At 35.7% G+C, this 72,089-nt stretch overlaps 2 protein-coding genes and 3 pseudogenes across 2 annotated transcripts; 3 read left to right on the top strand and 2 right to left on the bottom strand.

The window, feature by feature from the left end:
- The first annotated feature begins 19,912 nt into the window (after positions 1-19,912).
- Positions 19,913-20,497, top strand: LOC127102304 (uncharacterized). Its single transcript, XM_051039685.1, has one exon. The coding sequence runs from the start codon at positions 19,913-19,915 to the stop codon at positions 20,495-20,497; it is 585 nt and encodes a 194-aa protein (XP_050895642.1).
- Positions 20,498-22,726: 2,229 nt separating this feature from the next.
- LOC127102303 (secreted RxLR effector protein 161-like) lies at positions 22,727-23,479 on the top strand. The gene has a single exon (XM_051039684.1). The coding sequence runs from the start codon at positions 22,727-22,729 to the stop codon at positions 23,477-23,479; it is 753 nt and encodes a 250-aa protein (XP_050895641.1).
- Positions 23,480-32,718: 9,239 nt separating this feature from the next.
- LOC127102302 (DNA-directed RNA polymerase subunit beta''-like) lies at positions 32,719-34,328 on the bottom strand (annotated as a pseudogene).
- An 8-nt stretch (positions 34,329-34,336) lies between these two features.
- On the bottom strand, positions 34,337-41,762 carry LOC127102301 (DNA-directed RNA polymerase subunit beta'-like; annotated as a pseudogene).
- A 10,682-nt stretch (positions 41,763-52,444) lies between these two features.
- LOC127102300 (ATP-dependent Clp protease proteolytic subunit-like) lies at positions 52,445-53,572 on the top strand (annotated as a pseudogene).
- Positions 53,573-72,089: the final 18,517 nt, after the last annotated feature.

Here is a 72,089-nt window from a genome sequence, read left to right as displayed (position 1 = left end):
ATCCAAATCAATTTTAGTTGATGTTGTTGATGTTTGTACACTAACATAACATTGTTTTGTAGGTGGTGAAGTTTAGGCTTAAGCTTTGAGCTTGCTTTATTGTGCATTGCTTTATATAGTTTGATTGATTGAACACTTGCTGTTTGGTTTTGTCTGTCTGAGTACTAACTGTGTTGGATTGTTTCCAGGTACTTTAGTTGCTCAGTTCCTTGTGAACTTTTTGCTTTGCTTTGCTTAAGCAACTTGCATTGAGGTAAGTCCTCTTGACTTCATGTAGTCTGGAGACCCGGCTGTTACCGGGCCGGGCAAATAAATGTCTGAAGTCCTCCTTAAGAGGCAATGCTTGTGTATGTTTATTTTTAAGCCCAAGCAGGAAAAGTCCTTCAAGTAAGGCAATTGGTGGAAGGTAGGGATATGTAGTCTATCCCCCACTATTCAGTTGAGTCTTCTCCTTGCTCCCATTACATGGTTGAAGCATTGAGATCCTAACCCAAGATCCTGTGCAGTGCACATTGAGTCAGAGTCTCCGAGTATAGAAGGGTCCCCCCATTCTGGACCCATGCTCATTTGTCAGACGCTCTCCCTGGTTAGGGATATGAGCTGTGAGGTCTGATCCTCACTTCACCTCTTCATCTGCTTCACCTTAGCCTCGTAATGGCAAGGTTAAGAGCAAGTCAAAACCATGTACAGACGACTCGCTTCGGCGGTCAAACCCCTTTGATTGAGCCTCTTGTTTGGTTATAGCGTGTGCTCTGTGAATCTCTGATTGACATGCTTGTTTGAGATGCCTGTTCTCATTTGATATATGATGTATGCTTGTATGCTTTCTTCTTTCCTGGTTAGGATTAGATCGCACTGATGCAAGTAGGTAGAAACCTGAACTTAGGGTGACTTTGCATGACAACATTAGGCTCGAGTCTCAGCTCCCTAGTGTCGTGTTTTCCCCGGTTTCTGGTTAGCAATTTAGTCCCTTTCAGGGGAACTACATCGCCCTGATCCTCGTTCCAGACGAGGTATGTAGGCAGGTGGTCGTGCGAGACCACTCCGGGCAACCTTTTTCTTTTTTGCGTGTGTTTACTTGTTATCTGACTGTGTTGTCTGGTGTTTGGGTTCGGATGCCGACGTAAGCCCAGTGATTGGCTGTCGGGCTCCAAGTTTGCCCTTTTGAGTGAGTTTTGGTTCGGATGCCGACGTAATTCCATCCAGTGGTTGTCGGGCTCCATGTTTGCCACCCTTGTTTGTTTGTGTTGTTTGTGTTGTTTGGCGTGCGTAAGCCGAACTACAGAGGCTCTGATTCTTGTTCCAGACAAGATATGTAGGCATAAGGTGCGATACCTTATCGAGCTCGTTCCTCTTAACCCCACCTGCGTTCCCTGTGTGTGTGTGTGATGTTTTAGCAACCTATTCTTTATTCTAGGACGTGGATCCCGTCGAGTACGACGGACGTGAGGGGTGCTAATACCTTCCCCTCGCGTAACCGACTCCCGAACCCATTCTCTTGGTCGTGAGACCATGTCTTTTCCAGGTTTCTCTGAGCGTTTCCTTTCCCCATCTTGGGATAAATAACGTTTAGTGGCGGCTCTGTGTTGTTTTTATTTTGAGTCTCGCCGGTTGATTTTTCGCAGGATGCGACAGCTGGCGACTCTGCTGGGGATTTCCGGATGTAGACCTGTGCTGGTCCATCGTCCCTAAGCGAGTCTCTCCTAGCGTTCTAGGATAGTTTAGGTTGCTTGTGATGTTTGATTTATTGCATTTATTATTCTAACCACTGTGTATATATTTGCATTAATGTCTGCATGCATCATACTATCATGTTGCCGTCCTCTGTGCAGGTGGTTTCTCTGATTGGGGTGGGTGTTCTGAGTGGGGCTAAAACCCAGGCCCGAGTATACACCTAGGACTAGTGTGGTCTCACGTTCCTCATTTGCTATTTCAGTATAATGTTGCAACGTGACATACCACAAGCCGGACGAGGTTCAGTCGATAGTGCTTTCCATTGTGGAACATTTCACTCTGGCTTAGTTACTTCTTCTGAGCTATTGACTCTGGTGACCGATCATTTCCCGGATCTTTGGTTTAGACGATCTTAAGTGAGCTACAATGGCACACCCGAAAGGGCAAACCCATTGAGTATCTCCGCCCGATTGTCGAGACTATTATCCGCCGTAGGGTGACTTGATTAGAATTTACCTGTGAGGGGAGGGTGACTCTTTCAGATGCATAATCAGATGGACTCAGGTGGTGACTTTGTGATCAGTGATTCAGAGACATAATTATGAGTCGGATTTATGGTCAGTTATTGTCGTGACGCCGGAGTGCTGTCCGTGATTTATCAGTGGGGATCCGTTTATTTCAGGATTCCCCGGGTCGAGATATTTATCAGTGGGGATTCGTTTATTTCGGATTCCCTGGGCCGATTCAGATGGTGATGGTGTGTCTGCTCAGAGACCAGTGATGATGATGATGTATCTATATTCCGTTTATTTCGGAACCCGTGGGTCTGATTGGTGGTTATTTGTTCCTCAGATGGTTATGATCAGTTCAGAAATCAAGGCTGTGACTCAGAGCAACAAATGATCAGATGACTTGGAGGATGGCCTAGTGCATTGCATACATCTGCATCATTCTCATTTTGCATTCATCTGCACCCAAACTACGTCTAGCCATATGGGGAGTATTATTGATTGAGAATCTGGTTGAGAGACATCTTGAATTTCAGAATGTGGATGTCAAAACGTTATCTGTCTCGATGAAACCAGAATCGAAAGACAGAATCTTCCTCATATGGATAGACGTTGCATTCATGCATATTAACCTGTTTGCTGTTTTGTAGGAATCATTGCTCGCGCTCGTAGAGTCATCCCTTTGCACTCAACACGTCCTCACAGATACTTCACCAGACGTAACACTCCTAGGTTGATGGATCTTCCGAGTACAAATATCCTCGAGCTGAAAGATAAGATGACTGAGCTGATCAACATCATGCAGGGTTTTGCAGTTGATCAGAAAGCTTTGGCTGATAAGGTCGAAAAGCTCGAGCGGGCTTCAGCTGCTAACAGTGTTGTTAACCTGGATGGTGTCTCCGATCAGGGGCTGGATGGATCCAGAGACGGTGAAAAAAGAGCAACCGTGGGTATGGTGAACAACAATGCTGGTTTTGGTACTGCTGGTGGTCAGCCTGGGCCCGGTCTGGGGCATAATCTGAAGGATAATATGTTCCCGCCTTTCTTTGGGGTGGATGATGACAGAGAGGAGGACCGAGAAGCTGATCAATTCTCCATGCACAATGAGCCATTCGGTCAATATGGTGTCCAGCCACAGAGCAAAGAAATTCAGTTACTGGCAGAGAAGGTAAGGGCTCTGGAAAGCCACGCCACTCCGGGATTTGTCAACATGTCCAACATGGGGCTGGTCGAGGGGATTGTGATCCCACAGAAGTTCAAAGCGCCTGCATTTGACAAATACAATGGGAGTTCCTGCCCGGAAACCCACCTTCAAGCTTTCGTTCGCAAGATCTCTGCATACACAACAGATCAGAAGCTCTGGATGTACTTCTTCCAAGACAGTCTGTCTGGAGGATCCTTGGAGTGGTACACCAAGCTTAAGTCGTCCGATATCAAGAGCTGGCAGGATCTTGGTGACGCTTTCTTTAAACAGTATCAGTTCAATGCTGATATGGCCCCGAGTCGTACCCAGCTGCAGGGTATGTCTCAGAAGAATAACGAGGGGTTTAAAGAATATGCCCAAAGATGGAGGGAGTTGGCTGCCAGAGTGCAACCTCCTCTAGTGGACAGAGAGATGTCTGATCTCTTCATGGGTACCCTGCAAGGGGTTTTTGCTGGAAGAATGGTGGGTTGTCCTGTCACGAACTTTGCTGACATTGTGGTGGCAGGGGAGAGAATTGAAAGTTGGCTGAAAATGGGGAAAATCCAGGGTGGTATTGCTTCATCATCGGGATCGAAGAAGCCATTCGGGAATGGTCAGCGCAAGAATGAGGGCGAATCAAGTGCTGTGTATGCCCAGGGAGGACACGGTAGGGATCGTTACTACCAGCACACTGCTGCTATAACCATTCCTGCTGGTAATCAATCAGTCCGACAGCAACGTCGGCCACCTCAACAGAGAGCTGGGTATCAAGTAAGGGGAAGAGGGATTGATCGCCACTTTGACAAGCCGCCCGTGACTTACGCCTCTCTGTTTAAAAAGTTGATGGACCTTGGATTGGTACGGCCAAGGATGTTGACTCCGTTGAAACCTGATCAGAGGCCAGCCAATTTTGATGAAAATGTCAAATGTGAATTCCATTCGGGTGCTCCCGGGCACAGTGTAGAGGACTGCAAAGCTTTTAAGCACGTAGTCCAAGACCTGGTGGATTCCAAGGCTATTAACTTCGCACCATCTCCGAATGTTAATGCCAATCCCATGCCGGCACATGGTCAGGCGATGGTGAGTGCAATTGGTGAAGATTCGGATCACGCCTGTGCAATGGGTGGAGAGAACAACAGTGACTGCAAGTTCAGTGGTTGGATAAAGCCGTGCGTATCAGGGATGGGAATCCAGAACTGCAAGGCCTGAAAGGATCATCACTGTCACTCGTCCGGAAGAGTAATATTTCTTGTTTTCAGTTTTATTTGCATGAAAGCCATACGTGTTGCCCGACACGTAATGGTCCATTGTAAGGGCCACCTCATGTTCATAATTTGCATTTCTGCATCATTAATAAGTGGATGTTTTTCAGTCAAAAAACGGTGTTCCCTGTCTTTCATTTATTTTTGCAGTTTAAAAACAAATAAAAATGGCAATGTTTATTTTCATTTTTCCTTTTTGATTTGTCTCGTCCCAAAGTCGAAAAATAATTCTCCGGATCTCGTTGATAACAATTTGGTTACCCCTCATATGACTTCGACAATCCGAGCAATCAGGCTGAAGAAGAAGGCAAAGAAGATTGTGATCTACTGGAATTAACCAGGTTGTTGAGACAAGAGGAGAAGGTGATTCAGCCGCCCGAGGAGCGGGTTGAGATTGTTATTCCACGCACCACCGAGGTCAGGAAGGAGATGAAAATTAGAGCCGCTTCAGAGGCGAATCGAGAGCAGAATGGTAGCCTTGTTGAAGGAGCAGGTGGACGCATTCACTTGGTCATGTCAGGATATGCCAAGGTCGAATACCGGTGTCGTTGTGCACAAGCTCCCATAGAAAGGAGACTGTCCTCTAGAGAAGCGAAACGCCAGTGCCTGTATCAGAGAGCCATGGTGACTTTGTTTCATGATATGATTCATCATGAAATCGAATGCTATGACATGATAGCAAAGTCCCAAACAGAAGAGGGGCATTTGGCAGATCTGGCCAAGTCGTTTGACCAGTTGGGACAATTCAAACTGAGGTTGAATTTAGATGAGTGCACTATCAGAGTGCGGTCCGGTAAGATGTTGGGGTTCATTGTAAGGGAGGAATCGAGGTTCATCCTGCTTTGAAAAAAAAGAAAAAAAAGAACAATAAGAGAAACGCCTGAACCGAGAAAGAAAAAGAGAGGTTCGTGGTTTCTTAGAAAGATTGAACTATCTGTCATGGTTCACATCTCATCTAACAGCCACGTGGGAACCCATTCAAGATGTTGAAAAAAAAAAGATCAAACGGTCAGGTGAAATAATGATTGCCAAGGGGCATTGGAAAATAAAAGAATAAGTTGCAGGAACCTCTGATTCTGTCGCCTCCTATGGAAGGAACAACCATCAATTCTGTATTTGACGGCCTTCGAGGGGTCTACGAGGTGAAGTGGGTCAGCATGACGCGTCTTGTCGAAAAGAGCATGCAATTTACCTTAGCAAAAAGTTTACCGACTGTGAAACAGTACATTCACTGTTCGAGAAAACTTGCTGTACTTTGGCATAGGCTGCTCGCCGACTGAGACAGTATATGCTGATTCATACCACTTTGTGGATTTCCGAGACGGATCCGATCAAGTATAGGTTTGAGAATCCAGCATTGACCGGACGGGTTGAGAGAATGCAAAAGAATCTTGACTGATTTGTGGTGCTCTCAGAAAGCAATCAAAGGGTGTATTGTCTGATTACACCTCTCTGCAACCCATTGAGGTTATCGACCGATGAAGTTTGAGTTCCCTGATGAGGACGTCTCGAGGTGCTCCAATCGAAGGATTGAGAGTGACCGATCCCGGAGGAGGGGCCTGACCCTGAATCCGAACGGATTCTGATGTCTGATGGGGAGGTTAAGGTGAATAAGCTTTTGTTGCCCGAATGACATTTGAGTGCACCGATGGTGTGATGGAGTATGAAGCTTGTATCCTGGGCATTGAACTTCGGTACGTACGTCTGCGGGGGCAAACGCCTTTCTCACTCAGAGAGCTTGATTGAAGAAAAGAGGCTAGCAGCCCTCTGTCATGGGCAGCTATACCGGCAACGGATGAAGCGTGCTTTTGACAAGAAGGTGCGACCTCGGGTATATCACGTAGGTGATATGGTGCTGAAAAGGATCCTTCCTCCTCAAAACGATCGAAGGGGCAAATGGACACCGAATTATGAAGGTCCATTCGTGGTCAAGAAGGTTTTCTCTGGAGGAGCCTTGTTGTTAACGACCATGGATGGCGAGGATTTTCCATCCCCTGTAAAGGCGGACGCAGTTAAAAAATACTTCGTATAATTGACCCGCTGGACGAAAAGAACAAAATAGTCCAGGCAAAGATGGGCATCCCGGCGGACCAAAAACAGAAAGAAAGGTTCGGGCAAAAATTAGGGATATAAATGAAAATTGTACACCCGGCAAGTCGAAAACCTGAACAGGCGACTTGGGCAAAAAAGGGTATCCCGGTGGACTGAAAACCCGAAAGGGCGGTCCAGGCAAAAGAGGGATTGAAACGAACAACTGCGTCTGGCATGATCGTTTGTACTTTGGTTAAAGCATCATGGATAATACCCGGTAGGGATCAATCAGAAACGTCTTGTTTAGAAGGCAGAAAGCATGGAGAGTCTGAGGACATATGGGGTGTAACCGAGTTGGAACTCGACGAGATCACGGGTTTCACATTGCCATTAGGATAGATTTTTCCTTTTGAGCGCAATTACCTCTTTTCAGGAATTGCTTCCTTTTGTATTACTCATTTGAGCCACACACTTTTCAAATCAATAGAATGCAAATTCAGTCAAATAATTTTGTTTTTGTTTTTCATAACCGCTTTGATTGCAAAAACATCCAGATATTTTTGATAAAGAATCTTGCATTTTAAGACATACAGGTTCCTTCCAATGCATGTTTATAAGATTGAAAATTTGAAATCTTATTTGGAAGGTTGAGTGACCCAAGTGTTGAAATCTTGACACGCCTGGGGCACGGTTTTATCTGACGATCTGTTTTGCAGGAACTGTTGGATATTTTCACTCACTTGCAGGTTGTGATGTGGAAGCTTTTAGTAATAGATCCCCAGAGAGTTCGCTCAGGGATGAATGAATGGAGAACGATGAAGTGACGTTGCGGCGTACGACGATCCTTGATGATAATCAAGAAGACTCTTCAAAATCGGAAGGTTTGAAAGTTTGTAATTCCCCGCAGGGTTCGATCAAGGACGAAGGAGGAACGGAGAGACGACGGAGGGACGTCCGACGATCTTTGGAATTAACCAAGAAGACTCTTCAAAGTCGAAAAATTGGAATTTCTGTATAACTCCTAGGAGTACGTTTCCGTCGATCGCGGCGCGACTTGGAATACAAGATGATGGAGCAGAAAAGGTCCAGACGAGTCTGGAGTTCTCAAAAGAGGAAAGCTGATACGAGTATTGGAGGTAGATGCCGTGGTTCGACGAGTCGACGGGTGTTCTGTGCCAATTATTCTCGTTTCCCAGCTAAGTCCCCAAGCAGAGTTATAGGACTAGCTCCCCAGCAGATTCAAGGTCTGTGGACCTCTCCAGCCGAGTCAAGATGGTTATACCTGGCAGGTTTACAATGGCGTTTCCTCAGCGGCCAGGCCAGAAGGTTGCTATTCCCCGAGTGGAGCGGGTCTTTTTCAAAGAAATATATCTCCAGCAGTTCCCCGAGCGGAGCGGGTTTCAATGAAATATATCTCCAGCAGTGTTCATCCTACCAGTGGATTGAACAAGTTCCCGTAGTGGACGAATTTCTGCATCCCCAGCTGTGATGATTCTACCTATGGATTGCATGGGTTGTCCCAGCGGAGTAGTATGCGGTTTCCTAGCAGGGTCAGGATGGTTATCCCCAGCAGGTTTCAGATCGATGCTTTCCCAGTCGTCACGACTGGAGGTTGCTGTTTCCCCAGTGAAGTCAACGGGCATCTGTGAGGGTTTTCCCGAAGTGGAGTCAGGATTGATATTCCCCAGCAAGTCAAAGATTGTTGTATCCCCACAGAGTGCATTGGTGGTTCTTATCCCCAGTAGTTTCTCGAGTGGATTGGGTGCAAAGGAGGTTTCCCCAGCAAGGGTTGCCTATTTCCCAGCAGCAGTGCTATTCCCCAGCAGGTTGGAGTTGGAGCAATGGCGAGTTCCTCAGCAGAGTGTCTCGTGCTTCCCAGAAGAGTCCCTTGAGGGGGATATTTCTTTTTATGCATTCATCATGTAAATAAGCATATCATATTGCATAGAAAAATAAATAATCGCGTAGCATTTCCATAATTATGGAGCATTACGCAGAAAAATCAATCATGCATCATTGCAAGCATAGGCTAATCTCAAGCCGTGGTTACCGTTTGAGATATGGTTCTGCCAGTGGGTGAAGATGCAACTCGAGCCGTGATTACCGTTTGAGGAGTGGTTTCACTGGTTGGAAGATCAACATCAGCATTGCAAGCATCAGTTACTCGGGCCGTGGTTACCGCTTGAGATTTGTTGTACCCCAGTAGTGCGATACTGGAGGAGCTTTTCCGTCGGACAGAGATGGAAATGTGACGCGATCAGCGCGATTCAAGCCGTGGATACCGCTTGATATTTGGTTTCACCGGATGGTGAAGATGTTACTTGGATAAGCTCAACATCATGACGCGATCAGCGCAATTCAAGCCGTGGGTACAGCTTGATATTTGGTTTCACCGGATGGTGAAGATGTTACTTGGATAAGCTCAACATCATGACGCGATCAGCGCGATTCAAGCCGTGGATACCGCTTGATATTTGGTTTCACCGGATGGTGAAGATGTTACTTGGATAAGCTCAACATCGTGACGCGATCAGCGCGATTCAAGCCGTGGATACCGCTTGATATTCGGTTTCACCGGATGGTGAAGATGTTACTTGGATAAGTTCAACATCATGACGCGTTCAGCATGACTCAAGCCGTGGTTACCGCTTGAAGGTTTGGTTTCACCAGATGGTGAAGATGTTACTCTGAGGAGTCTAGCATCATGACGTCAGATCAACAATGTTCCCCAGTAGTGCGATACTGGAGGAAAGGTTTCCGTCGAACAGAGATGGAAGTAAAATCAGAGGACGTTACGCGATCAGCGCGGTTCAGGGGTTCAAATGCAATGATTGGGGATCATTGGCGCAAGCAATTTTCCGGAGTTCAGACCGAAGCGGAGTTCAGACCGAAGTGGTGTTCAGACCAATTTTCCGGAGTTCAGACCGAACCGGAGTTCAGACCGAAGCGGAGATCAGACCGACGTGGTTTTCAGACCAAGAAGAAGAAAAGAAAATTTCGGGTCCAAGAAAAGAAAAAAAAGGGGAGAATAATAATCCCGAGTGGATGTGTGGTGATCAGGCCATGGTTATCCCTGAGTTACCATTTATTTTGGTATCCAGGTCGACGTTTCAGAGTTTGTTTCTTCGCCGATGCTGACAGGCGTTAATTATATCCCATCAGAGTGCAAATTGTTCGTCTGTTCTTGGTATTCAATCACTCTTCATCCTGATCATCCGAAAGCCGAGGCTATTTCGTATCGACAGGTTCACAGTGGATTGAATAGGGGCAGCTGTAACACCTCAAAATTTGCCCTCCTCTCTTGGGACTAGCATTAACATATTTGCATTTCATTCTAGGGCATTAGGCATCTCATATTGCATATCATGTGGTTACGTTGTGCAAGTCATTCTCCCAAGTCTTGATCAGGAGATGAGGAAGTCAAAGTGCAAGCCTAGGGTTTATTGATTGATCATGGCCATCTGAGGATTGGGCTGTGAATTAGGGTTTCATGATTCTCAAGGGTATTGGTCTTCATCTTGATTGCAATGATACATCATCATCATCATGGTTGGATGTCATCAGAAGATTGAAGAAGATTCCTTGAGATTAGGGTTTTGACCACTGGTCAACCCTAATCAGTTGCATTGGGCCAATCAGGGCATGATCAGGAGATGGGGTCTATAATGGTTATGGGGTTCATAATATGGTTATATTGTGCTAATTGAGGCTAGGGTTGCACCCTTGAGCCATTTCAGTTGAAGATTGGGGCTTAATTTGATCTATGCATTGCCAATTTCATCTATCAGTTGAAAAGTCAACTGTGGTCAACTGTACATGATCTGATGGATTTGGAGGTGGAAATGAGTTGGATACACTTCATTCATGATGGAACAAGTGATATTTGACATCTCAAAGCTTAAAAATGAAGAAAATCAAGTCAGGACAAAAACTGCCAAAAATAGAAAGTGACTTGTAACTGAAGTTTCCAAAAATGGAAAGTTTTGGACCTCAAGGCCACGTGTCCAAGGAAGCTTCAAATGAAAATTTGTTCAACAGGAAAGTTGTAGATCTTTTTCTCACCTTTCCAAAAAGTCCAAGAACTTGAAAATCCAATATATGGTTGGAAAGTTATGGCTCAGTGAAATTCAAAAATGACCCATAATCAGGAGGCCATAACTTCCACATACTTTGTCCAAATTGCAAGTTCTTTATATGCACAAACTCCATTTGACATGTACTTTGAGGGTGCATAATTGGATTTTCCCAAAAATGGCCAAGGCAAAAAGTCACTTTTCAACTGGACAGTTGAATTGGACCAAGGGCAAAATTGTCCAACTCTCAAAATAATTGGAATTTGGAGATGGGACTTTTTTCTACACCTCATAAATGGAATTTAGAGTGTGTTGGAATCATCATTTCTTGCATAGGCCTTGTAAATTGAGATTTGGCTTGAAAAATGCAATGGATAAAAATGGACAAATGGTGTCACATGGTGATTTTGAGATTTAAGCAACCAATGAGCATGAGGCAAGTTTCTACAGCTCACGTGTGATAAGTGGAAGGTGTATGTGCTGTCAAAACAGGTGGCACTAGCTGTCATGGTGAAATTCCATTTTTACCCCTCACTTGAAATAACCAATTACACTAACAATGCTAATTTGGTTAATCACACACTTAAGCATGGATTAAGCTACCATATATAATCATAAACACTTGTTAATCATAACAGAATTCACAATTCCCCAAGTTGGATCTCAAAACCTCTCATTCTCTCAAAATTTCATCAAGAACTCAACACCTTCAACTTCACAATTCTCCCTCAATCTTGAACCAATTTACACGATTCTTGTTGCATTCAACCACATTCATCATCCTCATCGACTGTTTTTGCAAATTGGAAGGCAAGGAGCTTGGATTCTCGACTGTTCAACATAGCTTCATCCATGGACTTTGGAATTCTTGAGTGCTAGGAGCAACCTGGACCTGAAGCAACCACTCCATTCATCTTTCTCATCGTGCCTCTGCATCTGTTTTGAAGAATTGAAGCTCAAGAACAGCTCAATCAACAGTGCCATTCCAGGTATGTTGGATTTTCGATTCTCATGATAGGCTTAATGATCATATGCGTTAGAAAGAGCACACTACGTAGAGCATCCTGATGTAGTTAGATTTGTAAATAATTGCCTGTAGCGCGCGAAATCTGGAATTGAATTCTTGTGACCAAACCCTAATTTGCGTGATTCGTGTGATAGAGGAACAATTAGGGCAAATGAAGTTGATATTTGGACTGTAGATGCTTAGACGGTTCGTTTGGTTATAGGCACGTCCATTTTAGTGAAGATTGAGTGTTCTTCGTTTTTTTCAATTTCTGGAAAATATTGAGTGAGAACGATGATGAATTGGTAGTTTGATCCAAAATTCTGTTCAAAATTTCAAACTGGATGTTTCCCTCCACCGCGCCACATAATTACAATTGTGCCATTGGCACATTTAATTAATTTAATTAATTCTTAAAAAATTCATTAACATGTTTAATAATTCATAAAAATAGTAGAAAATTCAGAAAAATATGGAAATTTTTGTGTTGACTTTGTGGTTGAGTGTAGAATTTTTTTGACCTATTGGTCAAAGTTGTGCATGGTATATTTTTGGTTTGACCTAAGGTTCTTTCACATGTATGACATTTCGACACACTTTACCATTTTAATTGTGAAATGCACATGCTTGCAAATAAATTCTTGAAAATTTTTGTGATGATTGTGGACTCATTGATGTTCATTTATATGTAAATTTCATGCATTTTTGATACCTGGCCATTGAGATGTGAATTTTGGAACTTAGGTGTGACAATTTGTGTCACACCTCTTGATGTCAACTTGTTGAATTTAATTGATGGACCTATACTTGTTGAAATAATATGAAATTTTGCATGATGATTGGTTGGCATGTTGAGATATTGTATGAATTTTTGTGGAATTTTACACTGCATTTTCAATTTGATCATGATTTTTCATTTCTGGTGATCATTTGTGCAAGCTCATGTGACCTAGGTTGGTAGATTGATTGAGAAATCCTCATATGGTACTGTATGATCATGAAATTTGATATGCATGTAATAGACACATAATGTGACATCCCTGTTTTGGTCCCATCCATTTCTATTTTGTTTTCAATGAGATGTGAATTTTTGAAGTGGAAGCATGTATTGATGTTGTGATTTGGAGCCTATAATTGTGACTGTTTTTGTTGATTTTCATTGACATGGTTCCATTTGCCCAAATGAGCTCAAATTTGACATGGTAGACCTTGAATACCCCCTGTTTAGGTGCAATTAATTTGAGAATTTTTGGATGTGTCTTGGTATGGATTTGAATGCAATACTTCTGTTTGTATGCTTGGTGCTTCATTTGAACTAGTTTGCCTTATTTTGTGCATAACATGAGCATAATGAATGATATAAACATGAGACCAATGATGTTTGCTCTTGTTTGACTTTAATTTGAGATTGGTGGGTGAATACCTTGTTGTTTACTATTTTTTTCTTGCTTTTGGACCCTAGGCTTGGCCTAGTGGTCTAGTTGCTAATGTTTGCTTGATTTTTCAGGATCAAGAAAAGCAATGCTCATGGAGAATGATCCAAATCAATTTTAGTTGATGTTGTTGATGTTTGTACACTAACATAACATTGTTTTGTAGGTGGTGAAGTTTAGGCTTAAGCTTTGAGCTTGCTTTATTGTGCATTGCTTTATATAGTTTGATTGATTGAACACTTGCTGTTTGGTTTTGTCTGTCTGAGTACTAACTGTGTTGGATTGTTTCCAGGTACTTTAGTTGCTCAGTTCCTTGTGAACTTTTTGCTTTGCTTTGCTTAAGCAACTTGCATTGAGGTAAGTCCTCTTGACTTCATGTAGTCTGGAGACCCGGCTGTTACCGGGCCGGGCAAATAAATGTCTGAAGTCCTCCTTAAGAGGCAATGCTTGTGTATGTTTATTTTTAAGCCCAAGCAGGAAAAGTCCTTCAAGTAAGGCAATTGGTGGAAGGTAGGGATATGTAGTCTATCCCCCACTATTCAGTTGAGTCTTCTCCTTGCTCCCATTACATGGTTGAAGCATTGAGATCCTAACCCAAGATCCTGTGCAGTGCACATTGAGTCAGAGTCTCCGAGTATAGAAGGGTCCCCCCATTCTGGACCCATGCTCATTTGTCAGACGCTCTCCCTGGTTAGGGATATGAGCTGTGAGGTCTGATCCTCACTTCACCTCTTCATCTGCTTCACCTTAGCCTCGTAATGGCAAGGTTAAGAGCAAGTCAAAACCATGTACAGACGACTCGCTTCGGCGGTCAAACCCCTTTGATTGAGCCTCTTGTTTGGTTATAGCGTGTGCTCTGTGAATCTCTGATTGACATGCTTGTTTGAGATGCCTGTTCTCATTTGATATATGATGTATGCTTGTATGCTTTCTTCTTTCCTGGTTAGGATTAGATCGCACTGATGCAAGTAGGTAGAAACCTGAACTTAGGGTGACTTTGCATGACAACATTAGGCTCGAGTCTCAGCTCCCTAGTGTCGTGTTTTCCCCGGTTTCTGGTTAGCAATTTAGTCCCTTTCAGGGGAACTACATCGCCCTGATCCTCGTTCCAGACGAGGTATGTAGGCAGGTGGTCGTGCGAGACCACTCCGGGCAACCTTTTTCTTTTTGCGTGTGTTTACTTGTTATCTGACTGTGTTGTCTGGTGTTTGGGTTCGGATGCCGACGTAAGCCCAGTGATTGGCTGTCGGGCTCCAAGTTTGCCCTTTTGAGTGAGTTTTGGTTCGGATGTCGACGTAATTCCATCCAGTGGTTGTCGGGCTCCATGTTTGCCACCCTTGTTTGTTTGTGTTGTTTGTGTTGTTTGGCGTGCGTAAGCCGAACTACAGAGGCTCTGATTCTTGTTCCAGACAAGATATGTAGGCATAAGGTGCGATACCTTATCGAGCTCGTTCCTCTTAACCCCACCTGCGTTCCCTGTGTGTGTGTGTGATGTTTTAGCAACCTATTCTTTATTCTAGGACGTGGATCCCGTCGAGTACGACGGACGTGAGGGGTGCTAATACCTTCCCCTCGCGTAACCGACTCCCGAACCCATTCTCTTGGTCGTGAGACCATGTCTTTTCCAGGTTTCTCTGAGCGTTTCCTTTCCCCATCTTGGGATAAATAACGTTTAGTGGCGGCTCTGTGTTGTTTTTATTTTGAGTCTCGCCGGTTGATTTTTCGCAGGATGCGACACCCATTTTTGACCTCAGCCACCTGTTATGCTAATGAGTGACCCCATTTTTGTTCGTGCATGCTGTCATTACAATAAAGATTTTCGCGTCATATGCACAATCATGTGTGCACACTCATGGTGATATTGTTCCACAACTTATCATTCCTTCGCTTCCATATATCCCACAGAGTCATAACAAAAGAGAGAGTTTGTTGGTTCATTAATTGTTCAAGTAGCTGAAAATATAAGACAACAAAGTTGTCTGCAACCTCCAAATTTTCACTAATGATGTGCTAAAGCTCAACTTCCCACACCGATTTCAGTTCAACAGATCTAAAAAAAACATGTCAATTATTTTCATATGACCATTGACACATTACACATCGATCACTAAATGATATTATATAAATATTAAATAAACTTTTTTTCAAGAATAAATTTTTAAAATTTTAAAATTATATAAATGATTAACAAATTTAATATTTTAACAAACTTTTTTTAACTTTTGTAATTTATTCTAAAAGATCTTAAATTTAGGAATGAAAATAGTATTATCCTCCGAATAATCTAACATACCACATTTAATTAAGTCTCCTCTTAGTCACACTTTTTTCATTTATAAGTATTGAATTGGGAAATGGATCTTCTCCTGGCTTATGGAATCTAAATTCAATTTCACTTTTGGAGGTTAAGGTGAAGTGTATATATGAATATTATAAACTTTAAGGAATAAATTAAAGTTGAGATTTAAAGTAACAAGACAACACGTCTTACATCAACTTAAAAGTATTCAAGTTAAATTTACAAGTTTAAAGCTTCATATTAAAATTAGCCAAAACTACACTTGAAATCTTTTATTTGATTTAAAGTTTTTAAAATGTCATTTATTTTTTTAGTATAAAACTATATGTTTTTAGTGTAAAATAATTTACAATATATAGCATCAAATATGAGAGACCACTTTTTTTTTATATTGTCCTGTCAAATTTGACGAAGTTGCATTGAAATTTCGAATTCACATAATTTAAATCTCGAAACTTTAATGTATAAATATATTTCTTTAAATTAATTTTTGAAATGAGATTCAAAACTATTTAACGAATTTTAAAACAATCGTATAAGTTTTTGGGTGATGTGGTAAATTAGTGTATTAGACGTTGATGTAATTGTATTACATAAATAATGAATGACTCGTGTTAAATTGATCCTTTATGTTTCAAACTCTATAATATCAAATCAAAATTTATTTTTTATTTGTTTGTTGATTAAAAAATACTTCTGTGCATAGTATTTTTATATGAGTAAGAGATGTTTTAGAGACCTTAATAAATTTATAATAATTATAATTTGGTTATGACGAAGAAAAGTCTCGTATGATGATGTTTACATCATTTATAGTGGTGTGAGAGAGTCACTTCATGTGAGATGATTCATGTGAGATGAATGACTCTTTCTATAAATGACATATTTGAGTAAAATGTGATATGTCATCTCTACTGTTAGGAGAATAATATTTATAAAAGTCTTTAGATCTAGAGTTTTGTTAAGAATGATCATTTGTCTATTAGTCATCGGTGGATCGTTAAATCCTTATTTTATATAAAGATGTGGATCAACTTCTAATTTCTTTCTACATAAAAAAAACATCTTTTTGCAATTTTCTATAACTGAGCGAATAAGAGACGTTTAAGGCGAGACGATTCCCTTCACGAGACCATATATGATCCTCAATCATCTATTAATAGATATTACAAATATATATTCTCATAAGTCTTAGTTAACTATTCAAAAAAAGTAAATCGTGACTATTTAAGTGACTTTTATTTTTATTTTTATAAAATATATTTAAAGTATATACTTAAATTTATTATTTTAAATATATTTTATAAAAAATAAAAAATAAAAAACACTTAAAATAAATATTACTTAAATTATTTATTTGATTGCCAACATAACATCTAAATTACATTATAATAACTTCTGCAATGTTTAATTCGTCAAAATTAACCTGATATGGTTTACATTTTATCTTTGTTAATTATCTCATTATTGTTAATGAAAGTCTAATTTTAATTCTAAATATTGGTATATTCTTATTATATCGTTTAAAGATCATCTTCAAATCTGCGACAAAAGTGGACAAAAATTTAGCTAATAGTGTAAACATTGTTAAATATAAATAACTAATTTGATGCGATAAATGCTAAATCATATGTTTGAAAAAATTTAAATAAAGTAAATTAAACTTAATAGCCAAACACATTTTTAATAAAATAAATAGATATCCAATATAAAGTTTGACCAGAACCAGGAAAAAAAATAATTTTGCTTAGGAGGGAAAACAAATCAAGATGCTGGCGGGATATTTACTCCTTTGCGTATATAATTGCTTGCTTTAGACAAAGTTATAGTATAAGGAAGATTTAAAAGATAAAAGAACAAGTGAATAAAGGGAATAAAAAAAGTAATAAGCTGAAACTATTTTTGATGAATTCAAAAGTAGGATTTTTTTTTTAATTTTTAATTTTTACCTTTTTTGATATATTGTATGAAAAAAAATATAGGTTTAGCAATATAAAAATAATAAGATTTGTAAATCAAATATTTTAAGATTTTAAGTGAAAATTTAATGTCATTGTTCTTAACTCATTAGTTTTGACACTAAAATTTTTAGAGGTTAGGTTAGTAAGCAATTCTCTCTCTTTTACTAATCACTTCTTTTTCTATATGTATCATTCTCTAACCTCTTCTCCCACTATTCTTTAGTATCTCCCAGTATACTCCACCAAATACATAAAATAATTACTATATAAAAAAATTATTTAGTATTATTATGCAATGAAAATGAAGATTTAGTTAAGTCAATTTCTAAATATCATTATAGTTTCATCTAATAATATCAATCTTTTTTTTTTGGAGTCATATTTTTTATTATTTATAATAAAAGATAAATAAAGAATGTTTTTGCACTTGTGTATATGTGTTTATTAACCAATGTATACACACGATTAACCAATATTTTTCATTATAGTTCCTATTTGATTTTCCATTTCAGTTGCCTGCATTTAGCAAAGCGATAATATGGAGAAGTGTTCAAGATTGTTCTAGCTTGTTTAAGTTGTATAAGGGACACATGTTGGGCGCAATGCTCCAGCATGTTGGTACGACATTTGGATTTTGCTCAACAATGCCAGACTGTTGCGTTTTGAATGAATCTTTGAAATAAATTAGTTTTATTTTATTGCCTTTTGAAATTCTGTTTCTCAGGGGACAAATGTCGAACACGATGCTTCAACAACAAGTTCGACAACATAAACCAGGACCACTATACTAACAAGTAATAGACGATGAAGTAGAAAAACAATAAAGAAGAACACAATCAATTGTTCACCCAGTTTGGTGAAACCACACCTACATCTGGGGGGCTGAGTCCACAATCCAAGAATGAAAATTCATTATTAGTAGCTTAGTACAATTAGTCTTACAAGCAACAACAAATCCTATGTTGTTCAATGTCTCTTCCTAACATTATCCAATGACTTTCTATTTAGAGTCTCCCCCTAAATATGAGAACCTACTCATTTTCTTCTCAATCACAAAACCTGTGTTTGGAGATTACAACTCAATAATCAATGTTGGATACTACCACTCAACTCTAGACAAATCTTTTATACCAAATTACTGAAACATAGATGTGTACATACAACAATAACAAGGACTCAAAAATAAACCCTAGCATTCTAAATCTTCAAAGTATTGTTTGGCTTAAAGTGTAGGTTTTGAGCTCCTTATATAACATCATAATTCTGGGATTTTCTTCCTGGATAATATCTTTGATTTCATCCAGAATCAACGCAGAATCTATTGGATATTTTATTTGTTCCTTGAATATCTCCAACAAGATATGATTTGTTTCAATTTAAATTTAAATTTAAATCTTCATTTAAATCTGAATTAATCTTCATCCAACTGTAAAATAAATCACTTAATCATATTGTTAAATCAATAATAATAAAATCTTTAACAAATCTTCTGCAGAACATACTCCAAAAAGGAGCAGGTTGGTGTTGTGTCGAGTTTGCGATATGGTTGTTATGGGTGAAGGCGCAACTTGAAGGTGGTGGTGCAAAATCGTGTTTCGCGGTGGCCGGAAAAGCAATTAGTGGTGGCCGTATTAAACTTGATTTGGGTCTAACCTTATTATTTGATTTTTGGGCTTAGTTTACTTTGGGTAATGTTTCTAGAAAAGTCTTGTAGTATTTGGAGTGTCTAGATATTTCTTAAGATTGTAATATTTTCTAGAATACTCTTTGAATGTCTAGAGTTGAGAACTCTCTAGAATTAGTGTGTCTAGAGTTCTCCTTAGAGTATTATAAATAGAGATGTAATCATACACTTTTGTATAAAACAAAAAATATAAAGTTCTCTCTTCCATAAATAATTCTCATACCTATCAAGTTTCTATTCAAGCCTCTAATATTCCCACACATTTTCCCTAAATACAAAAAGGGTTTATTTTCAATAAAGTGGCATTAGAGCTTCAAGGTCCTCAAAAAATGGCGAATTGATGTTTCCCTTTCCAAATGCCGATGGTCACAAAGAACAACTATGACAATTGGAGTATTAAGACGAAGGCATTGCTAGGAGCTCAAGATGTGTGAGATATCGTTGAGAAAGGCTTCAAGGAGCAAGATGAAGCCTCGCAAAGCCAAGGTGTAAAGGAGACATTGAAAGAGTCAAGAAAGAGAGACAAGAAAACTCTCTTTCTCATTTATCAATCGGTGGATGAAGATATATTTGAGAAGATCTCCAATGCAACGACGGCCAAAGAAGCATGGGACAAACTTCCAACTTGCAACAAAAGAGTGGAACAAGTGAAAAAGATTCGTCTTCAAACTCTTAGAGGTGATTTTGAACGTTTATTTATGGAAGAGTCTGAGTTAATTTCTGATTATTTTTCTTGAGTATTGGCCGTAGTCAATCAACTTAAAAGAAATGGCAAAGATGTTGATGAGGTGAAAGTCATGGAGAAAATACTCCGCATTTTAAATCCAAGTTTTGACTTCATTGTTACCAACATTAAAGAAAACAGGGATTTAAAGACCATGACTATTGAGCAACTTATGGGTTCCTTACAAGCATACCAAGAAAAACAAAAGAGAAAAATTAAACAAAAGGAGGCTATGGATCAACTACTACAACTCAATGTAAAGGAAACAAATTATGCAAATTACAAGAGTCAAAGAGGACGAGGTCGTGGCCAAGATCATGGGTGTGGACGAGGACATGGAGGAGAAGGAAGAAGAGGTTACAACAACTACTCTAACAATGGAGAAAGAAGTTGGAATCCACAAGCAACAAGAGGCCGTGGAAGAGGAAATTCATGGTCGAGGTGTGACAAATCACAAATCAAGTGCTTCAACTGCAACAAGATTGGTCACTATGCATCTGAGTGTAGATTCTCGAAGAAAGTTGTGGAGAAAGCTAACTTTGTAGAAGAAAAAAGCGGAGAAGAAACTTTGTTGCTCGCGTGCCAAAACCAAGTTAAAGAGAAAAGAAACAAATGGTACCTCGACACCGGCGCAAGCAATCACATGTGCGGTGATTGAAGCATGTTCGTAGAGATCAATGAAGCGACAACTAGTAATGTCTCATTTGGAGATGACTCAAAGATATCGGTCAAAGGCAAAGGTAAAATTCTTATACGCTTGAAGAATGGGAGTCATCAATTCATATCCAATGTCTACTATATTCCTAACATGAAGAATAATATTTTGAGCTTGGGACAATTATTAGAGAAAGGTTATGACATCCACTTGAAAGAACATAGTCTTTTCTTAAGAGATTGTAGACATAACTTGTTTGCTAAGGTGCCTATGTCAAAGAATAGAATGTTCCTCTTGAACATTCAAAATGATGTTGCAAAGTGTCTCAAGACTTGCTATACCGACTCTTTGTGGCTATGGCATCTACGATTCAGACATCTCAACTTTGACAGTCTAAAATGTTTGTCAAAGAATGAGATGGTGAGAGGCTTGCCTAGTATAAACCATCCAGACCAACTATGTGAAGGATGTCTAGTTGGGAAGCAATTCTGAAAAAGCTTTCCAAAGGAATCAATGTCAAGAGCGACAGAGCCACTAGAGCTCATACACACCGATGTATGTGGACCAATCAATTCAAACTCTTTTGGTAAGAGTAAATACTTTCTCCTCTTTATTGATGATTATTCTAGAAAAACATGGGTTTATTTATTAAAGGATAACTCATAAGTGTTTGAAAACTTTAAGAAGTTCAAAGCCCTTGTGGAGAAAGATAGTGGTCTTTCCATTAAGGCCATGAGATCTGACCGAGGAGGAGAGTTCATTTCAAATGAGTTCCATAAATATTGTGAAGACCATGGAATCCGCCGCCCACTAACAGTGCCAAGATCACCACAACAAAATGGAGTAGAAGAGAGAAAGAATTGGACCATACTTAACATGGTACGAAGCATGCTTAAGAGCAAGAAGATGCCGAAAGAGTTTTGGGATGAAGCAGTGGCATGTGCGGTTTACCTGACAAACTTTTCCCCAATAAGAAGCGTGCATGAGAAGACACCACAAGAAGCATAAAATGGAAGAAAGCTTGGGATCTCTTACCACAAAGTGTTTGGAAGCATTTCTTATACCCACGTTCCAGATGAAAGGAGAATAAAGCTCGATGATAAAAGTGAGAAGTATGTATTTGTGGGTTACGACTCAAGCTCCAAAGGGTACAAGTTCTATAATCCAAATAGTGGAAAGATCGTCATAAACCGTGACATGGAGTTCGAAGAAGAAGATTGTTGGGATTGGAGTGTTCAAGAAGACAGGTACGCTTTTCTTCCTTACTTTGAAGAAGAAGACGAAATGGAACAACCAATGATAAAAGAACATATTACACCACCGGCCTCACCGACACCAAGGTTGAATGAAAACAAGCTCAAGTGAGAGGACACCACGACTAAGGAGTATTGAAGAGCTTTATAAGGTAACTGAAAACAGAAACGACATTAATCTCTTTTGTATTTTGGGTGATTGTGAGCCTCTAAGCTATCAAGAAGAAGTTGAAAACATAAAGTGGAGAGACGCCATGGAATAAGAAATCAAGTCAATCACGAAGAATGATACATGGGAACTTACTACACTTCCACGAGGACACAAAGCAATCGAAGTAAGATGGGTGTACAAGGCGAAAAAGAATGCAAAAGGAGGCGTGGAGAGACACAAATCAAGATTGGTGGCGAAAGATTATAGTCAAAGATAAGGAATTGACTATGATGAGGTATTTACTCCCGTTGCTCGTCTTAAAACTACTAGACTGGTCATTTTTTGGAAGCCCAAAATGAATGGAAGATTTATCAAATGGATGTGAAGTCGGCCTTCTTGAATGGTTTTCTCGAAGAAGAAGTTTATATCGAGAAACCACAGGGCTATGAAGTAAAAGGGCAAGAAGAAAAAGTCTTGAAGTTGAAGAAGGCATTGTACGGACTCAAGCAAGCACCGAGAGCTTGGAATATTTGAATCGACAAGTACTTTCAAGACAAGAACTTCATCAAGTTTTCATATGAGCATACACTCTATATTAAAGCGCAAAGTGGAGATATTTTGATTGTATGCATATATGTTGATGACTTGATCTTCATAGGGAACAATTTAAGCATGCTCGAAAAGTTCAAGAAAGACATGTCAAATGAATTTGAGGTGATAGATATGGGGCTCATGGCATATTATCTCGGCATCGAAGTAAAGCAAGAAGACAAATAAATTTTTATCACCCAAGAAGGCTATGCCAAAGAAGTCCTTAAGAAGTTCAAGATGGATGATGCCAATCCAGTTGGCACCCCGATGGAATGTGGCAGCAAGTTGAGTAAGCATGAAAATGGAGAGATTATGGATCCAACTCTTTACAAAAGTTCGGTTGGAAGTCTGCGTTACTTGACAAGTACAAGGTCGGATATTCTCTATGATGTAGGAGTCGTAAGTCGCTACATGGAAGCTCCAATAACAATTCACTTCAAGGCGGCAAAAAAGAATCCTTTGATACATCAAAGGTACAACAAACTTGGCTTGCACTATTACTCTTCTAACAATTATGAGATTATTGGCTATAGTGATAGCGATTGGAGTGAAGACTTGGATGATAGAAATAACACTATTGGTTTTGTGTTCTTTATGGGAGATACTGCTTTCACTTGGATGTCAAAGAAGCAACCTATCGTCACACTGTCAACTTGTGAAGCTGAGTATGTCGCTGCCACATCATGTGTTTGTCATGTAATTTGGCTAAGGAATTTATTGAAAGAGTTAAAAATGTCACAAGAAGATCCCGTGGAAATATGTGTTGACAATAAATCAGCACTTGCTTTGGCAAAGAATCTTGTATTTCATGAAAGAAATAAGCACATCAGCACTCGCTACCACTTCATAAGAGAATGCATCAAGAAGAAGAAGGTGAAGTTGAAGTATGTGATGTCTAGAGATCAAGCTGCCGACATTTTCACAAAGTCACTAAAGTTGGAAACTTTCGTGAAGCTAAGGAATATACTTGGAGTCACAAATCAAGTTTAAGGGGGATGTTGAAATATTAAACTTGATTTGGGCCTAATCTTATTATTTGATTTTTGGGCTTAGTTTACTTTGGGCAATGTTTCTAGAAAAGTCTTGTAGTATTTGGAGTGTCTTGATATTTCTTAAGATTGTAATATTTTCTAGAATACTCTTTGAATGTCTAGAGTTGAGAACTCTAGAATTAGTGTGTCTAGAGTTCTCCTTAGAGTACTATAAATAGAGATGTAATCCTACACTTTTGTATAAAACAAAAATATAAAGTTCTCTCTTCTATAAATAATTCTCCTACCTTTTAAATTTTTTATTCAAGCCTCTAATATTTCCACACACTTTTTCTAAACACAAAAAGGGTTTATTTCCAACAAGGTTGGTGTTTTATCGAGTTTGCAATATGATTGTTATGGATGAAGGCGCAACTTGAAGGTGGTGGTGTGAAATCGTGTTTCACGGTGGCTAGAGAAGCAATTAGTGGTGGCCGTATTTGTTCTTGTTTCACGGCTTTTGTTCTTCTTTGTTGTGTGTTGTTGATTATGGTTGAGTTGAAGGAAGTGTTATGGATGATGAGTGGTCTTGAGTGTTATGATGAGTGGTCTTAAGTGTTAGTGAGTTTTGAAGAAGAGATTTATGAAGTGTCGAAGAATGTTGTGTTGTTTTTATACCGTAAAAAAGAATGAGTTTTTACATTAGGGAAGGAGGATATAGTGTTTTAAATTGTATGGTTTTACGAAGGTTTAAGGTGTTATGAGTAGTGTTATGTGTATGATACTAGAAACTCATGCGTGAACAGTGAGAGGAAAAGTTGGAGAAATGGAATAAGGGTGTTTTGCTGTTAAGACATGTTTGGAGGTGACCTAGAAATGTTATTTTTTCCATTTCAATTTTTATGCGAGAGAGGGATTCCACCGCTTATTGATTTTATTTGGTGTCTGAGTTTTTTTTTTAGCCAATCAATATTTATATAATGCATCTTAGGGTTACATATTAATGCAAATGAAAAAAAACACTCTTAGATATTTATAAGATATTTTTGATGATAAGAATGAATTTATCAATTAAAGTGGAATATAAAATCAAATAATTTAATAAAACAAAATAAAATTAAACTATTTAATTTTTATTTTTTTTTTACATTTTGATAAAAAAGCAAAAATAAAAAAAATGAAAATAAATAAAAGTTGGGCGCGAAAATGTGCGAAAAAATAAACTAAACATGTTAAAATGATCTATGCAAAATAATTTTTTGGAGAACAAACAGGTAAATATCAAATTTTACAATAAAAAATATCTCGTTGAAAAGGTTCGGGCTGAATAAAATGTGAACATAAACGGGATCGAAAATTTAAACGAACACGTCGGGTTAAACTATACGAACCGTAGATCAATAAAACTAGCAACTGCAAGCCCGATCTCGAAATTTTTCGCTCGCTAAATTTATGCGCATTTGTGAAACAATTCAACCGATCTGTCTATAAACCGAAATTTTATTTTGAGTGACTTTCTAAGCGCTATGTTGAAAGAAATGCATGTTATGATATGCAAATGATGCGAATGTCTTGATGAATGTATAGATTTATTGATTTAAGGGCAAATTTGGAGTATGACAGGTTTTCCCTATTTAAATATCTTCGACCAAAGGGTATGAAGAGGGACAAGATTTCTAATTTCTACTTCAAATAATTTTTTTCTAAGTAATCATGTTATGTTGCCTTGACCGTGAACGATGCATTATTCTTTCGAATCTGGTACCAACGGGTATCATTCCCCCTAAAACAACATTCTCTTTAATACCTTTCAATTAATCAATACGACCCCGAAGATCGGCTTTTGCTAAAACTCTAGCAGTTTCTTGAAAACTCGCTTCGGATATGAAATTTTGAGTATTGAGAGATGTTTTTGTTACTCCCAATAATAAATCTCTATAACAAATTGTTTCTTCCAAGGCACACCCTGTTCGTCCTGCTCGCAATAATCCAATTAGTTTTCCAGTTAAAAATATATTAGACATTCCATCTTTTAAAACCAAGACTTTGGATGTTATTTGATGCACAATAATCTCGACATGTCTATTATGGATGTGTACTCCCTGGGATCGATAAACCTTTTTGGATTTTATTAACCAAAGAAATACGAATTTGTGCGATAGTTAACTCATCACCAATCAAGAATCCCCAAGGAATGCCGAAAACTTTGTTATACACTCGTTCCAAGCATCAATTCTTTTTTCTAGGTTCATGGATATTGAATCAAGCGAAAGTAATTATAGTATTTGTTCCATTTTTTGAAGACCTCGTGTTATATCACTGGATCTCGGCTTTTCATATATGAATGTAACTAAAATATCTCCTTGAGAAAGGATCTCTCCATAATGGTCGTGAATGGTTGCTCCTGGAGTCGTCAAATAAGGATTAGTCGGTCTTATTATTACATAATCCATTTGAACTATTATAACTTGACCCGACTTTAGTTTTAGGTGTGGTTTATTTTTCATTTGAGCTATACATATATTTTCATAAATAAATTATCCAAGGCTTATTCTTGTAAACATCTTTTCACAATAAAAATGATGGAGAAAAAACCAATTCAAATGGAATGGATTCAAAATGATATTACTGTACAGATCGGATTTACAAATTTTCTCATTTTCGTCAATTAAATAATATTTAATTACTTGAAAAATTTCCGTTAATTTGTCAAGTTGCAAATTTTTAATTATTGAGATATGATTATGAGTTATTAAATGATAAAGTGAATAAAATTTCACAACTTGAAGGGCTATTTCTAAAGGGCCATTATTATTAATTGAAATTATAGGATTTTTTTTATCCCATTGAGAGATTTTACATTGTTGAATGATCTCATTTGAAAACAATTAGACGATGACAAAATTATTCAAGATCGGCATTACTTTTTTCTATTCAACAACATACAAATAGTTCTGTGATTTTGGCTAAGTGGTTGTTGAATTTTTCCCTTGGAATGAATAGAAAAAATGGATTGATTCGAACCGATTTATCATCCCCAATCAATCCTAAACCAGATGGTTAATTTATTTTGCTGATATATGAAGTATTCGATTTTACTAAGTCAATTCTTAGAAAATACTGAATCAAATCATTTGTACGTACTTCAATAAAGGAAGCTAGGGCTTCCTCAATCGAAAAACTTTTTTATCGTCATCCCAATTGAAGACTAAACAAGTCTGAACTAATTGAATCCTTGTGTCAGAATTTCCCCGAATGGATTTTCCATTTGCATAAAGAATATCATTGACAACTTTTAGTTTCAGATTATCCTTTTCCTGGAATTGATCTTGGGGGAAAAGTTTTACAAAATTGTTACTGCATGATATTTCATATAAAATGACAAGTCGAACCAAAACAAAATACTTTTTTTGTAGTTGCGGTTCATTGGACATAGATCCAATTTTTATTTCTTGCATTTTTTTACCGTTCCGGGTGGTATCAAGATGGCACTGTGTCGGGATATCTTATCCATCTCTCTAGGAAAATGGATATTTCCAGAAAATATTTTTAATTCTGTTTTTTTTCTTGTCTAATCGGACCAATCCGCCTACTCGACTTCTTATATTGAAAGTGATTGGTGTTCCTATTCCAACAAGATTATTATTATATACCATTAGGGAAAAAGATTTGGGTGAAATATGCACTTCTTCGGGAATAAAAAAAAACTATCTACTTGAATTTGATATTTTGGCTTTAATTCTTTGATTCCTCGATACTCAATAAAATCTTCTTTTTGAAAAATGGAATGAATTCTTATAGTTATATATTTAGTAATTCCTAAACTATGTCGTTTGTATTGAGGATCATCGAAATAAGCAAAAATAATATTTCTATGAAAAATACCATTGATAGGTATTTCAATGGAGACACCGAAAGTGGAAATTCGTTTGTTCTTTCGTTCTTGGATCGATTGGAATGGAAATGGAATAATAAATCGATTTCTTCATCTTTTCGCCAAGAAATAAAAAGTATCGTGAAAAATAGCGGGATACGAATGATCCGTACATATGATTTGATTAAATATTGAATAATCGTTAATCCCCTTTTCTTTTGTATCAAAAGTATTGAAATGAAATAATTTATGTTTTACTTGATCATTCCTTTCTAAAAGATTTGAAATATTGGTTTTTCCATTCGAAAGTGAATCCATGGTAAATTGATCTTGATCCTTGCGAAGTAAAAAATGGATTGTATTAGACTGACACGATTTTCCTGACAATATCCATAAATGACTTGTTTTTGGTAAGATATGTACATCATTATACATGAATTCTGATGCATGGTACACATTGGTACTCTAATGCATTTCCCCTTCTAAGTCAGAATAAATATGTTTTCGGACCCTCTCTTTCAAATCAAAAATATATGTTCCTGCGCGGATCTCCTTGTAAGATAATGGAAATCGTGTCCTTCTCATTGATCTGAATAGAATATATATATATATATATATATATATATATATATATATATATATATATATATAGATACACACACATCAATTGTAACATTTTGTCAACTATCTAATTATGATACAACATAATTATAGGAAACTAATTATGATTAATTATAACAAAATATTCTATTCTATCACACCCCCGCAATCGAAGCGGGAGGTTCACGGACGCTTAGACTGGTCCGAAAATCATCAAAGAGAATGCGAGGAAGTCCTTTGGTGAAGATGTATGTGATCTGATGTCTTGAGAGAATATGAAGGATGTGAGCCTGACCACGAGCTACCTTTTCCCAAACAAAATGAATGTACATCTCAATATGCTTAGTACACTGATGCTGCACAAGATTACCAGATAGATAGATGGCACTAACATTGTCACAATACACCAAAATGGATTGAGGAATAGGAAAATGGAGTTCCATGAGAAGATTGTGAATCCAACATGATTCGGAGACAACATTGGCAACCCCTTATATTCGACTTCAGCACTGGAACGGGAGAGAGTTGGTTGCCTTTTGGAAGACCAGGAAATAAGGTTGTCACCTAGAAAAACACAATAACCAGATGTAGAATGTCTGATGTCAGGACATCCACCCCAATCAGCGTCAGTGTATGAGATAAGCTTTATAATGGAAAATGGGGATAAGTGTAGTCCAAAATGTAAGGTGCCCTGAACATAACGTAAAATACGCTTAAGAGCAAGCATGTGTTCTGTGAGAGAGGCATGCATGTGAAGGCAAACTTGTTGAACAACATATGATATATCAGGTCGAGTGAAGGTGAAACACTATAGGGCCCCTGTAAGACTCTGATACAAGGAGGGATCCTCATAAGAAGTGTCGGAGGAGGTGCTGAGTTTCGACTTGGTGTCAATAGGAGTGGTTGATGGTTTACAAGACGCCATGCCAACACGTTCAATGATCTCTGAAGCATAAGTGCTTTGATTGAGAAATATGCCATCAGGATGATGAGATACTACAATCCCCAGAAAGTAACTTAGCGAGGGCCCAAATCCTTCATTGCAAACTCAGATGCTAAGAGTGACATAATTGATTGGCGGAGGACCTGAGTGGAGGTGATGAGAATGATGTCGTATACATACAGCAGAATGTAGGCCATGTCTAAACCTTGTCGATATATGAAGAGGGAGTGCTCTGACGTGCTATGGCGAAAGCCAGTGGTAGAGACATAGTCAGCAAAACGTTGGTATCATGCCCTAGGCGCTTGCTTGAGACCATACAATGACTTCTTCAACCGACATACATGATCTGGATGACGGAGGTTGCGGAAACCCAATGGCTGATGCATGTAAACTGTCTCATGAAGATCACCATGTAAAAAGGCATTCTGGACATCCAGTTGATGAATGGGCCAGGATTTGGAGAGAGCAATGGTAAGCATTGTTCGAATGGTAACGGGTTTCACCATGGGGCTAAAAGTCTTATCACAATCCACACCTGCAACCTGTGACCTGCCATCGCCTACAAGACGAGCCTTATAATGCTCAAAGGAGCCTTCGGAATTTTTCTTATGCCAAAAAATCCACATACATCGAATAAGATTAGCATCATAAGGATGAGGAACTAAATCCCACGTCTTATTTCGAATAAGAGCATCAAATTCATATTGCATTACGGATTTCCAATTCGGGTCTGATAAGGCTAGTTTGGGGGTTTTAGGTATGGGAGAAATGGTGTGGTCAGAGAGAGATTGATAAATTAAATATTGTATGGGGTTTGACAATGCCTTTCATGCTTCAGGTGGTGATGGTTCGTGTAGGTGGATGTGGATGCGGTTGAATTTGTGGTGGTGATGGAGAGTTTATTGTAATGGGTGTGTTGATCGAAGAGGTAGGAGATAATGATTGTTGGTTTATTGAGGGTAATGGTTGGTCAATTGGGATTGTGGGTGTTGGTTGGTTATATGCAATAGATGGTGAGATTTGATTTTGCCACTGATGTATAAGGTAGGGGTGAAGGTCGTCATCTAGGAATTGATAAGAGTGAGGTGAAGGGGAGTGTATCTTGGTGAAGGGAAATTGAGTTTCATCAAAGATAACATGCCTCGAAATTATTAATTTTCTATTAGACAAATAAAAACACTTGTAACCTATATGATTCGGCGGATAACCCAAGAAGACACACGGAGTAGAGCGTGGTTGTAACTTATGAATGGTAGATGACGGAAATAATGGATAACATAGACAACCAAAGACTCTGAGATGTGTGTAGGTGGGATCACGATGATACATGAGTTATGTTGGTGACTGATTATGAAGTGTTTTACAGGGAATAATATTTAATAGGTAAGTTGCCATGTGGAGAGCATGACGCCAAAACGAGGGGGGGGACAAAAGAATGAGCTAGCATAGTGCGTATCATATTATTAATGGTTCTTATTTTGCGTTCTAATTTCCCATTTTATGAGGATGTGTAGGGACAAGAGAAACGAAAAACTAGACCATGATCAGTGCAATATTTTTGAAAAAGCTCATTATTATATTCACCGCCATTGTCACATTGAAATATTTTGACTTTTTGCAAAAATTGAGTTTGAATGAGTTGAGTAAATGACTTGAACATTTCAAGCACATGAGATTTTCTACTAATAGGAAAAGTCCACAAGAAGTTTGTTAAATCATCTAAGAATAAGACATAATATTTATGACCAGTAGAACTTAAAATTAAGACGTCCATAAATCACTATGTAAAATGTCAAAAGGCATCAAAGTCGTAGTTTGAGAATCAAAAAATGGCAATTTAACATGTTTGCCTAAAACACAATAGTCACAAACGACCGAAGAATTAGAAGGTTCATAACATATGAATTTATTTTTGCGAAGGGAATTCAAAACAGACACGCCAAGATAACCAAGACGACTATGCCAAAGACTGGATGTGAGACCGACAAAACTGGGAGGAGTGGTAACTAGATAAAGATCTCCACGACTGTCACATCTGAGAAGGGTGATCCCCGTCTGAAAATCAGAGACAGTAAAACCAAAAGGGTCAAAGGAAACAGAAACATTATTGTCAATGGTGAGTCATCTCACAGAAATTAAATTTTTAATAATTTTTTGGGCATGCAGAACATGGTTAAGGTGAAGTGGTTGGTGAGATGTGGTTATTTGTATGTTTCCGCTGCCGTGAATTGGAATTCCATGGCCACTGCCAACAATGACTTTCTGATTTGAATTACTTACTGGAAAATAAGATGAGAGATTACCTTGTGATGCGGTTGTGTGAGATGTTGCATTTGTGTCCATGTACCACTGATTGTTAGGAGTGTGGAGTGACATGGTGTGCATTGTGGTCTCAATGTCTGTCGGTATCTGAGATGAGGTAGAGGTTGCATACACTTGAGGATGATGTCCTAGAATGTTTGGCGACTTAGGAGGACCAGCAGGGCGTGTCCACTGAGAGGTGGGGTACGGACATGGTGGCATAGTCCATGGTGGTGGAGTCCAACCCCATGGTTTCCAGGTTGGGTACTGCTGTTGCTGTTGTCAAGGAGGAGCGAACCAAGGTGAGGGAGCGTTGGGAGCTCCATATTGAGGTGCACTGCGGTTACCACGTCCCCCTCTGTGACCCTGGTTTCCACGGGAGCGAGAACAGTTGTCGGGGCGGCGATTGCCACGCTGAGAGGTGTCTTCAGTAGGTTTCAGTTGAGTGGTATGCATAGAAGCATGAGAGCCTGTGTTTGCCATCTTAGCCATACCGGATTCTTCCAAAGTGAGCATGAAATTATCCTGATAAAATGCCGGAAGAGGGTTGCTCTGAAGAATCAAAGTAGCAACACTGCGGTAAGCTTCTGAGAGACCAAAGATCAGCTAAAGGACCAGACGATGATTGTTGACAAAGGAGCCGACATTTCTCAACTGATCAGAAAGAATCTTAAGACGCTGACAGTAAGCAGAGACATTGGAAAAATCCTCCATACGAGTGTTAGAAAACTCTTGCTCAAGAGTGACAGCTCGAGCATTTTGGTTGTCCTGAAAAATATCTTCCAAGCGATTCCATGCTTCCATTACATTGGAGTTGGGTTATATAATAGTGGTCAGCAAATTGGTAGAAATAGTGGAATAAATCCACTAAAGAACGGTGGCATCAAGAGTGGACCATTGTTAATGGTTGGCGTCGGTAACGACTGGTGACTCTTTTCCGGTAGATGGAACGATGTGATGCAGGACTCGATGTGAGCGAGCCTGGATGCGGAAAAGCTCGGCTCAGGTACCGTATTGATCTTTTTCCATCTCAAGAATAATAGGAATATGGTTCCTAATATTGGAACAGCAAGAGCGGGATGAAAATCCAATTTGGAACCTCGAAATGTGGTGTTCTTAGGCTGGTTGGAATCACCAGTATCGACGGATTTGTGGGTATCGACGTCATTATATTCTGAATGGTCTGAATCAGACATAGCTATAGGTGGCGGCACGAACAGAGGTGGAAGGCAAGAGAATGGGGTGTTTCTCATGTTCGACGGTGGCGGTACAGAGGACGGTAGTTTTGTTGCGGCCACAGACTTCAAGGAGGAAGAAGAAGCATGCGACGGAGGACTGTAATGAGGGAGAAGAAGAATTTTTATTTTTATTTTTATTTTTTTTATTTTAGAGAGAGGGATCAGTTATGATTGATACCATGTAAGATAATGGAAATCATGTCCTTATCATTGATCTGAATGAAATATATATACATCAATTATGATACAACATAATTATAGGAAATTAATTATGACTAATTATAACAAAATATTATATTCTATCACTCTGTAATCACTTGTTCTGATTTTACATATTGATCATTTTGAACTAATATAAAACTTTTTGGTGGAATAATGTCGTTATGTATAATATCGTCACTTTCAATAGTTACATGCAAGTCTATATTACATATAAAGCATGATATCCATGACGTGTACGTGTAGGGTGAACTAAATCCTCATTCGATTTTATATTTCCATTCGAGGGGGCTCGCACATATTCAACAGTACCCCCTGTGAATACTCCACCAATATGAAAAGTTCTTAATGTTAGTTGAGTTCTCGGTTCTCCAATAGATTGACCAACAATAATCCCTACAGCTTCTCCCAATTCTACCAGGTCCCCATAAATAGGACTCCGCCCATAACACAATCGGAAGATCACGTATTCCTACAGGTAAAGGGAGTTCTAATAAATATGGTTATGTTTTAAAAGTTATGAATCAATTGGTAAGTCAAATTCCAATATATTGATTTCTAACAACAATGCACCGCGAACCTATAATATATATATATATATATATATATATAGATATATATATATATTATATATATAATATATATATATATATTATATTATATATATATATATATATATATATATATATATATATATATATATATATATATATATATATAATATATATATATATATATATATATATAATATATAGATATAATATATAATATATATATATATATATATATATATATATATATTATATATATATATATATTATATATATGTCTCGTCTACTACACGACCAATTAATGTTTGTATCAAAATTCTTTCTGGCATCATTCAATTTCAGGTGTTTACAGAAATCCCACGGATGGTACCGCATTTTATTCGCCATACAACAATGTGTTGAACCACTTTAACAAGTCTACGTGTAATATATCCAACATCTGATGTTCATACAGCAGTATCTACAACCCCTTTACGGGCTTCGTAGCAAGAAATTATATATTTTGTTAAAGACAGTCCTTCACGTAAATTACTTTGAATGGGTAAATCAATCATTTGTCCTTGTGGATCTGACATTAATCCTCTCATTTGACTAATGGTGCACTTGACATGCATTTCCTCTAGCTCCTGAAAAAGACACTATATGGACTGGATTAATGAGGCCGGTCATCCGAAAATTGGGATTCATTTGTTATCACAAATATTTACTTGTAACATATCATATTTCAATGGATTGGCATAACTTTTCTACCACGTGAACATTCCCATAATGAATATGTTTTTTCTAAAACGGAACTTTGTTGTTCAGCATCTTGGACTATCCATCCTTTAGAAGGTATTGTTAAAAGATCATCAATTCCTAATAAATAGATGTAGCAGTAGCTTGATGGAATCCTAGAGTCTTTACTTGATCTAGAATGTGTGATTTATATGCCATTCCAAAATGATATATTAATATGATAATAAGTCGTTTAATGGCAGTTCCACCTATCACGTTATTGTGAAAGACTAGATTGGCCTGTTCTGCCATAAGTACCTCCCTTTTCTTTATGTTTATTCATGTAGAAAATGTAAAAGATGCTGGTTAACCTAAATTTACACCAGTATCACAAATTGACTTAGTGTGATACCAACACTAACCATCTATATGATTAGATACCGTATGAATAGGATCGAGAAAAACCTTGTATAGGTTCTTCGATTTCTCGATAAAAAGAAATATGACCAATAGTGGTTCGAATGTATATACAATGAATTTATTTTTTTATACTTATTATTACTAAATAATCCCCATAAATCTCATAATAGGTACCAAAAGATTCATAGTGAATTTCAATAGGAACTTCTCTTGAAGACATAATGCAATGATTTATTTGCCACCGAATCCAAAAAGGACTATAGAAATTGATTCTTTTCTGTCTATAAGCTCCAATTGCATCATAGGAATTGCAAAAAAATGGTTCTTTTTTCCATATACTTTAAGTTCTTAAAGTTCTTATTGCTTATTTTTTCATTTTGAGAATTTTTGCAATTAAATGAATTATACCTATTTGCACAAATACCTCGATGATTTACGCTAGTTAATACATAAAGTCCAATAATCATATCTTGAGTTGGTACACATATGGGATCCCCAATAGCCGAAGACAAGAGATTCGTATGAGAAAACATAAGTAAACGAGCTTCTGCTTGAGCCTTCAAAGATAAAGGCACATGAAAAACCATTTGATCCCCATCAAAGTCTGTGTTAAATCCCTTACATACCAATGGATGTAAAAAAATAGCACATCCTTCTACTAAAAGGGCTTGAAATGCATGTATGCCTAATCTATGCAAAGTAGGCGCTTTATTCAGCAATATTGGATGCCCCCGTATAACTTGTTGAAGTATTTCCCATGCAATTGGTTCTTTTTCCCGAATTTTACTCTTAGAAACTCCTATGTTCGAAGAAAAATGCTTTTTAATTAAACCACAAATTAGAAATGTTTGAAATATCTCTATTTCTATTTCGGGGGGCAATCCACATCGATGTAATGAAAGTAATGGACCTGCGACAATAACAGAACACCCTGAATAATCAACTCATTTTCCAAGAAGAGTCTCTCGAAATCTTCCCTCTTTACCCTCAATTATATCGGAAAACGATTTGTAAACTTTATTATGACAGTCACTCATTGCTTGTCCGCGGATTCCATTATCAAGAAGTGTATCCACGGCTTCTTGTACCAATTTTTCTTGACACATTACTAATTCCACTGGTGTAAATCCACTTGTTGTTAATAGATCAATAAGAATATTGTTCCGGTAGATAACTCTTCTATAAAGTTCATTAATATCCGAACTCATTAGTTCACCTCCATCAATTTGAATAATTGGTCTCAATTCGGGAGGAAGAACTGGTAATAGACATAAAACCTTCCATTCTGGTTGAATATTTGTTCGGAGAAAATGCTTAGCTAATTCCATGCTTCGAACCAAAAAGCTATTTCTTCTTCCAAATTTTCGATGTTCCCAGTTGTCAATGGACCCCTATTCTCTTAATTCTTTCCATTCTAGCAACGAAGAATCCATAATAATTCTTAAATCCAGATCAATTAATTGTTCGTGTATAGCACCCGCTCCACTAGAAATTTATCTATTTTGAAATGTATCGAAACCTTGAGTAGAAAAAAAGAGTGGGATACTATATTTCCAGGATTGTATTTCTTATTTGAATGAACTTTGTATTCGTAAGAAAGTTGGTTTTTTAACTGCGGGCCTTGCAAAATAAAAATTTGGATAGGATCCAATAAGATGGATCTCCCCCTTTGAAAATTGGACATGAGGGTTTCCTCTCATCCGGCTAAAGTATTTACACACAATTAAAGATGAAAATAAGGGTTTCCGTGTTCCAATTTTTGAAAACCTCTAATCTAAAATAAAAAAGGTTTACTCTTTACTCAATTTATCAATAAAGACCAAGCAACATTTCATTGATACATTCTTCTTTTTTTCTGAATTTGTTATCCAATTCAAAATTATGACAAAAATAAAATGTAAAATTCTTGAGTAGTCTACCTCCCTTCGAACGAGGAATCCTCTAAAATGAAATTCTTAATAATAAAGGAATATCCTCAAATTCATAAGAGATTTTTTTGTCTATGTATCATATTGTTTGATCTTTTAGGTCAAGATGTCACCTCGACGAGTATGCCACGATGTCTTAAAGCCTATATGCGATAGATAAACTTCTGCAATTATGATATAGTTTATTATTTGAACATGATTTTAGTTCTTTTCAAATAAAAAAAAGAGATGGAATAATTCATTCCACAAAAAAGTTTTTTTCCACAAGGTACATACAGTATTGTCATACCCCAATTTCGTCCAGGTAAGAAAAATCTTTCACCAGCATTCACAACCAGAAGTTATAAGGCATAAACTCTATCTTTGGGTTTCCCAACCCTAAGCTACTCCAAACTCCCCATCATTCCTAAAGGCACATTCAATACTCACATGTTCATTCTAAAGAAAACTCTCAGTGTCATCAAACTTTCAACAATTCTTTCAGTGGCGTTTCATCTGTTAAGTTCCTTGTTCATGACCCAAAACATCTGTTGCATTTGTCTTTTATAGCTGTACTAAAGCATGGGATGGTATGCACATTTTTGGGACTTGTTGGGTATAAAAGGCCCATTTTGGTTATCCATGAGACCTTTTGGTTTAAAAGCCCACTCATATCAACATGTCCCCAATTAATATTTCAAGTTCAAGGTGTGGTTCAAATCTTTTTTACACGTACTAGTCCAAGTCCACTTTCTTATTAGCAAGTATTAAAAGTCATTTTACTTGTGATGATCACTTGATTAGCCCAAGTTTGCAAGCCCATTTTTACATCCCAAATATTTGTGCCAAGTTTCAATTCTTCATAAGTGTCTAAATTCATGTTGCATTTTGAAGCATGTATATGATTGGTTTAATCTAAGGTTAATTATAGGAATGGACTATTGTGATGGACAACATTTTAAGGCTCTCATATTTTACAGACCTATGCGTCGTGATCTTTTGTTGGCTTCGTGGTTGGAGTTGAGCTTTCAATGCTTATGATGTGCGTTTCATTTTGTTCCTTTAGTTATATGATTATTTAGCCAATAATAAGTATACTAAGGGCAACCAATTTGAACGTTCATTCTTGTAATTATGGTGGTCCAAACAGTTTTCAATGAGATAAGACTTAAGTGTTCAAAAAATTGATTACATAAACAAATTCTAATCTAGGATATTACAGACACTCCAAAAGCATTGTACATATTATCCTAAAAATCCAAGGTTACATCTTAATGTATGAAATTGAATAATCAAGGTATTATTGCTGTGAATCCAGCTGTTGAAGAAAGCCTTTGAAACACCATTGCCAAACCATCATTTGGGTCGAAGCACCCTAATTCAAGCTCCCTCATGGAGCTGGCGCAGCAGACCTCTTTCTCAATTGGGGTTGATTCACCTTTGTGACCTGCGAAGAAATAAAAACTTAAGTCAAAATTCTTATCACCATAAGCACTTAAAAGCTGAAAAATAATTAATAATTTAATCAGGTAAACGCTTTGCACATGGGACCACAAGGAACGCCAAGAACGTATTTCACTACAGACAAATCCATTCGTAACGAATCCACAAAATCTGGATCCCCACGAAATATGGGATGAACAAAAGATATCCTGACAGATTTATCTTAGGATTAACTAGCTCATCATTAAGAGGATAGACTTCACAAATCTCACTATAAGTACCCAGCTATAACACTGAGTGAAAGAACGCTACAAAAACTCTGCTGAAATCCCTAAAACCTTTTGTCACTAAAAGCTCAAGAATCCTTAGGTTTAAGCAAAAGTTTCACATAGAAGCTTTAGCCTAAACGAGCTTAAACCCAGAAACATAGTAAAAGAAAAGAGCAAGAAGGGGAGTATTTAATACAAAGAAAGAGACTTATCTGAGTTTCGTCGGAGGAGACCTCGTCGTCGAATCGCTCCAATCAAGTAGCCCTCTTTTCCTTTCATTGCTTACAATTTTCATACCATCTCATTCGTTTTTATGAACTAAGTAAAAACCCTTTGTTAATTTCATCAAAACGCGGCTGTTGAGGAAATAATTTTGGAATTAGGGTTTTGTTGGAACTGTTTTTTTTTGCTGATGTTTTGTTTCCTTTGATTTGGTTAGGAGAAATATATGGTTTGTTCGTTTGTTTGAGTTTTTGTTTGGATGAATTTTGAGTTTGTTCGTCTCGATCCGGTTGATTGAGGACAATTTAGGGAAAAGGAAGGTCGGATTCGGATTCCCGGGCCAAAAAGAGAGAGGGTTGGTGTTTGTATTTTGGGTTTTGGACGTGGGTTGGCCGGAGAAGAAGGTGGCGCCGCCGTGGGTGTCCGGCAACCACCATCTTCTCCGATGAAGCTTGGTCGGCGATGGGTGGTTTCACTTGCAGAGCGTTAGAGCTCTGAAGTGAAGAGAGAGAAACCACATCGCCAAATGAATTCGTTTCTTCTGAAATTGATTTTAAATGGGCACTTCTGGGTGGGCGCATGCGCGCCATGTGGCTCCTTCTTGGAAGGCCATGCTTGGGTTTGACCTTGGTCAACCAGGATATTCCATGGAAGCGCCCCCACCATTCCTTACTGTGTACTAGCATCAAGTCCACCCATTTGGTTGAATGATTTGGACTCACGGATCTGACGGCCAGGGATTGTTTTGTTTAGGAGTCAACAGAGTTGACTGGGGCTCCATGGTCCACCACCTTGGATTCGGGCCTCTGGTTTGGGCCCATAGACCATTCGGGCCACCAACACTTTTTTTTTATTTAAGTCTTTTTTTTTTGTTTCTATTGTTTAGTTTGGGCCTTGTATGCCTATTAATGTGTACATGAAAAATAAATAACAATAAAATACCCATATATACATAGGTAAATGTTAATATTATGAAAATAATAATATTTCCTTTTTATAAAAAAGAAAAACTTTATTTATAAAATTAAGATTTATGTAATTTATTTAATTGTCATTTTGTATGCTCTTGATTGAATTAATGTGTATAATTTATAGTGTTGATTAGAGATTTGTTTCAATATGTATATTTTCATAATAACCTCCACGTCCTGATTACCTTGAGTCTTACACTTCTATTAAAATCATTTAAAAATCAATTAATTCTCGATTCAAAGTCGAGCCCATTTTCAAACACCTTTGTAAGTCGATCGCTTTTAAAGCATCACCATCAACCTCACATAGCTTACTCTTGGGCTTTCTTACAATGAGACCTAGTCGATTATTAATCGATCAATTAGATGAACGATTCACTAAATAAAACTCAGTTCATTCGTAAACACAAATTTAAAACCTCGATCCAACATCGAGCTTTCTTTATTAAAATTAAATTAAAATACCTAATCACAATTAAACACCATTTCATTTGGAAATGAATAAGGAGATGGTTTTGAGTTTTTAACTCTTCTCCTCGATTATTTGAATACGAGTTCTTTTACTTGGATAGTCGAATAATCGTCATTTCTAATCTACTTAAGCATAATTAAATCAAAGCGTTCTTACAATAAATAAAAATGAAATGGGGGATGGTTTTAAGCCTTTAACTCCTCCCCTCGATTGTTTGAATATGAATTTTCTTACTCGGTCAGTTAAACACTCATCATTTCGTTACAAACTTCTAAACCCCGATTAAACCAAATTACTCTCATATTAAGCTAAATGAAAAGGGAGTTGACTTTGAGTTTTCAACTTCTCACCCCAATTGTTTGAATACGAGTTCTCTTGCTCAGTCAGTCGAACAATTGCCATTTTTCCACAAACATACAACTTAATCAAATCATTTTCATAACAAACCGTACGAAAAAGGAGATGGTTTTGAGTTTTAAATTCCTCTTCTCAAATGCTTGGATATGAGTTATCTTACTCAGTCATTCAAGTACTTGTCGTTCATTCTAAAAATACATCAATCATACGCAAACTTATTTTCGTAATCACTCAGATGAAAAAGAAAGCGGTCTAGAGTCTTCTATTCCCTTTCCCGATTATTAGGATACGAGTTGTCTTACTCGATTATCCGAGTATTCGTCATCCAGTCAAAACACATTAATTATCATTAAAATCCTTTTACAATTAAGGATGAAAAAGAAGGCGGTCTAGAGTCTTCTATTCCCTTTCTCGACTATTAGGATAGGAGTTGTCTTACTCGACTATCCGAGTAATCGTCATCCAACCAAAAATACTTTAACACACCAAACCTATCCTCTCCTCGCCCTCGTGCGATTGAAACCAATCAAACAAAACAGCAAACATATTAATTCAACTTGTCACCCCCGTGTGACCAAAACCCTTCTTTCAAAAAGAACAATGTTAATTCTTTCTGATGCGCACAACCAACTAGTGCTTAAGCCTCCGCCGAGAGTAGACAAGCCAGCGTTTAGCCTTTGGAACACAGACTATGCAGTTATTCATAAAAAACACCAACCAATCGTAGTTCCCCGAACTACGAATGCTCTAATTTCCTTATTGCACCATAAGGATACGTAGGCAGGAGATTGCGGTATCTTCGCGAGCGCACTAATAAAAAACCTCTTTTTTCTCCCTTCCGAGGTCTTCATCCATATCTATTATCAACTCTAATTATTAGAAGATAACAAACAACATAAGCTAACACTCAAATCGCAAATATTGAACTAAAAGGTTCCCGTTGAGTACAACGGACGTGAGGGATGCTAATACCTTCCCCTTGCGTAATCAACTCCCGAACCCGAATATGGTTGTGACGACCATTATTCTACTTTCCAAAGGTTTTATCGATATTTTCCTATTCCTTCATTGGGATAAATAAAGTTCGGTGGCGACTCTGTTCGAACGTAAATTTTCCGCGACCATCGCGAGGAATCGTATTTTTCGAGATGCGGCAAGTATAAATAAATAAATAGTTATTTGTTACTGAATTGACCATAAACCAATTCCCTTATTGATTGGGGAGTATTCAATACACCCATGAGTTTTGAGCTTCATGTTACTCATCCCAAGAGACATAACAGACATAGGACATTCCAATTTAATTGAATGTAATGACAGTTTATCATTCGAAACTCGTACAATAATAATTAGTATCAAATCACACATCGTTGTATATTAGATCCTCTAATTCTTTAAGAGGTTTATCTAAAAGGCTCGCGATATAACTAGGAAGACGTTTCAAATACCACACGTGGGTTACAGGACATGCTAATTTTATATACCCCATTTTATATCTACGTATCCGAGAATCAATAAATTCTACTCCGCATTGTTCATAAAATACTGGTGTGTCTTTTTTATCTCCGATTACTCGATAATTTCCACAAGCACAAATTCCACTTTTTATAGGCCCAAAAATTCTTTCACAAAATAATCCACCTTTTTCAGGCTTATTGGTTTTATAATAAAGATTATAGGGTTTTGTTACCTCCCCAACTGTTTCTCCATTAGGTAGGATTTTTTTTGCCCGAGCACTTATTTGTTCAGGAGAAACTGGTCCAATTCGAAGGTGTTGATGTTTATACTGATCGATCATAAAATAAAATTTCTGATTTAGTCCAATTGAAATTCCTTCCTTTGAATCTTAAAGTCTTTCTCAGATACAAGGAAATGATTCAGTTCTAGAGCCAAAGATCGTAGTTCGTGAATGAGAAATCGAAAGGATTCTGAAGCATCCACAGGTTTTGGTATTGTTCCTCCAATAATTGTAGTTCCAAGTACTTCTTGACGAGCTTTAATATGATCAGATTTATAAGTAAGCATCTCTTGTAAAATATGAGCAACAACGAATTCCTCGAGGGCCCAAACCTCCATTTCGCCTACCCGTTGTCCTGCTTGTTTGGCCCTTCCCTTAAGGGGTTGTTGTGTAACAAGTGCATAATGTCCACTGGGACGTCCATGTATTTTATCATCAACTTAATAAATTAATTTCAAGATATAAGGTTTTCCTATTATAATGGGTTGTTCAAAAGCATTCCATGTTCTTCCATCAAATATTCTGCTCTTTCCCGGATACTCAGGTTCAAATATCCATGGATTCTATGTTTGTTTATTGGCCTCATATAATTCAGAAAACACAAGTTTTCTGGAAGCCTCTTGTTCATATCTCTTATCAAAAGGTGTTATTCGATAATGTATATTTAGCATACTCCCAGCTAACCCGAGTGAACATTCCAATATTTGTCTTACATCCATTCGAGAAGGGACCCCTAATGCATTGAAGACCATATCAACGGGTCTTCTATCTTGCAAATAAGGCATATCATGTCTAGACAAAATCTTTGATACCTTTATTTCCATGTCTCTCGGCCACTTTATCACCTACTTTGATTTCACGTTTTTGTGATATATATATATATATATATATATATATATATATATATATATATATATATATATATATATATATATGAATCGTTTTGGACTATAGCTAGAACCTGTTTTTTTTTATCCATCTCACATCAATAACTCGGCCCCTACCACCTATAGGTAGTTTTAGATAAGTTTCCTTTGAGGTGGATACCTGAATCCCAAGTATAGCTCATAATAATCTATCTTCCGGGACATATGAGGATTCTTTTGCCATTTGAGGCTTTAATTTACCCACTAAAATATCACTCGTTTCTACCCAAGATCCCAAAATTACAATTCCATTTTTGTCTAAATTTTTTGGATTAAATGGGCTTCTAAATGTGGAATTTGATTAGTGATTCCTTCAGGACCATGGCTTGTCACATGAGTCTGAATTTCATATTTCTGTATGTGAAAAGAAGCATAAATATCTTCATAGACCAAACACTCACTAATGAGTACAACATCTTCAGAATTGTAACCTTCCCATTCCATATAAGCTACTAATACGTTTTTTCCCAAAGCGAGTTCACCACCAACTGTAGCAGCACCATTTGCTAAAATTTGTCCCTTTTTTACACAATTAGCTTTCTAAACCTGGTATTTTTTATGCGTGCAACTATTCTTGTTGGAACGTTGATATATAATTAATGAAATACTTAGAGCATTCCCACATCCAAATAAAAGAATCTTATTAGTATCATTATAAACAATATTTCCCTCGTGTTTGGCTATAGCGGGAACTCCCGAATCTAAGGCCACTTGGCGTTCCAATCCAGTTCCAACAATGCATTTTTCGGACCGAGAAAGAGGATCTGTTTGACGTTGCATATTAGAACTCATTAAAACTCTATTTGCATCATTATGATCGATAAAAGGAATGAGGTAAGCTCCAATAGAAAAATATTGGAAGGGAAAAATACTTTGAAGATGAACTTGTTCCCACAATAGTCAAAAATTCTTGACGGTATCGAGCTGGAACAATCTACTCCTTCTGAATACCTCACTCTAGTGCTAAAAAAATTCCCTTCGCTACCATATAGTATTCATCTATACTTAGTGATAAATAAAGCATTCGTATTCTTTTTGATCTCTCAGAAATTTCATAAAATGGACTTTCTATAGACCCCTGATGACCAATCCTTGTGTGAATTGTCAAGGATCCAATAAGTTTGACATTGATTCCTTTGGAGGTGTCAATAGGACAAATGCATACATAGTGACTAGGATGGATATCCCGCATCCTAAAAGTAGAAGTTTGCCCCGTCAATCCTCCAGGACCCAAAGAACTAAATTTCCTTCCATGAACTATTTAGGTCAATGGATTGGTTAGATCTAAAACTTGAGATAATGGATGTAATCCAAAAGAAAGATTCATAAGTGGTTGTTAATGGCGTTGAAGTCACTAAATTATGAGGAGTCGGTCCCAATTTAGATCTAATTGCTCCATATATAGTTCTTCTAATTATATGTTCTAAACGAACGAGAGCCAATCCAAATTGATCTTGTAAGAGATCTGCTATGGAACGAATACATTTATTTTTCAAATGATTCATATCGTCAAGTGTACCCATTCTAAATTTCATTCCAATCAAATGATCTGCAATTGTCAATATATCTTGCGGTAAAAAAAAAGTATTGTTCTCAAGTATATCAATATTTAGCCTTCGATTCATATTCCGTTGACCAATTCCTCCTACTTCACATCTTTGTTGAAAAAAAAATTATTTGTAATTTCGTACATAAAGATTCAGGAAATATGGGATCTCCTCCTACACAAGCAAATTATCGATAAAACTCCAAAATGGCATTTTATTTTGACCCTACCCCCCCCCCCCCCCCCCCCTCCTTTTCATTGAGGAAAGACAAGAAAATTTCGGGGTAACAAACGTTGTCAAGAATTTCGCTTAAATTTGAACCCATAGGTGATGATAGAACTAGAATAAAGATTTTTTGTTTCCTACTTAAATGAGCCCATGTCCTTGTTTTTCTATCAACTTCTAACTCTAATCTTCCTCCCCAATTTGATATTATTATGCCAGTATAGATTGAAATTCTGTGATGGTTCAATTCTAACCAATAATAGATACCAGAGCTTTGCAATATTTGATTGATGTGTATATTCCATTTACTATAAAAGTTCACATGGAATTCATTAGAGGAATGTTTCCAATAAAAATAATTTGTTCTTGAATATCCCGATTGTTTTTCCAAATTAATCCCGCAGATATATATAATTCAGAAGAATATGTAAGTGATTCATATGCAAGATCTTTTTCTTTTATTGAGGGTTCTGCCAATTGATATGTTTCCACAAATAACTGAATTTCACTTTCTTGATATGTATCTTCAATTTTTGGAAACTTCAAAAGTTTTTCTGTTAAGCCCCGATCAATGAATCTACAAAATCCTTCAAATTGTATTTGATTCAATTCGGGTAGTGTAGACATTCCTTCATTCCCAATGTAGCGGGAAATTCATGATCATCAAGCTATTGACAAGCTAGAGATCAAATAACAAGAGTCGCCACCGCGCTTTTATTGTTTCCATGGGAAAAGGGAAAAAGTACGAACAAAACCCAAAAGTAAGAAGTTTTCAAATTAAAACTAATAAAAAGTCAGAGATCACAGGTAAGGGAGTTGGTTACACAGAGGGAAGGTGTTAGCACCCAATGTGTCCTAGGTACTCTTAGGGAGCCTTTTTTGTGTGCATATGTACTTGGTATAAAGTGATGTTTACAAACAAATAGAGTGGGGGGATTGGAAAAGAATTCATTAATTATATTTTTGTGTTTGAAAAGACCTTCGGTCTTGTGCCTACGTACCAACATAAAAATGAGAGATCAAAACCTCGTAGTTCGTGATACAAACTTCAAAGTGGATGCATTGTTTTTAACAAAAATTAAGTTTGAAAGGCACAAAGGCCTAAAATGGTTTGAATGAGTTGGTTCTTTTTGGCTTTTTTGAAAGTTTAAGTCAAGTATAGTTAAGTCTATTTACAAGTTTGATTTAAGAAAAGAAGTTTGAAAATGCAATGGCATAAGGCCAAAGTTTCTATCTTTTTTGCAGAAGTGGTCAAAGTTTAGAACAAAAGTAGTTCACACAAAGAAGATTTTAAAAAATGGAGGGAGAGATTTTGAAATTAAAGAAATAGGGAGAAGATGAAGAGACTATCCTATGTACAAAATTAAAAGTTTAGAGTTGAAAAGATCTGACCAATGGGTAGCAATCCAATAGACAAGAATGTCAATAGAAACCCAGAGTTCCCTTAGATATTTTAAATCAAGCAACACACAAATGCACAATTATATTATCTTGAAGATCAAGGCATCAAATAAAGATGGCCACATCCAAGCTTATCCATTCCATGATCTTCTCCAAAACAGCCCATGTAACAGATGAATTCCACAAGTCACAAGTTTAAAATAACAGCTTCACAATGATCTGTTGCAAATGAACTTAGAGATGTCTTCAAAGATTCATTAAATGAATTTCAAACTGCAAGCACTTGGTTTCTCAACAAGTTGGCATTGGCCAAGTCCTTTAGCATAGGAATGTTGCCTAGATTCTAAGTCCATTAGTCCAAGATCAAGCCAACATTCCACTCAAAAGTTTTTTAGGGTTTTTTGTTATTATTATGTACATTAATGGTCAAAGACCACACAAACAAGCAAAGTATACACAAGAAAAATATATCACACAATATGGTTCAAATGGACAAAGTGAAAATTGCATTAACATAAACAATTAGAATGATATGAATAATGGCAAATGAAATAGAGTGCTAAAAGTAAATTGCATTAAAGTAAAAGCTTGAAATTAAAAGTTAGTAGTTAATTGGTTAGAAGTTAGTATTGTTTTGCTTTTGCTTTTCATTTCAAGACATTCTTTGGAGAACACTCAACCCACTTATCACAAGCATGAATCCTTGAACCAAAACATCTTCCAAAGGAAGGAAAGAAGGCCAAGTTTCCACACAATACCATGAAATAGGGGAGACTTACAATCTCACTAACTAGAATGCTTATGCCTTTTATGTCACAAATTTAGCGCTATGTTAAGCAATCGTAATTGGACTTATATAGAAGTCACAACTATTTGAGGTCGGACAATAGAATTTTGGTGTTAATGCATGTTAGAGACATAATATAATGGACTATGCTCATGAAACATACCACACACAAAAAAGAATATGCAAAAGGTGTGGCCTAATCTCATCCATACTCATGTCAATTTTTCAATCAACTAGCATTAGAACTTTGAGATATCATAGGCCAAATGGAATGAATGAATGAAGAAAGGGAATAATATGAAGTGGGAGAGGAATGGATCAAAACACAAATTGATCAAAGGAGGACTTTTACCAGATTAATATCATCCATTCATTTTGGGAGATGGAATGTACATTCCATCAATCCCCTAAATCCAATGATATTAATTTGACAAAGTCAAATCAACCTTGACCAAGGCCCAACAACAAGAGTTAAACATAAACAAGTCATCACAATTGGTCACCAAATTTATTTGGCATTTATTCAAATTAAAACACTAAAATAGTGCATTTAAATTAAATATGGTTTGTCCAATTCCTAAAATCTCATCAAAACACCAAAGAAATGGCCATGAGATTTATCATAAGTCAAACAAGGTCAAAGGACCTTGGAGAAAAAATTTCATAATTTTTGGACATTTAAAAATATTTTTAAACAATTAAAAACAAATGCAAAATCAATAAATTCATGAAAAATATTAATAATGATCCAAAAAATAATTTTAATTCAGAATATGAAAGAGAAAAATATTTGAAGATTTTTGGTGAAAGTCCCATATTTGTTGGATCAATATTGAATTTAATATGAATTATTGAAAATAGTGCAATTAAAATTAAAATTAAAATATAAAAAAAAATGTGGACCACTTGATCTCCCTCATTAATTGAGGTGGCAGATCAAGTGGCCAGAAACACGCGTTCTACCGTGTACATGAGTCAACGTGAAATAGGCATGGTATTCAAAAGGAACGAACCAGATTAAAACAAATGAGATGGATCCTATGGCTGTGAGAGATGCCAACACATAGCTTCGGTCTTCTTCTCCGGTGGACCTCACCGGACTGGTCCACCATCAACCATCACCAAAATTAAAAACAAGGACATGATTTCAAAGTAAAAATGGCACTAAGCTCGAATCTGGCCTCAATTCACTCTAACTCCAAGTATATTGAGAGATACATGGAGTAAAAATTTGAGGTACATGAACTGAGTTGCTTCGATTTGGCCTCAAAGGAACTCAATCTTCTTGCCTACATTGATAGGACTTCAGACAACCAAAGAATCAATAGAATTGGGCAAGAATTTGAGAGAACCAAAGAGATCAATATTTCTGGGAAATACCTTCAATGGAGGTCTAGATTCAACTGATCTTGATCTTGCTTATGTTTGATCTCACTCCACTTTCTTGCAGAAGAAGGATTGGATGCTTAAAAGGCTGTGGATTCCTGGAGATTTGAATTTCAAAACAGTGGAAATTCAACCTCAAATTCAAATGAATTTCTCAGGCTTATCCTTTGCAAAGTGAGGGTTAGAGATGAGGGATCAAAGCTGGCGTGAATGTTCGTTCATTGCTGAGCATATGAGGCTTTATTTATAGCTGAAACCGTTGATATTTGCACACTTGAAATCACTTTCCATTTGGTCATTGATGAGGCATGGGTGCATGGGCGCACATAAGCCCATAAAATCATTTTCCTAAGTCCACAAATCACTTTCCAAAATGAATGAATTTGAGCTCTTTGGAAATATGAGATCAAGAGGAACAAATTTCATGTTCAACACTTTTTCATTTGGAGCTTGGAACTTGAATAAATTTGAGGTGGAAGTTTGGAAATATTTGACATATCAAAATATTTCTAAGTGTCAAACCATATGTCTCAATATTCCACCTTGCTTAACTTTTTATATGAGTTTCAAATGAGAAAAGTGTCTTCATCAAAAGTGTATCTCTCTCAAATACCTTAAAAATGGTCACCAATTTCATGTCATTTGGATTTGAAATGATAGAGTTATGCATTTTTGAAGTTTGGAAAAATCACTTGATCAATGGTATAGGTCAAAAGTGACCTATAATGTAACCTCATATCACATGCTCAAAAAAGTTGAATTAGCTTCCACTCCAAACATAAAAGTTGAATAAAACACATTTAATTTGATTTTGAAACTTGGAAATATTTCATCTCATAAAAATTGAGCAAGTTATGGCCTTGGGAAGTTGACTTTCAAATTAGGGTTTAGACAAAATGACCTATAATGTTTCAACATAGAAAATGATTTTCCAAGCAAATATAGCTCTAGGTCTCAACATTAAAGTTGTTTGGAATGTCATTTAGAGTAAGTTTGATCTTGGAATAATTTTCATATGGTGAAAATTGTAGGAGATAGGGTCTAGGGAGACCCAATTTTGATCAGATGAATTCATCTAGCCAACCACCATCAACCAACTTGCTAACTTCCAATTCTCTTGACTTTATTGGCTCATGGTAGATCATATATGCATAAGATGATGAATTTTGAAGTTTCCCTTGAGAAATTTGATCAATTGGTGAGATAGCTTGTTGGAGAAGTTACTCAAGATACCCAGTCAAACTAGGGTTTCCAAGGCAAATCACCCTCAAACTCTTGAAGAAAACATGATCAATATAACATGTAGAGAACATTGGGACTCGTATATGGTGTTCATAACCATTCTTGAATCAATTCTTGGTTGTGCTTTTTGTTCATGAGGGTCTCAAACCCTAGATGTGAACTTGATGAATCAATGGAACCATGCCCTTCCTACAAAAGAGTTAGACAAATGCAAAGCCATATTTTTGGTATTTGGTTAGTAAAATGATAAAATACAAGTATGATATAATCACAAAGTGCTTGGTGATCTCTCCTAAAACAAACCCAATGAAAGAGGGGTAAGGAGGATACCAATGTATGATCCCAATGCTAATGCTTATGATGAAATTGCATGAGGGATCTTAGGGTCAAAATTAGGGTCCTACCACCCAACTCCAAGCATTTTTTATTTCCCCTTTTTTTTATAGAAAATGTCTCATTATTTGTTGTCATTCTTCATCGAACCACATGAATAGATTTAGCAATAATGGAATTTCTGTTCTTTTTACTTTACTTAATCACATGAAATTTTACCTAACTACGTCTACGAAATGCCTATTATGAAAAGAGGAAATTGGATACTTCAATTAGAATTTGCAACAAAACAAATAGAATTGAACTTGTAATATCAACGGAAACAAATGGATAACTTTCACATAGACTTCGGGTCAGGGTATTTTTAACAATTTGAAAAAAAGAATTATATTTATACTATTAGTATAGTATGATATTCCATATTCCAGTTCGATTGATATCCAAAAAATAAATTAAGGATTTGCTCGACTCCATGAGAGAAAGATATAAAAAATAAAAAAATCAGAAAAAAAATATACCATTTTTTAGCCCTTTACCATTTCAAGTGTTCAAAAAAGAATGAGAATTCACAAAGAAGAGAGATATTTTGACTCTTTATTTTAGAATTGGAGGATTGCAGTGCATAAAAAGACTTGGATTTATTAAACATTCATAGATCTAACTTCAACTATATATATATATATATATATATATATATTATATATATATATATATATATATATATATATATATATTATATATATATATATATATATATATATATGTGTGTGTGTGTGTGTGTGTGTGGTGTGTGTCTAACGTTATTGCAGTCATATTTGTTCGGGACATCATATGTTGTGTTAATTTGTTTATTCTATTCATTCATCAATCTATTTAATGAAAAATTGGCACAAAAAAATGAAAGTACCAGAATTCATGGAAAATTCCATGTAATCTATAATTACATAGAAGATATCTGATTAGATAATGTGTAACAATAAAAATGGATATTATGGGGTTGACATATATTAAAAGTTCATGTTATAATGGAAATAAAGAAGGATTATAAAAAAAGATATAATAATATTGATTTGTTATGTATCAATTTATATCTTTCTTTTTTCTCATTAAGAAAAAATGAAGATTCCTTAATTTTTCCGAAATTTGTAGTTAACGGTTGCTATTTGTCCCAAAAAAATTTACTTTTCTTTTGTGACTGAAAAGGTATACGTTAGTTTTTTTATATTCTAATCTATTTTTTGTATCATTTGGGCGGCATGGCCGAGTGGTAAGGCAGGGGACTGCAAATCCTTTTTCCCCAATTCAAATTTGGGTATCGCCTGATCAACAAGATAATCAAAAAAAAAATATTCAATTTCCAGTCTAAGAAAAAGAAAACTCTTTCTTTTGGGCAATCCATAGTAAAATAATTTAATATGTTGTTTTCCAATTGTTTTAGAGAATGAATCGGGACGGGATATAATAAGGATTAGGTCCAAGGGAACTAATGCAAATAAGAGTATGCAAAGGAATTTATCTTGATTCTTTCTTTTTTTACTTAATGAAAGGGGAAAAAAATAAAATATAGGTCTTTTGTATTCCTACCTATTAGTATGATTCATTATCTTAGTACTTCTAAGTATATTTTTTATTTATTTATGCTTCCAATTTCTCAATTCTACTTCAAATCTGATAAGAACTTGCTAGATGTTCTAATTGGATGTTTCGTCAATGATGTTAGGACGGAATGGGATCCTTTTTTGACTTTGTACTAGCGATTCCACTATTATTATAAGATATTATCCGATTTTTAGTGAAAAAGAAAAACAAAAAAATACAAGAAAAATGACTCAACAATAAAAAAGAATTAATAAAATAATTGATTTATATTGATATAGATAGGAGACATAATTGACATGGATATAGTAAGTTTTGTTTGGGATGCTTTAATGGTAGTTTTTATATTTTCCCTTCCCCTTGTAGTATGGGAAAGAAGTGTACTCTAAAGGTAATACTAATTGAGTTTAAGTATCAAATTGTCTCAATTGTTTTCTAGTTGGATTCTTCCAGTTTTGAACTATTTTATCAATACTAATTAATGAAATGAAATTTTATCTAGATTTAGAAATTCTATTGTATTTCAGTGGTGTAATATATTCCATGTATATATAATCTTGAAAAAAAACTATTTGAATCAAACAAATATTGAAATTGTTGTAATCTTGATATCCCGGGAATCCAAATAATTGGAAGTAGATTACTATTCCAAACCTAATTATTTTGAATATTTCTATTAAATTTAATCAAATTAAATTTTGGAATACTAAAAAGTTATTTCTTTTTATTTATTAGTTACATGGATTTTGAAAAGATTCAGAAATCTAAAAATGAAAATAAGAAGAATAAAAACTGCGTTGCTTTTTCATTATTTCAGATTGATTGGAACCAATACAAATAGAATAGATTTAGATGAAATACGGATGTCATAGAATTGACATTCCATATATATCTATAGATCGATATCCATATATCCATATAAAAAGAAAATGATAGATTGGTTCCTCCATATTTACTCTTTTTTTAGTAAAACATTCTATTTTTATCCTACCGTAATAGATAATATAGTAGAAAGAAATAGATTTGATTTCTTTCTACTATATGGATTTAATAGAATTATGTTGGTTGTAACATTCTTTCATTTTATTTTAAAGAGTTCAATTCATTAGTCGTCCAATAACACGTAACAATAATAGCAGTAGAGACATATCCAAGAATGACTGACATATTCATAAAAACTTTTCTTTATTCATTATTCATTTAGTCTTCTTTTTTTATATTATCTAACTGGGGGTGGAGCACAACTTCACATCAAAGCACAAGCTAGTTAACAAACAACTACCAACTTGATTACTTTTTATGCCAGTAGGTGTTCCAAAGGTAGGCTTTGAAGTTCCTGGCGATAATGAAGTTTCTTGGATTGACTTATACCATCAACTTTTTTTAGGCCAAGAGGTTGAGAGTGAAATATCAAATCAAGTTTGTGGTATGATGATATATCTCAGTTTAGAGAACAAGTACAAAAATTTGTATATGTTTATAAATTCTCCAGGCGGAGAGGTTCTATCTGGATTGGCCATTTTTGAAGTTATGCAATTTGTAAAAACAAAAGTACATACATTATACATAGGATTAGTCGCTTCAATGGCATCTTTGATTTTGCTAGGAGGCGAAATTACCAAACGTCTATCATTCCCTCACGATTGGCGCCAATAATTCTTATTTGTAGAAAAAAAAGACCATGCCTACGTCAATATGAAGTAAAAAAGCATGGCACTCTGAGTTCGATATGCAAAAATAATTCTTTTTTTCAAAATAATTCGATTATATGTCGAAAGAGTAGTAGGAAAAATGGGTATTTACGATTTTATCTGATCTATTAGAGCCTCTATTTAGTGTCATAATTTTTTTTGCTTATTTGAAAAGAAAAAAAAAAGAAACTTTGGGATTGCTAAATCAAAAACTAGACTAAATAAGAAAGCAACGAAATCATCATGGTCTTTAAAATTTTAAAAATATTCTCAAAAAAAGAAAATTGGTTATTGGATTCTTTCCTGATTTGGGTCTGATAGACCCGGTATATTTTTTTTTTGTATTTCTTCAATGAAAGGTCAAAAAAACAAAAAATTGAAAGTAGAGTTGTATGTTATATAACAAATCAAAATGATGCTTGCCTGTACGACTTTAAGTTGAACTTCTTTCAGATAGCCCTTTTTTAAGTCAAGATTTAGAAAAACCTTATTATATTATAATCTCAGGGTAATGATCCATCAACCTGCTAGTTCTGCTTATGATGGACAAACATGAGAATTTATGCTGGAAGCACACGAATTATTGTCAATTCGATAAACGATGACAAATATTTATTCCCAAAGAGCACGCAAACCTTCCTGGAAGATATCTAAATACCTGGAAAGAGATTTTTTTATGTCAGCAGAAGAAGCCCAAGCCTACGGAATTATTGATACAGTAGCATATTCTTGGTAAATCTAAAATTTGCTTATGTCCTATTTATTAGAAATATTTCTATTAGGAATATTTATGTCCTATTTATTCCTAATGAACACCGAATTTGCTTTCAAAGAATTTGATTTTTGTCTCCAATATTTTTTTGCTCTTTCCAATTGATGTATTTATTAGGATATTTGATTTGTTCCTAATAAATACATGAATTGATGTTGTCTTTTATCTTTTTAATCGTCTTTAACAACCAGATTTAATAAAGTCGAATAAAGTCTAAATTGAAATTATTGAGTTAGGATTGATCTAAACCAGCTCATTATGTATATGATTCACCATGCCAACTATAAAACAACTTATTAGAAACACAAGACAACCAGTCCAGACTGTAACAAAATCTCCCGCTCTTCGGGGATGCCCTCAACGCCGAGGAACATGTACTAGGGTATATGTGCGACTCATTTAGATCATATACACAAATTAAAAAATCGATTTTATCAATAAGAATTGTATATATATACAATTCCATTGTGTATAAAATTTATGGTTTCTCAACTGGTGCAAACCAAATCACCTTAATTTGTAATTTAAGATGAAAAGTATTTTCCCATTGGTAATAAAATAATTATCCATTAAGCGGGAAAAATCCTATTTGAAAGAAAGAGAAATTATGTCGTAAATTTAGCAATAACGGACTAAGAGGGTTAACTACCCAGCTAATATTCATACTTAAATATCGTTATTGTCTTTTCATATGATCATGATGAGAGATAGTTAAATACTAAAGGACCCATATTTTGTCCCTTGATAAAATGAAATAAAATGAAATGATATGCTATGAATGTATGAAAGACTCTTTTTGTTTTGGTTGGGGATACGATGTGATATGAGATGAAATGTGGCTTGGCAAGACGCCTTTATTGGTGAATGGAAATGAAAGTTGGACTCACTGAGTATGGACAGGATCAACTAATGCAGCAGCTTACGCTGGTAGGCTAGTCGACAAGTGATGCATGTTCTTCGAGAATAATCTTCTAAAGAAGCTCCGTCGGGGAAGACTACTGTTGAGGTTCCATGTGGAAGATTCAAAAGAAACTCACTAGGGAGTCTAGTATTGAGAGTCTCTAGGTGATACCTATTGTCGAGGTTTTGTTAACAAAATACCTTCTGTAGTGAAATTTTGGCACTTAAACACAGATGTCAAGACTGATGTCCCAACATACAACACAATGTCAAGATAGATGTTAAGACATCATCTGTTGACAGAAACATTTTTACCAAAATAGTAATTATGCATAATTAAATTGCAAAAGATAAAAGACACAATCAATTATTAACCCAGTTCAGTGCAACGTCACCTACATATGGGGGCTACCAAGCCAGGAAGGAAATCTACTAATAGTATTAGTTCAAAGCCTAAACAATACCAGTTTTCAACTTATCGCCTAATCATTACCCATGAAGTTTCTACCTAGAATCCTTATAGATATGAGAATCCCCTCTAAATTCTAATCATTGTAGTGATATCCTAAGTCACAAACCAGTGACAATAACCCAAAACATAAAATTACATTTCCAATAAACAATACTTGGTTTTGCTTAAAAGCTTCAACCATGAACAATACTTAACTCTTTGCTTAAAAGCCCATGAGTAAGAATAATAACTTGATATACAATCAAGTACAATCAGTTAATCTCTATGCATCAAAAGATACATGATGGACGTACAAACAAACACTAAAACCTAAGGAACTCTCAAAGCCTTAAACCCTTATTTATGCATACAGTTTCTTCAATGTGAATTTCTTGAAAATTTGGGTTTAGGCAGTCCTTATAAATAGACTCTTGCAGTATGGGCTTGGACTCTTCAAATCATATCCAATATTCTCTTATAAATCAGCTACAAGATCTTCTTCATAATAATAGGAACAAATCTATAATATTTCCTAAAAAGTCTCAAAAGATCATTTTTATGAAATCAAATCAAATTTGCATTGTTCCTAAAACATCCTTGATTTGTTGCGCATATAGGAGAACTAGAATCATCCAGAATCTCACATTTTAAAATCAAATCTTCAAGGATTCACACTTGTAGACTTGTACAGTTGTACTGGTGTAAGATGTCATAACATATGTCAGGACATTAGTCTGCAAGGAACATAAGCAACACTTGTTGCATAATTGATCAAGATGTCATGACACCTTGTTCAACATTAGGTTGTGATACATGTTTTCCCAAATGAAATGTGTTTTACCAAAATTGTTGCCAATCATAAAATCACAAACCTAACAATCTCCCTTTTTGGCAAACTTTGGCTAAAACAACCAAAGCACAGTAAATTTGGAGAGAGGAATAAAACCACAAACACAAGTTACATGGAAAACATGTAAACTTTGTACAAACTGCAAACATAAATATATCAGAGATAATCATGCAGTTACATAACAGACAAATTTTGTACTCCCCATGTCACACATAATTAGGACTCTCCCTCAAGGGAACATCCAAAACAATATGAACTATCTAAGTTTAAACATCAGAGGCATATGCAGTAGAAGAAAAATAAGCCTCGCAAATAAGAGAAAGCAAAGTTCTCCAAAAAAAACTTCAGGCAAGATGTCAGAACATTTAGTTTGACACTTGCACAAGCACCAACAGTAGTAGCAGCATCCACTATAGCAAAACACAAGCATGATAGACAATCATGCACATACAGAACTCTAGCAGCAACAACAACAGAAACACCAACAAGCATGACAGACTATCATGCTCCCCCTAAATAGTTGCATACAAGAAGCAACCACAATAACCACTCTCCCTTTAGCAGTAATACAATCCTATCACAACATGTTAATCAACATGTCAAGATATGTTTCATAACACCAGGACAAACAAAAAACATACTAACACTTTACTCCCCCTTTTTAGCCAAAAAAATAGTAAATGTAAACAATAATGGAAGCACACATATTGCACACTATAGCAGGTGGAAACACACAAACTGGACACATTTAGGTGGTCTTCCATCTATTGCCCCTATCAAAGAGCCTTATGTATTCCTTGCACCTGTCACATATTTTAGGAGTGTTGACATAAAACTTCCTTGTCACCACCTCAGAACATGTCTTCCTGAAACCAATATTTTGCAAAGATCTCTTGTTCCATCTTTGACAGGTTTCACCATAGCACTTTGCTTATGCATCAGAACATGTAGGACAGATAAAGAATTTGTTGCATTCCTCCCCATTTTTAATTGCTATAACTCCTCAATAGTGCAAGTTCCAATCCCACTATTTATGCTTTCAATTTGATTTACTTTAAACATAACAGTAAGTTGTTCCTTGTTGTCCATATGCTCCAGAGTAACAACATTTCCTTCAACAAGATTCTTGATTAGTTGACTATAACTATCAAGGTTCTTATTCCAACCATGTTGAATGAGATATCTGATAGAATTCAAATTTTCACCATATAATGTTATGACATCTTGTTTGACATCATATTCCTTCAACACTAGTTTAGAGAAACTTTCTCTGAATTCAACTTCAGCAGTACACCAAGAAGCACATGCTTGCTTCTTATTGATCCAAAAAAACTGACTACTTCTTAAGGCATAACATCCATCATCATTTGATATTTTATTATTGGATTCACTGATGTCTTCTTTATTATGGAGTCTTGTGATCAATTCCTTGGATTGTTCTATCTGCCCTTCAGTAGGGAGACCTTTGTTGGCTTGAGAACTCATTAATTCAATGCTTATGAATTCACACATTTCCTCTCTTACTGTCTCATCAATCTGCACAGAAGATGTTCCAACATTGTCTTCAACATTCATCCTTTGTTCAGTGATTGAACCATTAATTACCACATTGATAAATTTCATTGTCATTCCAGTTATGGAGTTAAAAATTATATAAGTTTTGCTTCTTGAAGAGTAACCCAGAAATATCCTTTCATCACTGATTGGATCCATCTTACCATCTTGTTCTTGGTCAGACAAGATATGGCATTTACTTCCAAAGACATGAAAGTATTTGATTGTAGATTTCCTTCCTTTCCACAGCTCATAGAGTGGATGAAGTGCCTCCTCTCAAGGTGACCCTATTATATATGTAGCATGCATTATTCATAGCTTCAGCCTAAAAATGATATGACAAGTTCTTACCATGAAGCATTACTCTGGCTAATTCTTGTATAGCTCTTGTCTTTTGCTCAACCAGTCCCTTTTGTTGAGAAGAAATGGAAAACTCATAGCTAATACCTTCAAAAGCACAAAATTTAGAGAATTTTTCATTCTCAAACTTTTTGTCATGCTCACTTCTGATCTTGACAATCACACTCTTCTTCTCCTCTTGAATGCTTTGACACAAGCCTTTGAAGACTTCAAAACTGACTGGTTTTTCTTTAAGAAAGTTCGTCCAAGTATATCCAGAAAAATCATCTATAACCATAAAGACATACCTATTTCCAACCAAGCTCTCTATCTGTATTATTCCCATTAAGTCCATATGAAGAAATTCTAACACTTTAGAAGAATTCTGATGTTGCAACATTGGGTGTGACATCATGGTTAGCTTTCTAATCTCACACTCACCACAGACTTTCCCTTCTTCAAACTTGAGATCTGGCATTCCTTTAACAACTTTTTCTGATATGATCTTCTTCATTCCTTCAAGGTGAAGGTGTCCAATATTTTTGTGCCATAACTTAACTTCATCTTCATTGGTTATCAAACATGTGGAAGTATAAGCAGTTATTTGTGATTCTCACATATAACAATTGTCTTTAGATCTAATGACCTTCATCAGAACATCATATTTCTTATCTTTGACCAGAAATTCTAATTTTGAAAAGTTGACAAACAGTCATTGGTCACACAATTGACTAATGCTAATAAGATTAGCAGTTAATCCTTTCATAAGAAGTACATCTTCTAAACTGGGAGAACCAACATATATTAGCTTTCCAACTCCTTTGATTTCACCTTTAATCCCATCACTAAATCTGACAGAACCTGTGGATGAGATTTTACATCCACTAAATATTTATGGACATCTGTCATATGTCTAGAGCACCCACTGTCAAAGTACCAGTCTTCACTAGTTGAGTCTCTCGAGGCAGTATGAGCAATAAGGCTAACATCCATATCTTTAACACTTCTCTTTTTGCTCACTTGATTAGCCTTAGAATAAGCTGAAGATTTTTTATCTCCATACAATTTATAACAAAAAGGCTTTATATGATGAGACTCACCACAATAATGACATCTCCAAGTTGATTGAGATTGATTTGGAGTTTCATCATGTCTGTCAGGATGTTGTAACATGTAGTTGGATATGTTCATCTTATTCTTCTTCTCAGAAAGAATGAACTTTTTTGCAGGTCTTTTCTTATGTATGTTATCAGTTTGATAATCAACACATGTTTCTTCAACCTCTTTCCTCGTGTCAGTTTTATCCTTCATCCTACTCAAGGAATTTGTCATATTGTCAAGCTTGGAATTTAGAAAAGTTACCTCCCTTTGTAGATGAGAAACAGTACATAGAAGCTCATTCTTTTCACTCTTCAATTCATATATGAATTTTTTTTATCTTCAATTGTCTTGAGGTTTGCTTCACATTTCTCACAAGCTTCTTTATAGGACACATGCAAATCATCATAGAGAATATTCTCATCACAAGATTCTACTTCATCTACCCATCTACCAGAGAGAGACATCACAAGTTTGGCAGACTCAGAGTTAGAATCATCTTCTGACTCATCATCATCAAACCAAGATACATTTAAACCCTTCTTTTGATTCTTGAGGAAGGTGGGACATTCTGGTCTAATATGACTGTATCCTTCACACTCATAACATTGAATTCCTTTACCTTGATTTGACTTCTCTTTAGTTCTTGTTTTCTTCTGAGAATCAAGGTTATTATTGATGTTAGATGAGATGTTCTTAACATCTGGTCTTCCCCTCCTTTCCAACCTCTTCAATACCCTATTGAATTATTTTCCAAGTAGTAAAATGGTATTAGACAGTCCCTCATCAGTATCCAGATCAACTTTACCTTCTTCATCTTTAGACCACTCTTCCTCTAGCTTTAAGGACACATTTCCATCGTTATCCTTCACAATATGATGCTCTCATCCTTTCAAAACAACCTTCCAATATTTGATGTCCATGGATTTTAGGAAAGCCACCATTCTGACCTTCCACCAGTCATAATTTAAACCATCCAACTGAGGTGGTATGTTGTTGTATCCTCCTTCCTTATCCATAGTACCAGAAAATATTCTCCCTGGAGCTCACCCAATAAATAGGACATGGTTCCTACTCTGATACCAATTGAAATTCTGGCACTTAAACACATATGTCAAGACTAATGTCCCAATACACAACACAATGTCAAGACAGATGTTAATACATCATCTGCTAACAAAAACACTTTTATCAAAATAGTAATTATGAAGAATTAAATTGTAGAAGGTAAAATACACGATCAATTATTAGCCCAGTTTGGTGCAACGTCGCCTACATCTAGGGGCTACCAAGCCAGGAAGGAAATCCATCAATAGTATTAGTTCAAAGCCTTAACAAACCCAATTTACAACTTATTGCCTAATCATTAGCCATGTAATTTCTACCTATAACCCTTATAGATATGAGAATCCCCCTCTCACTTCCAATCACTACAGTGATATCCTAAGTCACAAACTAGTGACAATAACCAAAAACAGAAGATTACACTTCTAATAAACAATACTTGGTGTTGCTTAAAAGCTTCAACCAAGAATAATACTCAACTCTTTGCTTAAAATCTCATGAGTGAGAATAATAACTTGATATACAATCAAGTACAATCAGTCAACCTCTATGCATCAAAAGATACATGAGGGACGTACAAACAAACACTAAAACCTAAGGAACTCTCAAAACCCTAAACCCTTATTTGTGCACACATATTCTTCAATGTGAATTGCTTAAAAATTTAGGTTTAGGCAGTCCTTATAAATATACTCTTGCAGTATGGGTTTGGAATCTTTAAATCAGATCCAATATTCTCTTGTATATCAGCGGCAAGATCTTTTCCACAATCAGAGACGGAGCCATCTATAAGTAAGTAGGGGTTAGTTCCCCCACTATCTTTTAATACTTGTTTATGATTAATATTATTTTTTACATTAATACAATTAAAACATCATATATGTTATTTTATATTAAATGTAAGTTTAATTAATCTAAAATAAATACTATTACATGATTCATTGAGTAAAAATACACAAATTTTAACATCTCTTTAATATTGTTTTTGTAGTTCTCTTTAATTATATAATAATAATAATAATAATAATAATAATAATAATATATTATATTAAAATTTAAAAATTTAAAATTATAACACTATTAATTTTTTTGTAAAAATTTTAAGATTTGCATATTGTCATGAGAGTTATATTTAAAATTGCTAAAATTTTAATTGTTGATAATTTTTACGAATATAAACATCTTCAAAATTTAATGTGGAATTTTGTCTCAAAATATTATATTTTCACTTTTTTTTAATCTTAAAATAATTATAACTTTTGAGTATTAATATAATATATATTAATTATTATATTTTTATTTATTAAATTTTAATTTACATATGTTAATTATAATTTAAAAATATATTTTGATAAATAATATTAATTTTATCATTAAATATAACTATTTTATAAAAAGTTACACAAAACTTAAATGTAATATTTAAAGTTAATTAAATAAAAAAATTATATAAATTTCCCCCTTTATTAAAAAGTTCTGGCTCCGTCACTGTCCACAATAATGGGAATAAATCTACAATATTTCCTAAAAAGTCTCAAAAGATCCTTTTTATGAAATCAAATCAAATTTGCATTATTCCTAAAATATCCTTGATTTTTTGCGCATATAGGAGAACTAGAATCATCCAGAATCTCACATTTTAAAATCAAATCTTCAAGGATTCACACTTGCAGACTTGTACATGTGTACTGGTGTAAGATATCATAACATCTATCAAGACATCGGTCTGCAAGGAACATAAGAAGCACATGATGCACAGTTGATCAAGATGTCATGACACCTTGTTCAACATTAGGTTGTGATACATGTTTTCCCAAATGAAACATGTTTTACCAAAAAATTTGTCAATCATAAAATCACAAACCTAACATGCCGAGATTTACTGGGAAATCTACTATCGGGATTAACCAAGGAATCTACTACCGAAATTCACTTTGAGAGATATACCTACTATCAAGGTCTATTGGGTAATCTAATTCCGAGATTAACTAGGGCATATATTGCCAAGATTCTGCAAGGAAATATACCTTCTACTGAGGTTTGTTAGAAAATCTTCTATCGAGATCAACCAAGGAATCTACTGTCGAGATTCACTTTGAGAGAAATACCTACTGCACATGTTTACTGGGGAATCTACTACTGATATTAACCAGGAAATCTACTACAAAGATTCAATGATGACACATCTTATGTCGAGGTTTAAAGTGGGAAATCTTCTTCTGAGATTAACCAGGGAATCTACTATTGAGATTCTTCTAAAAAGTGTAAAGTAGCTGACTGTGGCAATAACAATTGTCTTCATATTTGGATGAGACATTATTCATGATATGCTTATGATTGAATATGATTTGATGTGCATTTTGATTGATGCATGAAATGCTATGGTTACTCGATGTAGTATTCCATACTTATGGGTATGCTACACACGCAATGATGCATGAAATGTAACGATTGATCAATGTTTGTATGCGTGCCAATAAGAATTGGACTTTGAGATGTACCAAACGAAGTTGGACTTTGATTTTTCATTCTTCAAGGCTACATGCTATGGGAATATTCCATATGAATATGATGTTATGCGTGGGATGATTCTAGAGCAAAACGACATGATTAATGCATGAGGATGATTTATACAATCACTTGAAGGTTTTCAACATTGTCCCAATGGTGGGTAATGGATGAAAGGATTCATTTGCAACAAGGTTTCTTTATCTAGGGAAAAGGTTATTTGGTGGGAGGTAATTCTAACATGATTTATGACACTTGTTTCAAACTCAATGGTTGTTAATGCATTGCAAGATTTTTTCTTAAGCAGCTTGAAGGCATGGAGAGGAATTTCCCCTTTATGGCTCATCTTACCCTAGTATACTGGGTCTTTGAAGAAATTTACCTTGTGAGGAGTTTAGAAGCAACTTGTTACAACCTTGAGGTTACTTGCCCCAATATTTTATACCTTGAAGAGTGGGCCCTTGATTAACCAAATCTTGGGGTGATTGGCTCGGATTGACCAATTCTCAAAGCGATTTTCCCCTGACTGGACTTCTTTCATATGATCAAGTTCCTCAAACAACTGCATATGGTTTCTCCTCTTTGAAACTTCCTTGATGTTAAGCACTATCTTGCAAATAAAACTATTCATTCAAAAAAGGTAATTTTAATGGAATGCTCATGCCAATTTTGAAATCAAAGTTTGAGATCATTTTGTGAAGTACAGTGAACGAGTCAATGACCCAAACATAATGCTAATCTAGCCATTCGTAGAGTGAAAAATGATGTGATCAATACAAATGATTAGCAAAGATATTTTGGATTTAGGTTAACGCAACATTGCCTTAGTATGCTTTTAAAAGAGACTCTGCCTCAATTAGGTCTTTTAAGGGTTGTAATGTGGAGTAGTTCACGTATTTCAAAACAAAAGTATATAAGGCTCAAAATTTAATTTTTACCTAATTTTTCCTCTTGATGATCTCTAATCCTATGTTCAATTAATTTAAAACATGCATTCAACTTCCAAGAGGGTTTTGAATGCAAAGATGTGAAGACGAAGGTTCAAGAACTAACAAGATTTTCTTGAAGTGACAGTCACCTTATTTGGTTTTTGTTGAGGATTTGATTACATCTTTTTGCTTTTTATCCCTAATTTTATTGAGGATTTAGTAGACAAATAAGAGTTTTAGCACTAAAAAAATCATGTCGTATTGACCTATATCGTATCGAGATGAAGGCCTCATCACGGTGCAATGAGACGAGTATCATGGCGTTATGCCACTGATCATATTCGTTGGTGAGAGACACTAAAAATCTGGTTATTGTACCTATCATTGCCCGTCGTGGCACGATGGGGTGTGAATCATGTCGCAATGGCAGTGAATCTAGACCTATAAATAGTGACTTCTTTGTCACTTTTCCATTAATATTTTTCTTCACTTTTTGTCGTGTTACGTTGTTTGTTGTGAGTTTTTACTTATGCATAATCAATGGAATCAAAGCACAATAGAGTTTCCGCTCTGTCCACTTCAACTGCTCCACAACAACTCCATTATCCAACATACAAATTCATCTCTCAAAAACATACAACAAGATTTTTTAGAGTTAAGAATTACAATGCGGTGCCCAATAGGGCATTTGATTTATTGAAGTTGGAATGGGTACAAAAAGCTCTCTTAAAACTTGGCAGAAAGACGTCGGATTAAATTGTACAATTTGATCCAAGAAACCGACAAAACAATTGGGTTAGAATTATACACGAATGCATATCATCATGCCTCGCATGACTACACTTCTTATGTATGAGGTAAGATCATTGATTATAATTCTAATGATATTAACGCTTTACTTGATTTACGTCCTTCAGTACTATGTGGAGTGCAACATCCAAGAGCTAGCATAAGCAGCATATTAGAGGAAGGGTTATGGGAACTTAAAGATAAGCTATGTAGACCGAGAGCAAAATGGTATGGAAGGCATGAAGCCAAACAAATACTTCGTACAACATACATGTGACTGATTCCCAAGGCGTGGGCATCATTTATAGTGAAAACTCTATAGGCATCATCAAACACTTTAGAGTTCATTGTTAAAAGAGTTCTGACTCTCATAGTGCTTAATAATGGATCAATAAATGTTGGACGGTTAATTTTAGAAAATATCAAGGCCATGGCAGATGCACCACAACACTTTTGTTTCCATTTTATATCATTAACGAGTTTTATTGGTTAGTTGGAATGGAGGGTCAAGGAAAATATGATTGACAACCTACAATGTTTCCAATCAACGGTATCCTTATGCACAGGAAGCCAAATGAGTCAGTTCAAGGTTACGAACAAGAAGGCGCTCAAGTAGAAACGTAATAGGGAACTCATGACGAAGCCTATCATCTAGAAGATCATGCACAACATCAAGATTTGGATCACCAACAAAGAATGGAGGACTTTGAACTCGTGATGGCAGATTGGTCCACCATTGTCTCACCCAACATCTACATAAATTCTCCTAGCTTTGGTCCAAATTTTCAATAACTTTTCAATGATTCAAGATAAAATCTCCCCCTAAAAATTTGAGACAACGGTTCCCTACACAATTGGCATTGGAAAACTATTTTCAAGAGGAAACCTGTATGATCACACATAGACAATATGCGATGAGAGCTACTTAGGCTAGAGAAGATCAAGATATGATGGAAACCTTAACAACTATTGGTCATTTCCCACCATTACAACCTTTCAACGACTAGTGATTAAGAATTTAATAATTGTTCTAGTTATTTTTTTATTTCCCTTTCGTTATTTCAATTTTGCAATTGTACTTTGAATTTATAAGTAGGAAGTTTATTTTCAATGATTTCCCTATTTGTAAACTATATGTTCTTTATTTAAGTAATGAATTGGTCATGTGTTTTCTCAATGAGGACTATCTGACCATACCAATGATTAAAAAAATCAAGACACAAGAAAAAAGAAGAGAAAAACAAGCAGATGTTGAACTGAAGTTGCAAATGTGAATTAACAACACTAGAAGAGGGATGCTTTTTCAACGACCTCATGCTCAACCTCCAGATACCTCAATAAGTAAGGTTTGAGCAAATATTTTCCATTTTTTACCATTACCTTGTAATGAATGTCCATATGATTGTACATCTACTAGGACTTGCATTATTTTTGAATGGTTATTTGTTTATTTGTTTATGCACCGAGGAATCTTTTTTGCTTTAAAACTTATAACCTTTCTTGGGTGTGCCCTTAAATAATTTATCCTTTATTAAAACCATTTGAGCCTAATCCATTCTTCTGGTGACTTAACCATATTATTAGCCTATTGACCTGAAAGATTTATCTTTCCACCCTCTCTTTAGAGTTAGGTAGATTAATTTTCTAGGTGATACAAGAAGCTAAGTTTGGGGTTGCTCTTAGAATTAGCAACATTTAAGTTTGGGGTAGGGGTACTAGAAATCTTGAGTCATATAAAAAATGATGAAAAAGAAGCATGAAATAAGAAAAAATGTTAAATTATAGCTTCTGAAAGAAAAAAAAAAGAGAAAAGAAAAAAAAAGAACTCAAGTCTAGTACCCAATTGTAATACGGAAATTCAAAAAGGTGAGATATTTAGAAAAATACTAGGTACTTAAATCCAAAGAATTAAGTCTACTAACCAAAAATATCCTACCCTGGAATAAGACATGTTACAACCTTAGAAAGACCTTAAAAGCGTGTTTTTAGATAAAATGTAATATACTTTTTAGAAATTTTACAAGTTCATATGTTTGATGTCAATTATGTGGGAATGAATGTACATAACTTTTCAAATACGAGTGAACTAGCGAGATTGTGAGAAATGTTGAGTATTGAGAAAGTTAAAGAAAATATCCTTGGAAAATGTTGAATTGAAGCAAGCAATGGAAGAAAAGACTTTGTGTTTGTCATTAGTTTGGTAAGTATGAGGTCCTAAAATTCATAGATATTTATGAGTTACTCCTGGATAAGAAATACTGTAAGTTTGGGGTTGTGATGACACACTGTTAATGCGTAATTTTTATGACATTTTATCAGTTATTTTATTAAGATCTCATTTTGGTTGAGTCTGATTAGGATTTACCATGTTTTTGAATAAATGGAAGAAAGAAGAAAATATGAAGAAATGGTGTGAAAATAGCAAATTGGAGGCAATTCTGAACTGCATCCATCGCGCCCCATCATGGCATGATGCTCAGCTCACTGTGGCGTGATGCCACGTGTGGATTAACTTGTTTTGAAGCTTCATAAAGGGATCTTTGGCGCAATTTTGAGGGATCTTCTTTGGGAAACCTAATTCTGACTGTGGAGAAATATTATGGAGCTTTTAAGCGAAGGTTTTTACCATCGGAAGCCGAATCCTAACTAGTAATCCATGCAGCTTTCCTTTATTAATATCTAGTTATAAGTGCCTAATTTTCTTAGGTTAGGTTTCATTTCGATGAAATTGTATGGATTTGTTTAGACTATATGCTAGGTCTTGATACGATCTACGCTTTTGATTATTTAGTTTTCTATTCGATTAATATTTGCGTTTAAAGATTTCATGCATTGATGAATGTCCATGTATCGATTCAGATTCATGCTGAGTACTAACGCTAACTGCGTGAATCAAATCTAAGTTAACTATTCAACCTAATAATTGAGATAGAGATAAATCGTAAGGTTGTGCCTTAGGGTGACCCGGGGTTTAATGAGCATCGCCTATTTTAACTATCGAATTGGCCTAAGAGATTAAGGGACCATAGCTTAGAATAGTGTTATACGCCAAGAGATTGGGTATACAGGCTTAGTTAGACCTTCATGGTAATTAAATTAATCATCATAAGGGTAGATAGACATTAGCATCAACAAAGACATATAGGGGATTCAAGACAAAACCTAACCGCCTCTCGCATCCTGATAACTTTTCTATTTGCTTTTTTGCTTTCAAACTCGAAAACTCCTCATTGTTACTTTTAATTTACACAATCGTACAACTTATTAAATTGAAATCCTTGTGGATACGATACTTTAAGCATTACTTCAATATTATTGGTACACTTGCCGAAAAGTCATCAGTGGGTCATGAAGTCAGTGAAAATAGTTCCCCATAAAGTACATGTAAGTTTGTTGAGTCTGAAAGGGGGGTTATAATATGTCAAGAACAATATAAGTTATATGGAAAACACATTCAATTAAAACACATATTTACAAATAAAAATAAAAAAATCATATGGGTAAGGTTAAAGTTTCTCTACATCTTACAATGTGAATGTTGTTGGGAATTTCTTAGGGCCAAAATTCGACCTAACAGGACTCAACTCATGTAAATCAACTATTATGTTTGGAAACAATTATTAGAAATGAAAAGGAAATAAGAATCTTAAGTATACGACAACTATATTAAATAAAATAAATATTTACCAATTAAAATTCATTTGGATATTTGTCGATTAGTATACATGAGAAAGACTTTGAAATTAAATTTGTATAGGTAGTATATCAAGGAAATACTTAGGGCTTATTATGGAGGCTCATTCACCACCATCTAAGACCAATTTATAAGGTTGATCACATGATTTCATTGAAAAATCATTATCTTGGACCCAATTTTTTTTCATTATATAGGATAATCTTTCATGCAAAACCGATTTTCAAGGAGGACATGGTTCAAATAGCATGACAACCTTTATTTTATACTCCCTACAAAAGACAATTATTTAATTAACTGACATCATATAAGATAAAGTTATTCAAAATATAAAAATATGATCAAATTGGTACTTGTTTATCCAATATCATAAGTTCTATATGTTCACCCTTGGTGGGTTGAACAATGGACTAGAGATCTTCAATCCTGACACCAAGTTCTCATATATCTTTTGTATCATTAATGTCTTTTATGACATCAACACATCTTTTTCAGATCTTATTTCCTTGTAATAAAGAAAAAATAAAGTTGAATGAGTATCAAAAACTAAGATTATGAAAAAATCAAACATAAGCACATTTGAATTGGAAGTTTCAAACTTTGATGTTAAAACTATGTCTGTGTTTATCTTTGATGTCGAAGATTTATATAATGATGAGTATTTTACTAGGGAGGCAAAAAATTTAACATAAAAAGAACCTAGAAAAACACGAACAAAGAAACGAAATGTATAAATTTTTTAAGGAACATGCAAATCTCAAGGAAACAAATATAGGGAAATTGTTTGCCCCAAAATGCATGTTGGACATAAAACCTAAGAAAAACCTATGAGCAGTGTTTGCAAAAATAAAATAGTTGAGGAACCTGATAAAGACCAAAAAAATGTGTTCAATGGAGGTGAGTAATTGATGGCATTGTCGAGAAATCATGAAATAAATAACTTGCACAGTTTAAGGAAATAATGGGAAAAAAATAGCAAAAAAAAATTTGCTAAACATGGAGCTTCAAAAATACCCATGAATAGTGAAGGGAAGGTGGTAAGATTCAAAAACTTGCAAAAGACTAACAAAAATGGTTCAGTGCATGAGAGTTAATGAAAACTCAACAAATATAAGGAAAAAACAAAGGAAGAAGGAAATGGTAGAATGTCACTATTGGAGAAGGATCCGTTCTAAAATTGTCATTGTTAAAGAATGTTACTCACATGTGTTCCTCCTTCATAGAACCCATGAGAATAAAGGAATTTGAGAAAGGAAGAAGATAGAAGGTCAGGTGAGGTTGGGAAGAATGAGGCGAGAAGGAAGCAAAAGTGAAACAAAGTGAAATGAAATGTTGCATTGGGATTAGGAACGAAGCTTGTTTGAGAAGCAGATGGAATAATAATAATAATAATAATAATAATAATAATAATAATAATAATAATAATAATAATAATAATAATAATAATAAATTGATCTCTAAAAGGTGGAAAGACGAAAAATTCTAAAATTTGCAAATGTCTCGTTTAAAAAGGGATGGTCATATTACTCCTTATTGCTTTAAGAAAATTCATGAATTGAAATTTCATTTAAATTCTTATTCCTAATTCTATAAAAGGCATAAGAGCTCTTTATAATTTACTAACATAAGAGGACTTGAAATTATTTGGCTACCAAAAGTTAAAAATTACAGTTATATTGCAGGTGTGTTTTGCAACAGCAAGCTCTAAACGATACAATAAATGTAATTGTCCAAATCATTTATCAAAAGAGCTTAGCAACTTTCTATCCTCATAAGGTGAGAAAAACACGAGAAGGGGGTTGAATTGTGTTGGAATTTTCGTTCTTTTAAAACTCTTAAGTCAAATTCTAAAAACAATGTTATAGAATATGAGTTAGTTAAAAATAGGCAGAACATATAAAGTGCAAGAAAGAAGAGAAACACATAGAGTTATCCTGGTTCCTCTCACAAATCGAGAGTAGTCCAGTCCCCTTGTACTTATAAGATATTTTCACTATAATCGCACAAGATTACAATTTTCTCAAGCGCACAAGAAAGAGACTTCTTTGCTTACACAAACAATATAAGACTTCATTTCTCAAACACACAAGTTTGATACTTCCTTGCTCATACACACAAGTATGAGACTTCCTTGCTCAAGCACACAAGCTCAAGACTTTCTTGCTCACATACACAAGTATGAGACTTCCTTGCTCAAGCATACAAGCTCAAGACTTCCTTGCTCATACACACAAGTATAATACTTCCTTGATCAAACACTTAGTAAGAGACTTCTAACAATCTACCTAGCAGATAAATGATTGTTGGGTGAATACACTTGATATACAATTAAAGGTGTACACATAATACAATGTAATAAGACTCGTTTCAGACTTAGGGATTTCTAAGATATATAAGGATAAGAAATCCTAATTTTATGAAGTAATCTACTCCCACGACCAGGAACGTTTAGTTTTCCAAGAGCTATAGGAAAGGGACCCATAATGTCAATGCCCCACTAATAAAATGTCCATGATGTTGTCATAGTTTGATATGCTTAACATGTCTTTGGAATTTTCCATATTTATTGATGGAATCCACGATGTCTCTCATTAATGAAGACCAATGGAACATGTTCTTAATATATTGTAGGGCAAAGCTCACCCATCAATATGGCTGCCATAGACCCCTTGATGAACTTTGGATAAGACTAGGGTGATTTCGTGTTCCCCCATACAATTTAACATTGGAGTGACTCTTCCCATTTTGTAGAGCTTTTATGACATCATGTACTTTGTTGCATGCTTGCAGATTTGCTTTACTTCTAACTCGTTTTATGGTAATTTGACTGACTACAGATAATGGATTATAGGTGTATCCAACTTCCAGTTAAGGTGTTGTTGATGATGTTTACCTACCTCACCTATTTGTGGGGGATGACAAGCATTTCTTGTATTATAGTGCACTTGAACCATGTTTTCTTCTAACTAGCTAGTTTGGATAACATGTATGGCTTGAAGTTATGTTCTCTGGAAACATGCATCATCTCAAACGTTTTGAAATGCTCAGACAATTCACTTACCTTATTCAAATATTTGATGAGCTATGCTTCCTTCTCCTATTACTTGTCAAAAACTTGCTTCGTCACCAGCTAAGAATCACTTTTTGCCTTTAGAGTCAATGTGCCTACTTCTGTGGTGAGGGACATGTCGATGATTAGAGCTTTGTATTCGACCTGGTTATTATTAGCCTTGAAATAAAACTTCAATAACTACTCAATTAATAGGTCATCTGGTTCTTCTAGCATTATTCCAACACCACTCCCTTTAACGTTAGAGTCTCTATCCACCAAAAGAATCTATGCAAAGGAAATATTCTCACTAATTGACATGTTGAACTATGCTAGAAAATCTTCCAGGACTTATGATTTGATGCTTCCTCTGGAAATTTCCCTAATGTCATATTCAGACAACTCGAATGCCCAAGATACCATTCTTCTGGGCAGATCTGGCTTCTTGAGAACCTCGCATATGGGATAGTCTAATTTCACCAATATCCGTTTTCCTTGAAAATAAGGCCCAAACTTTCATACGGTCACCAATGCTGCTAATACGAGCCTTTATATCTTATGATAACGATCCTCAATGACCCTGAACACTTTTCTAATGAAATAAATATTTTTTTTCTAATTTATCTTTTTCTTGTACGAGTACTGAGCTTAATTCCTGGTCAGTAACAAATAAGTAGAGATATAAAGGTGAACCTTCTATTGGGCGTGTCAGGATGGGCAGTGATGATAGGAACACCTTCAACTTTGAAATGATTGCTCACATTCGTACACACATTCTAACCTCTAATTTCATTTAAAATGGAAAAGAAGTGGAAATCTTTATCACCTGCACAAGAAAGAAAATGAGAGATGGCGGTTAAACGCCTAGTTAATGGTTGAACCTCCTTAACATTGTAATGGCTCTTCATGTCTATGGTGGTTTGGAATTTGTTTGGATTCTCCTTTATCCCTCTTTTGGTGAGAATGAAACCCTAGAATTTGTCTGCTTATATGCCAAATAAGCACTTGTTCAGATTCAAGTGCATGTTGTAACTCTTGACTAACCACATGATATTTTTTAAGTCTGCTGCATGGCTCTCCCCTTCTGATGTCAGTCATACCCTAATTTTTACCCCTAAGATCCCATCTTATTTTCATCATTTGAATAACATAAAACACATCATGTGTGTGTCTTTTATGCATTATCAACCTTATGAAAATACAAAAATATGTTTTATCTTGTTTGATTCTTTTACAAGGTAGATGTGTTGGTTTA

Source organism: Lathyrus oleraceus, chromosome 7, assembly GCF_024323335.1.
Source record: "Lathyrus oleraceus cultivar Zhongwan6 chromosome 7, CAAS_Psat_ZW6_1.0, whole genome shotgun sequence".
NCBI lineage: Eukaryota > Viridiplantae > Streptophyta > Magnoliopsida > Fabales > Fabaceae > Lathyrus > Lathyrus oleraceus.
Note: the sequence above shows the minus strand (reverse complement) of the source record. Positions and strands in the feature narration are given on the sequence as shown.

Bases quoted from the DNA above. Each gene is read 5' to 3' on its own strand.
- LOC127102303 (XM_051039684.1), top strand. From the start codon at position 22,727: ATGGATGATGCCAATCCAGTTGGCACCCCGATGGAATGTGGCAGCAAG.
- LOC127102304 (XM_051039685.1), top strand. From the start codon at position 19,913: ATGGAGAAAATACTCCGCATTTTAAATCCAAGTTTTGACTTCATTGTT.